This window comes from Heptranchias perlo, chromosome 38, assembly GCF_035084215.1.
Source record: "Heptranchias perlo isolate sHepPer1 chromosome 38, sHepPer1.hap1, whole genome shotgun sequence".
In the NCBI taxonomy this organism is placed as follows: Eukaryota; Metazoa; Chordata; class Chondrichthyes; order Hexanchiformes; family Hexanchidae; genus Heptranchias; species Heptranchias perlo.
In genome coordinates, this window is record NC_090362.1 from 17,421,264 (window position 1) to 17,493,352 (window position 72,089).

Sequence of the window (72,089 nt, forward strand, 5' to 3'; positions counted from 1 at the left end):
AGGCTCGAGGCGGGGCGTATGGCCTACACCTGCTCCTATTTCTTATGTTCTGATAAAGACTAGGAATGCGATTCAAGGCATTAATGCATCTTAAAGTTTTGATGTTTCTGACTGTTACGATATCATCTGAACCTCCTTCCCGACCTTCTAAACAGGGCAAGTGAATTGGTGCAACACCATATCCAGTGGCTAATCATTCAAGTCTCTACATTCCTCACATGTTGTACCATTTGCTGCCCACAATTTTAAATAAAAAGTTTGCGAGGCTGTGAAATGTGGGTTTCTGAGCATTCACAAACCACTCGCTGTTTAAATCAGTTGCCCTCCTTCTAACCCATTCAAACTCCTGTATTACCCTATGTTATATACACGGTATATAATCTGATGTGGGTCAGTGCAAAGTATCAATATCAATACATTTTTGTCTCCTTACAAACTGGTAACTTCCCTGCAATGATGAGCTGCTTTGTTTTCTCACCTCCTAGTTTCACGTTTATCTTCCTTTCCCTTTTGTCCTGAGGCAGAACACTTGCCGTCAAATGTCCTGCCCACTGCCAGGTGGGCAGGGTGGTCTGAGCTCCAGATGTTTCCATGACTGACCATTAGGAGTGCCTTGTGACTGACGGGAAGGAGGGCAACTATCTTGGTATATCGCTTTCCCCTGAGATGGGAACCCTGATCTCCCATAGAGCTCCACACACAGCTGAATATTCACAATCCACCCGCCCTCTTCTGAAACTCGACTCATGGTATTTGGGGAGCAAACTCACAACCTTCTTTTGAGCTTCTTGACTTCCCTGAACAAGAGCTCACCTAAAACTCCGCTGCCCAAATCCTAACTTGCACCAAGTCCCGTTCACCCATGTGCTCGCTGACCTACTTTGGCTGCCAGTCCGGCCACGTCTCTTAAAATTCTCACCCTTGTTTTCAAATCCCTCCATGGCCTCACCCCTCCCTTTCTCTGTAACCTCCCGCTAGCCCTACAACCCTCCGAGATCTCTGCACACCTCCAATTCTGGCCTCTTGCGAGTCCCCGATTTTCATCACTCCACCGTTGGCGGCCGTGCCTTCAGCTGCCTTGACCCTAAGCTCTGGAATTCCCTCCCTAAATCTGTCTGCCTCTCTCTCCTCCTTTTAAGATGCTCCTTAAAACCTATCTCTTTGACCAAGCTTTTGGTCGCCTGTCCTAATATCTCCTTATGTGGCTCGGTGGTAAATTTTGTTTCATATCACATCTGTGAAGTGCCTTGGGACGTCTTACAACGTTAAAAAGGTGCTATATAAATGCAAGTTGTTGTTGTGGCAATGTCTTATTCCTCCCAATAGTTGGTCAGCAAGAGGAATATTTATTTCACTCTATAAAGAATGTCCTGTCAGCAGTTCTCGCCTCAAAGCTTTCATTAGCTCTCTCCTAGCATGGGATCATCAGAAGTAAATGGCTTTACACTGGAGACTGTGATCCTCTGAGATCAATGCTGAAACTGCCTCAACTTATTCCCCCTGTATCCCTTAGCAACTAGCCATCAGTGAAAAGAGGCTGCACTTGACTCGGCCTACAGAGGTGAAAGGGTAACATCTGGGACTGTTTACTTTGCCCCTGCGACACCAGACTCCTAACTGACATAGGGGTTTTAGTACATTTTATTACATTTCACTGAAAAGGTCACATGGGTGGGGGGGTGGGGGTGAGGGATACATAATGAATCTGTACGAGGGTGTCTACAAAGTTTCTGGCTGGATGGTGTGCCATCTGGCAGATTCCACATGACCCCGACTGGACATTTCCTTCCAATGCATCCTTCCCGTCTCTGAAGCATTTCTGCCAATGAGCACACGGCCAAGGACACAGCTCCGGGTGTAAATACGACCCTATAAATCAAAAATAAATTTATATGGAGTAACCTGTGCCAGGTCCACCTGTCGTCCCCTTAGAAAGGGAGCTGAGGTTTGTGCATAATCAAAGTCAGAACTGGTCCACGTTGGCGGAATAAATAATCGCACTAAACACTCTCAGATCTGGAATAGAACCTAATGTCTGGAGAATCATGTACGGCTCATCGCTCCCCCCAAATTTCCAACGTGCACTCTCGTTGCACAAGCCTCCCCTTTAGGAATGCAAATTTGGGGAAATACGGGGTCTGTATATTCTCCCCACCTCAACGCAAAGTGTTTGCATCAGCTGTTCATGTCATTTGAAGGTGGAAGCAATATTCCATTGAGAATAATCTGGTGCTCGATGGGCTGATGTTTCTGTAGCGAATCGATATTTGATCGCAACTGCAGCCAACCAGCAGATCGTATCTGCTACAAGTCAAGTTCTTGACTTTATCCAATTCCTAATTAAAAGCCTTCATCCTTAATTCAACAAAGTTATGGGATGATTCAATTGTGCCATTTAAACTCATCATCCTTCCACTCCGAGACCTTTTTCCTTGTAGGACAATAATGTTATTCTACTTATTGAATTTTGTTACTGGCCCCAACCACCCTTTGATCAGATACATTTTCGTTTCAAGTCGTAATGTTCAGACGGGGAGGAGTGAGACCTGATTGCATTATTCCACTCATTAGACATTGAGCACAAGATCAGTTTGGATTTGGCCAATTTGATCTCATGCTTTCACAATATCAACTTGACCATCTTTCCATTACAGCTGTATCTTAAATGAGTCGAGTGTCTTGAACTAAATCACCTTACCAAGCGACCTATTTAATCTCTATTCACTTTCAGCTGAACAAGGCCTAATATTGACCATTATTTTGTTGAAAAGAATTGAGTTAGATAAACTGTGATCATGATGCAGAGAAGTGTGAAGTGATGCATTTTGGTAGGAAGAACGAGGAGAGGCAATATAAACTAAATGGTACAATTTTAAAGGGGGTGCAGGAACAGAGAGACCTGGGGGTGCACATACACAAATCTTTGAAGATGGCAGGACAAATTGATATGGTTGTTTAAAAAGCACACGGGATCCTGGGCTTTGTAAATAAATAAGTACAAAAGCAAAGAAGGTTATGCTAAACCTTCTTTTAAAAAAAATCACAGGTTAGGCCTCAGATGGAATATTGTGTCAAATCTGGGCACACACTTTAGGAAGGATGTCAAGGCCTTGGAGAGGGTGCGGAGGAGTTTTACTAGAATGGGACCAGGGGTCAGACTTAAGTTATGTAGAGAGACTGGAGAAGTTGGGATTGTTCTTTTTAGAGTAGAGAAGGGTAAGGGGAGATTTAATAGGGGCGTACAAAAATAATGAAGGGTTTTGATAGAGAAACTTTCCACTGGCAGGAGGATCAGTAACCAGAGGACACAGATTTAAAGATAATTGGCGAAAGAACCAGAGAGGAGATGTTTTACTCAGCGAGTTGTTATGATCTGGAATGCGCTGCCTGAAAGGGCGGTGGAAGCAGATTCAATAGTAACCTCCAAAAGGGAATTGGATAAATACTTGAAAAGGAATGATTTGCAGGGCTATGGGGCAAGAGCAGGACTAATTGGATAGCTCTTTCAAAGAGCCGGCACCGGCACGATGGGCCGAATGGCCGCCTTCTGTGCTGTAAGATTCTATGATTCGACAATGGCGGCCCTACCTGCATGACTATAAACTCCAAAGAGAGCTGTAGACTTTCGATGTCTCCTGGCGGAATATCAAATAGAAACGGTGCGTTCCACACTGCATTGTAGCCACTCGCAGTTTTGGTTTCCTTCGTGGAAAGTACTTTACCGTCTTGGTAAAGATTTATAATGACGTAATGATCTGCAAAGAAGCAGAAAAAGACGACAAATTAAATGATTTCTTAAGGAAACAATCAATGCGATCGGCCCTCCCCCGATGGCAGAGCTGGTCCATTTGCTGCACGGTTTGCTACTGAGCCATTCTGAGCAGCAAGGTCCCAGGTTCGCATTCCCCGCTCTGCATTCATTCAGCTGATCTCAGCCAGGACAATGGTAGGGGCCACGCCAATTAGCCTCAGGACCCCAGGGTTTTCACTGCAGATCACCACCAAACCCTGCTGGAAGTGCACGCACGTGGATAGAATCGCCCTCTGCTGTGACGACCACTGTGGTCAAATCGCCTGCCTCCTCTCCCAGCCGACGTTTGCGTGAGTAATTAGTCGCTTGGATGAGGTACCAGAGGACGACCAGTGCTCACGGCAATTGCCCCCTAGCAAGGAGTCTACACCTTCAGGAGGGGAGGAAGAAAAATCAGCAGAGGTTTAAAAAGAAAAACACACCGCATTTGAACTTCTGCATATAAGAGACAGAGTTATTCTGGCCTCCTGCACGTCCCTCATTTCCCACCATTGGCAGCCGTGTCTTCAGTTGTCTAGACCCCAAGCTCTGGAATTCCCTCCCAAAACTCATCGCCTCCACCTCTCTCTCCTCCTCTAAGTCGCTCCCTAAAGCCTACCTCTTTGACCAAGATTTTTGGTCACCTGTCCTAATATCTCTATGTGGCTCGGTGTCAAATTTTGTGATAATGCTCCTGTGAACGTTTTATTAAGTTAAAGGCACTATATAAATGCAGGTTGTTATTGTTGTCTTCCACACTGGGGAGAAGGAGCGTGTGAAAGTTTGCCATCACTTCATGCAGATTTATTTGATTTACCCAGAATATCGAGATGCAGTTTTTTGTGGCATAAACTCAAAAGTACTCCCAAAGACAGGGAACGGAAACTAAAAAGGACAATCCTTGTCAGGCCGCTGCCTTGCATCTCCGAGAGGCCAGTTTCTGTGCGGGTCTGGTTGAGGTTTCACCACCATCACTGCCAGTCCTATCGGTCATGACGATGTGAAGCAAAGAGAGAGAGACCCAGTTGAGAAATGCTCCCTCCAGCCAGAGACCCAAAATCGTCGTCAACAGGGAGATTTTAAGAGGAGGCATTTTGGTCTAGAAATTGGTTTGCACCAGCCTGCTCGCACTAACTCGACACAGGGAATGATCCCTCGCTGGAATGGGTAGGCCCGAGGCCCAACTGAGAACGGGCTTCAGACCGACGCCCCCCCCCGGGCAGATACTGGGCGTCCCTGGGCAGCTCCCTAGCAAAGTGGATCAACTATCAGCAATAGCTGGCGATCACAGGATGACTGGCATCATTTTGCAACGTCAAATTTTTTACCCCTTTAGTCTTTTTACAGCAGTAATTCTGGGTGATTGTTACCAATCCCAAAACATTACTGTGAAATAGCTTCTAGTTCCGTGTATAGAGATTAGGAAGATTAGCCTGCACCATGTACATATATATTAGACGAGGAATACTTAATACACGTTTTAAGAGTCTATCCCATGATTAATTCTACCTTCGGTGTCTCACCTGGTGAGCCCGGCATGCGGGTCAGTCTGCCCAGAGTCTCAGCCTTTCGAACCATGACCTTGATTCGGTTTGCCAGGGTCTGATACTGCAGTAGGATAAAGATCTGACCCAACACCTTGGGCTGTGCGGTGCTGCTTGAAGGACTCACCACGTCTTGGGAGCTGAGGCACTGAAAGAAATGCAGGGCCATTTTAGTTGGCGAATGATTGAAATTGCAGCACATTACGGGCAGTACCCTGGCTGCAGTGTGTCTTATCCATAGGATGCACCGCAGCAACTCGCCAAAGCTTCTTCGACAGCACCTCCCAAACCCACAACCTGGAAGAAGGACAAGAACATAAGAAATAGGAGCAGGAGTAGGCCAATCGGCCCCTCGAGCCTTCTCCGCCATTCAATAAGATCATGGCTGATCTGATCCTAACCTCAAATCTAAATTCATGTCCAATTTCCTGCCCGCTCCCCGTAACCCCTAATTCCCTTTACTTCTAGGAAACTGTCTATTTCTGTTTTAAATTTATTTAACGATGTAGCTTCCACAGCTTCCTGGGGCAGCAAATTCCACAGACCTACTACCCTCTGAGTGAAGAAGTTTCTCCTCATCTCAGTTTTGAAGGAGCAGCCCCTTATTCTAAGATTATGCCCCCTAGTTCTAGTTTCACCCTTCCTTGGGAACATCCTTACTGCATCCACCCGATCAAGCCCCTTCACAATCTTATATATTTCAATAAGATCGCCTCTCATTCTTCTGAACTCCAATGAGTAGAGTCCCAATCTACTCAACCTCTCCTCATATGTCCGCCCCCTCATCCCCGGGATTAACCGAGTGAACCTTCTTTGTACTGCCTCGAGAGCAAGTATGTCTTTTCTTAAGTATGGACACCAAAACTGTATGCAGTATTCCAGGTGCGGTCTCACCAATACCTTATATAACTGCAGCAATACCTCCCTGTTTTTATATTCTATCCCTCGAGCAATAAAAGCCAACATTCCGTCGGCCTTCTCGATCACCTGCTGCACCTGCATACTAACTTTTTGATTTTCTTGCACTAGGACCCCCAGATCCCTTTGTACTGCAGTACTTTCCAGTTTCTCACCATTAAGATAATAACTTGCTCTCTGATTTTTCCTGCCAAAGTGCATAACCTCACATTTTCCAAATCTCCACCCACTCACCCAGCCTGTCTATATCCTCTTGTAGGATTTTTATGTCCTCCTCACTCTCTACTTTCCCTCCCATCTTTGTATCATCTGCAAACTTTGATATGTTACACTCGGTCCCCTCCTCCAAATCGTTAATATAGATTGTAAAGAGTTGGGGACCCAGCACCGACCCCTGCGGAACACCACTGGCTACTGGTTGCCAGTCTGAGAATGAACCATTTATCCCAACTCTCTGCTTCCTGTTAGATAACCAATCCTCCACCCATGCCAAAATATTACCCCCAATCCAGTGATTCTTTATCTTGAGCAATAATCTTTTATGTGGCACCTTGTCGAATGCCTTCTGGAAGGGCAGCAGGTGCATGGGAACACCATCACCTCCAAATCACACACCCACAGGTTCTGAGTCCATAGCACAAATAAACCTTCAACTGTCTAATTCAGCAATAGCTGGCGATCACAGGTTGACTGGTGTGGGAAACGCAGCATCAGTGCAGTACGATTGATTTGTCTGAGGTTGGGATGGAGGCATTGTTGGAGCAGAGTACAGGAAACTACTCTATCGAACTACGCCATGACTTGTGCTGGGAGTACTTGAGGCTGACGCTGGAGGCCAGAAAACGAAAGTGTCGTATTGTCCCTCACTTCAACGAGTGCAGCATTAACACAAAAAAATGACCATTGAAACCCGATGAGGCAGAATTGGGACAAAACCAGCCCTCGAGTCTGAGTAAAGTGCGTCACAAATAAGAATTAATGTTTCGTGTTATCAACTCACTGCTGTTTGGCATGACTCAAGCCTATTGATAAAAGATAGTGTGCCTGCTCTCTAAAAATAACCAGGCACTAGCTAATAATTATTGTATACTCGCAATTATGAAATATTTACACAAGCTGATGCGCACAAGGGCAAGTTACTGACCCTTTCCCTGTAGTGGAGTAACATGTAATAAGGGAAAACAATGGGCTTAAATTATCGTTAAACGGCTGCTTACAAATACACCCACACTATCAAAGGGTAACAGTGACAAGCGCACAACTTGGGAGGAAATTACATCTGGTGCGCAGAATTCCACTTGTATTCAAATCCCTCCATGGTCTCGCCCCTCCGAAATCTCTGCGCTCCTCCAAATCTTGCCTCTTGCGCATCCCCGATTGTCATCACTCCACCACTGGCGGCCGTGCCTTCAGCTGCTTAGGCTCTAAGCTCTGGAATTCCCTCCCTAAACCTCTCCGCCTCTCTCTCTTCTCCTTTAAGTCGCTCCTTAAAACCTACCTCTTTGACCAGGCATTTGGTCACCTCTCCTAGTACCTCTTATACGTGGCTTGGTGTTCAAATGTTGTTTGATTACGCTCCGGTGAAGAGCCTTGGGACGTTTTACTACATTAAAAGGCACGATATAAATGCAAGTTGTTGTTGTAAAATAGATGGGAGTGGATTTGATGAATTAATGCTCCAGAAACACAGCTTCTTGCTAATATTCCTGGGCAGAAATCGTACGGAGTGCACTGACCTCCAAGCCCTAATTCCCGAAATGCGTTCTACACTGGGAATGCTAAATCCTAAAACCCATCCCATAATTTGAAGATTTTATAGAGCCGATTCCCCACTCAAGCAGTGCTTGCTCCTGGTCTGTTTGAAATGGATGGAAAACTCAGGCCTGGGGCCTCACGATTTCCCAATCAGCGCTGCCTTCGAAGGCCTCTCCTCGCTGGGCTCGTCCGATCGGGGAATCAGCCCTTATGTTTATCTGTCGAGGCTGAATTTTTTGAAACTGTCTTTTCTTTAAAGTCCACTCTTGTAATGTTTTGCTCCTTTTCTTTTGGATAAGTCTTGCCACCCACCACCTTCGTCCTTGCCAAACTCCACTAGCTTTCCAGCCCCAGTAGTGTCAGCTGTGGTTCAGTGGGTAGCACTCTCACCTCTAAGATAAAAGATTGAGGGTTCAAGTCCCACTCCAGAGACTCGAGCACAGAATCTAGGCTGACATTCCAGTGGAATGCTGTACTGTCGGAGGTGCCATCTTTCGCATGAGACATTAAACTGAAGCTCTGTCTACCCTCTCAGGTGAACGTAAAAGATCCCATGATGCTATTTCGAAGAAGAGCAGGGGAGTTCTCCCCGGTGTCCTGGCCAATATTTATCCCTCAACCAACATCACTGAAACAGACTATCTGATCATATTCACATTGCCGTTTGTGGTTCCTTGCTGTGTGCAAATAGGCTGCCGGGTTTCCTACATTTCAACAATGATTACATTTCAAAAAGTACATCATTGGTTGTAAAGTGCTTTGGGACGTCCTGGAATTGTGAAAGGCGCTATATAAATGCAAGTTCCTTCTTTCTCAGTGTATCAATCTCAAACTCCTCAGCCTCGTTTACAAATCCCTCAGTATAAAGAAACCATCACTCCTGCCTTCACTAAGCTCCATTGGTACCCTCTACCTCAAAAGGATGGAATTCAAGACCCTCATCCTCCCCTTCAAATCCATTTACAGCCTGCAATTTTCATTCTACTTTGCTATTGGCTCCTCTACCATCAGGGGCTGTTTTCAGCCCCCTCAGTTTTGAACTCTGGTGCTCTCTCCCTAAATCCGTATGCCTCGCTATCTTGCATCTCCGTCCCCAAAAGCCTCCTGCAAACCTAGCTCCATGTCCTTGCCTTCGATCCCTCAATTCTCCCTTCTTCAATCGGGTCGCCACCTTTTCCCCTTGTTAAATGCTTCGAGAAAAGCACTGTGGAAAGTGTGAATTGTTGCTACGCCACCCAGGTTTTGTATTACATAAGGCGGATGTGGCGACCCTCGCCCGCTGGCCTGGTGCGGGCGCCCTGCCTACAGTGTTCCAGATGAAGATCAATCAGCAAGCCTGCAATTTCCCGAGAAGCTTGGACAAGGCTCCCCACAAGGCAAGCATTTGAAAAATTGGCCCCAAGTCCAACTATAGTTGCTTTCTATTGACATCAAAAGATAGGTCTGGATGAAGGTGGCCATCTTGGCTCAGGCAGAAAGACCTCACAGGCCCCCTCATCGCAATATCCAACTGGATACTTAATAGGAGTGAGTTGGCAGGTGTCTCAGTAAATGTGTTTATCGTATGCAGTGCTCGGTCCATTATTTTCCTGTGAGTTTTCTTGCCTTCAGTAATGCAAATTACTTTGGTTTGGAGCCAAATTGACTCATTATGGGTCTGAGATGTTGAAATAATTAGTGGCCTGTACAAAAGCACCAACAACAACTCGCATTTATGTAGCGTCTTTAACATCGTAAGATGTCCCAAGACGCTTCACAGGAGCATTATTGGAACAAAGTTTGACACCGAGCCACATGAGGAGATATTCGGACAGGTAAAGAGGCAGGTTTTAAGAAGCGTCTTAAAAGGAGGAGAGAGAGAAATCAAACATAATAATCAAAACATTGTAAAACCATTGGTTTTGACAGTGGTGAGAAGTTTGCTACTCACCAACAGCTATCTGGTAATCTCATCACCTCATAAATGTTAGGAATGACAAACAGCAAGTGTGAGAACACTGGTGCTATTGTTAATGATGAGACTCCTCAAAGCCTTGAGATTAAAAACTCTATAAAGTATATAAATAAATTCTGGTTCAACAAGCGATGGCAGGGCAGGTGATGTGTCGTAACTGCGGCACGTGGGAGCTGGTGGAGAGCAGCGTGATCCCCGGCAACCACATCTGCGGTAAGCGTCGGCAGCTCAAGGAGCTTCGGCTCAGAGTTGTTGAGCTGGAGTCCGAGCTGCAGACAATGCAACGCATCCGGGAGGGAGAAAGTTACCTGGACACTTTGCTCCAGGAGGCAGTCACACCCCTTAGATTAGGTAGCGGTTTAGATTTGTTCCGTGTTCAGGGACAGGAGGGTGTGACTGCGAGTCAGGCAGGTTTGGGGACCCAGGATCTAGTGATGGGGGAGCCTCAGCCCTTGTCCAACAGGTATGAGGTACTTGCTACCTGTGTGGATGAGAACAAGGGAGGATGGGCAAACTGATCTCACACTGTGGTACAGGGGGCCATTCAAATGGGGGGGGGTAGTGAAAAGGAATGTGGTAGTGGTAGGAGTCAGTATACTCAGGAGGATAGACACTGTTCTCTGCAGCCGCGACAGAGTCCCAAAGGCTGTGTTGCCTGCCCGGTGCCAGGGTTAAGGACATCTCCTCGCGGCTGGTAAATAATTTGGAGCATGAGGGGGAGGATCCAGTTGTCATGATCCATGTAGGAACCAACAACATAGGTAGAACTAAAAATGAGGTTTTGCTGAGACATTTTGAGGAGCTAGGGTCTAAATTAATAAGCAGAAACTCAAAAGGTAATAATCTCTGGATTACTAACTGAGCCACGTGCAAATTGGCACAGGGACAAACAGATCAGAGAGTTAAATGCATGGCTCAAAGAGTGGTGTGGGAGTCAGGGGTTTTGATTGATGGGGCACTGGCATCAGTACTGGGGAAAGAGGGAGCTGTTCCAACGGGACGGGCTCCACTTAAACCAGGCTGGGACCAGAGTCATGGCAAATTGAATAACCAGGGCTGTAGATAGGGCTTTAAACTATAAAGGAGGGTTGGGGGAGGGCAGGTGAGGGGAAAGTTAGAAATCTAATGAGAAAAGTTAAGACAATAGAACAGTGTAGTGACTTGGGTAAAAATAAGCAGAGTGTGGCAGGAAGGGACAGAGAGTTTACCAATAATAGTACAACAAGTAAGATCAAAGCAGGAAAAAAAATAGTAAAAAAATCAAAATTAAAGGTTCTTCATCTGAATGCACAGAGCATTCATAACAAGATAGATGAATTAATTGCACAAAGAGAGATAAATGGGTTTGACCTAAGCCATTACAGAGACATGGTTGCAAAATGACCCAGGTTGGGAACTAAATATTCCAGGTCATGACATTTAGAAAAGACAGGCAGAATGGAAAGGGAAGGGGGGGGAGGTAGCCCTAATAATAAAAGGAGGACATAAGGACAGTGGTGAGAAAGGATCTTGGCTCAGAAGATCAGGAAGTAGAATCAATATGGGTGGAAATAACAAGGAGCAGAAAACACTGGTGGGAGTAGTTTATAGGCCCCCTAATAGTAGCAATACCGTTGGGCAGAGTATTAATCATGAAATAATAGGAGCTTGTAACAAAGGAAATATAATAATCATGGAGGACTTTAATCTGCATATAGACTGGACAAATCAAATTGGCAAAGGTAGTTTGGAGGACAAATTCATGGAATGTATTCAAGATGGTTTCCTAGAGCAATATTTCACGGAACCAACCAGGAAACAGGCTATTTTAGATCTTGTATTATGGAATGAGCTAGGGTTAATTAGTAATCTCTCAGTAAAAGAACCTCTGGGGAAGAGTGATCATAATATGATGAATTTCACATTCAGTTTGAAAGTAACATACATAAGTCAGAAACTAGAGTCTTAACCTTAAATAAAGCCAATTACATAGGTGTGCAGAGCACATTGTCAAAGGTAGATTGGGAAATTAAATTAAAGGATTTGACAGTTGAAAAGCAATGGCAAACATTTAAAGAAATATTTCAATATTCTCAACAAATATACATTCCATTGAGAAATAAAAACTCTACGGGAAAAGTGATCCACCCGTGGCTAACTAAAAAAGTTAAAGAGAGTATCAATTTAAAGAAGAGGCCTATAATGTTGCCAAGAATAGTAATAAACCTGGGGATTGAGAGAGTTTTAGAAACCAACAAAGGACCACCAAAAAATTGATAAAAAGGGAGAAAATAGAATATGAAAGTAAACTAGCAAGAAATATAAAAACGGATTGTAAGAGCTTCTACAAGTATGTAAAAAGGAAGAGAGTAGCAAAAGAAAATGTTGGTCCCTTAGAGGCTGAGACAGGAGAAATTATAACGGGGAATCAGGAAATGGCAGAGATGTTAAACAAATATTTTGTATCTGTCTTCATAGTAGAAGACACAAAAAGCATACCAAAAATAGTAGGGAACCAAGGGGTATATGAGAGTGAGGATCTTAAAACAATTAATATCACTAGAGAAAAAGTACTGGACAAACTAATGGGACTAAAAGCCGACAAATCCCCTGGACCTGGTAGCCTATATCCTCGGGTTCTAAAAGAGGTGGCTGCAGAGATAGCGGATACATTGGTTATGATCTTCCAAAACTCTCTAGATTCTGGAACGGTCCCAGTGGACTGGAAGGTAACAAATGTTACCCTGCTATTCAAGAAGGGAGGGAGAGAGGAAACAGGGAACTACTGGCCAGTTAGTCCGACATCGGTCATCGGGAAAATGCTGGAATCTATTATTAAGGAAGTGATAACAGGGCACTTAGAAAATCATAATATGTTTAGGCAGCGTCACATGGTTTTATGAAAGGGAAATAGTGTTTGACAAATCTACTGGAGATTTTTGAGGATGTAACCAGCAGGGTAGATAAAGGAGAACCAGTGGATGTGATATATTTGGATTTACAAAAGGCATTCAATAAAGTGCCACATAAAAAGGTTGTTACACAAGGTAAGGGCTCATGGGGTGGGGGGTACTATATTAGCATGGGTAGAGGATTGGCTAAAGGGCAGAAGAGAGAGAGTAGGGATAAACGGGTCACTCTCAGGTTGGCAGTCTGTAACGAGTGGGGTGCGGCAAGGATCAGTGCTTGGGCCTCAGCTATTTACAATCTATATTAATGACTTAGATGAAGGGACCGAGTGTAATAAATCCAAGTTTGCTGACGATACAAAGCTAGGTGGCAAAGCAAGCTGTGAGAGGAACACAAAGAGTCTGGAAAGGGATATAGACAGGTTAAGTGAGTGGGCAAAAAGGTGGCAGATGGAGTATAATGTAGGGAAACGTGAAGTTATTCACTTTGGTAGGAAGAATAGAAAAACAGAATATTGTTTAAATGGTGAGAAACTATTAAATGTTGGTGTTCAGAGAGACTTGGGTGTCCTGGTACAAAACACAAAAAGTTAGTATGCAGGTACAGCAGGCAATTAGGAAAGCAAATAGAATGTTGGCCTTTATTGCAAATCGGTTGGATTAAAAGAGTAAGGAAGTCTTACCCACCCCATGAGTCCTTACCTTGTGTAACAACCTTATTGAATGCCTTTTGAAAATCCAAATATATCACATCCACTGGTTCTCCTTTACCTACCCTGCTGGTTACATCCTCAAAAAACTCCAGTAGATTTGTCAAACACTATTTCCCTTTCATAAAACCATGTTGACTCTGCCTAATCATATTATGATTTTCTAAGTGCCCTGTAGTAAGGATATACATGCCTTGGAGGCGGTGCAACGAAGGTTCACCAGATTAATTCCTGGGATGGGAGGGTTGTCCTATGAGGAGAGGTTGAGTAGAATGGGCTTATTCTCTCTGGAGTTTAGAAGAATGAGAGGTGATCTCATTGAAACACAAGATTATGAGGGGGCTTGACAGGGTAGATGCTGAGAGATTGTTTCCCCTGGCTGGAGAGTCTAGAACTAGGGAGCATAGTCGCAGGATAAGGGGCCGGCCAGTCAAGACTGAGAGGAGGAGGAATTTCTTCACTTAGAGGGTTGTGAATCTTTGGAATTCTCTATCCCAGAGGGCTGTGGATGCTGAGTCATTGAGTATATTCAAGGCTGAGATCGATAGATTTTTGGACTCTAGTGGAATCAAGGGATATGGGGATCGGGCAGGAAAGTGGATTGAGGTCGAAGATCAGCCATGATCTGATTGAATGGCAGAGCAGGCTCGAGGGACCGAATGGCCTACTCTTGCTCCTATTTCTTATGTTCTTAAGCCTATCCCTCCTACCCATCCTCATCTTCCCTTCCTGCCTCAGCATCCCCATTTGTATTATGCCGTTTTGTGAGCACCTGGGGATGTTTTATTATGTTAAAGGCTGTTTATAAATGGAGTAATTGTTGTTGCTCAGACCATCCAACCAGAAGGGGAAAGCACGAGGGCAATGCGGAGTAAATGGGCAAGCAGGGTCAATACATCGACATAATTTCTTTCTTTTTGTTGTGACTGTAGCTTCAACTTTGAGCTTGCTGATTCATTCAGCATAGGCTCCTGTCTGTGTGCTCTAATTGGTTGGCTTTCATGATAGAAACACTGAACCAATCAGCTAATAGGAAAAAATAAACAATTCAACCCTCTTTCAGCCAACTTGAGATTTCCTGCTCCAATCTACACGGCTGGTCCAGCAAACACACAAAAACAGAAGAGATAGGTCAGAACTTATCAGCAAAACACCTGCCAGAAGCTTCCTGTTGCCATAGCTACCAGTTCCGCCCAGGCCCTAATCTGCCCACTTGCTCCCCAGTTCTTGCCCTCACTTCCTGCTGTACCTCAGACTTGACCTTCCACTCACTCCATTACCCGTAACAATTCAGACAAATCCGTGCAAATAAAAAAGTCAATATACGTAAAGCAGGTTTCTAAAATAAGCTTCCTTGCTTATTTCCAAAGTCATCTGGTTTAGTTGGAAGATCTCCAAGGTATGATTAGCTATTCACTGCTTATCAAAAAGTATTTATAAATCAGAAAATCAGCTGATGCGTAATAATTTTGCTTCGGTAAATTTAAATGCTGTGTTAAAATAGATTTCCAAACGCATTGATATTAATTGACAAGTTGTTTAACTCATAGTTTTAAAATTTGGTATAGTGTATAAATTATGTTATTAGCAGAATCAATAATATAGACTCTAAAAATGGAGTAATTATATGGTGCAGAGTTAGGGCTAGGCTTTACCTCTAGAATTCAGGTTTGAATTCAGTCCAGACTGATGGGATGAAAATCTTTCTCTCTCTCTCTCTCTCTCTTGTTATCTCACTCTCTCAATCTTTTGCTTCCTCTTCCTCCCTCTCACTCTATCACTCTGTGTAAAGGCAAAATGAGTGTGAGGCAGCCTCAGCTGAGTTATTTATGGTTAAAACATAAAATTGATCATAGGTTTCAGTCTTGCTGGAAACGAATGAACTTGCATTTATTAAACACTTTTCACAACCTCAGGACATCCCAAAGCACTTTACAGCCAATGAAGTAATTTTGAAGAGTAGTCACTGTGCCCACAGTAATAGTACACAGAGGGAGCTTTATTTTGTAATGCTGACACTGAGGAAGTTAAGGGGAAAAGTGTCCCATTCCTTGGGACTAAAATCCCTCACCTTGAGTGGTAGAAAATTCCTCTTAACAACCAACCTTATGCGACACATGGTTTCGCCATGGCAGAATGGAATGTTCCAATCCAGATCCCAGGGGTGAAAGGACAGTGTTCTTTCTCGTGGTACCAGCCATTATCTAGGTCTCCATTACTACCCTTCTCTACGTAAGCAATGTCTCTCCCCAAGCGGCCTCTGACCAACAGTTCAAGCAATAAAACAAGCAAAAAAAAAAACCACCACATAATAAACAAGACTATAACCTAAAAAATGACTGTTGGTGATATGGGTATATGAGCTCTTGACGTGTTCATATTGATATTCCTTTGTCTATTATTTTAAGAGGTGTCAGCCCATTAATCTTAAGTGGGTTAATATCACAGTTAAAGGAATGCAATATGGATGCGTTCATCTACGATTCTCGCAAACAGCAATTTCTGTGTTAATATTGAGTTAGAAAATCACAACTGAGCCCAGTCTACAGTATAGCTCTCCACATCTGAACTTAGACAATATGTGATCAGGAGAGGGGAATTAGCATCCTCTCCATATCTAACTACATGGGTGTTCCTTTGCCATCCCTGGCCAGAGTGGACGATCAAATTGGATGTCAATGGGCCAGCGCCCAATCTAATAAAAACCCACAGCAAGGGAAGACCATACAGTCTGCTTGATATTGAGCTCCATGAAGCCCAAGTTGATGTGGCATTCCTTGGTCAAATCCACGGCCTGATATATGGAGATTGACGTTGAATTAATGCCCCCACCTGCCTGTTCAGGTGGATACCACGCAAATGAACCCCCCTCAACCAGCAAAGCAGATAAACTGGTCGTTCGTCTCATGGTCGATTATGGGATGTTGCTGCTGAGAAATGGGTTTCTGTGTAACAATCACCGCACTTCAAAGTAAGTCATTGAGATGATTCAAACGCGATAAGGCACCGCGTAAATGTGAATATAATTATATCATTAAAAACCTACTAACGTCATAGCTTGGTATCCGAATGGATTGCTACAATGAGCAAACATTGCAAGATGTCAGACTTGAATAAATATTAACTTGGTAAAATGCTATGACCTTGACATTGTTATGGTGGGAATAGCAAGTGAGGGACAAAGAGATGAAGAATTGTCCCCAAAACTGCCAACCTCTCTTCTCTTTACAGATGCCGATGGACCTGCTGTGTATTTCCAGCCAATTTATCCTGTTATCCTTCCTGAGGTGCAGTGCCCAGAACTGAAAGCAGTAATCTAAATGAGGTCTAACCAGAGCTTTATATAACTGTAACATTGCAAGAGGACTTGAGTACAGGAGCAAGGACGTCTTACTGCAGTTATACAGGGCCTTGGTGAGACCACACCTGGAGTTTTGTGTGCAATTTTGGTCTCCTTACCTAAGAAAGGATAGACTTGCCATAGAGGGAGGCCAGTGAAGGTTCACCAGACTGATTCCTGGGATGGCAGGACTGTCGTATGAGGAGAGATTGGGTCGATTAGGTCTGTATTCACTAGAGTTTAGAAGAATGAGAGGGGATCTCATTGAAACGTATAAAATTCTGACAGGGCTAGACAGACTGGATGCAGGGAGGATGTTTCCCCTGGCTGGGGGGGCCCAGAACAAGGGGTCACAGTCTCAGGATACGGGGTAAGACATTTAGGACTGAGATGAGGAGAAATTTCTTCACTCAGAGGGTGGTGAACCTGTGGAATTCTCTGCCACAGAAGGCTGTGGAGGCCAAGTCACTGAATATATCTAAGAAGGAGCTAGATAGATTTCTAGACAGAAGGCATCAAGGGGTATGGGGAGAGAGCGGGAATATGGTATTGAGATAGAGGATCAGCCATGATCATAGTGAATGGCGGAGCAGGCTCGATGGGCTGAATGGCCTACTCCTATTTTCTATGTTTCTATCTTCCACCCCTTTGTATTCCAGCACCCTTGAGATAAAGGCCAACATTCCATTATCCTTTTTAATTATATTTTGAATCTGTTCACTAGCATCTAAGTCATTTATATAGTGAAAAGCTGAGGCCCCCAGTACAGATCCCTGGGGGGATAGCACTGGTCACATCCTGCCAATCTGAGGACATCCCCAATATCTCTGTCTCCTATCTCCTTCCAGATCGCCAACATTTTCATTTTTTTTCTTTTCATTTTAACCAGACGGACAGTCGAATATGAAAATGATCACTATAGGCACAGCAATAAGGCAGCTAACGTTTATCTTTACGAATCTGATGCCATTCGGTCGACTCAAAGAAAGTCTGCTGGCAGCCTGATTCAGCTCCCCACTAAAGAAGGCCACATGTCATTGTTTGTTGTGCTCTCGCTGAGAAGAATCGTGTTAAAAGGACATAAGTTCTTTCTTGTTGGTTCGAACGGGAAGGTTGTGTTGGTTGAGGGATAAACATTGGCCAGGACACCAGGGAGAACTCTGTTCCTCTTCTTTGAAATAGTGCCTCGGGATCTTTTACATCCACCTGAGGGCAGACGTGGACCTCTGTTTAACGTCTCATCCAAAAGACGGCACCTCCGACAGTGCAGTGCTCCCTCAGTACTGCACTGGAGTGTCAGGCTGGATTATGTACTCAAGTCTCTGGAGTGGGGCTTGAACCCACGACCTTCTGACTCAGAGGCGAGAGTGCTACCACTGAACCACGACTTAAGATTACGAGTTAGCTACTAGGGGGATGGACTCTGCACGTACAACCTGTCAGTCTGGGCTGGATGTGAACACAGATGAAACAACTGATTTACCACACCGCCCTTGCTCTCCAACCCAGACGTTCAACGTTTAACCCACAGTCAGGTCTCGGAGCCTCTTACCTTTTTGAGCTTTGTCTTGGTGGTGGTCAGTTCCCTTGTGTAGGTCGAGGGAACATCTACCTTCCAGTCTCCCTGCTCACAGGCAAACAGCACCTCCCCAACGAAAGTGTCTTTAAAATTGTGGAACTCCTTGACATAGGTGGCAAAGCGAAGCGTGAAACACTTTACCTCCTGTAACGTGTACCCCGCGAATTGAAAGCACTCTCGGAACTCTGGATTGAGGCTCTTCCTGCGGACGGCAGTTTGCTGCGGCTCGATGAACTTTGGCAGGAGGTAGACCTTCACATACGAGTCGCAGCTGGTGCCAAACTTCTTGGGGAGGTTGGAGACCCCGACGACGGCCACCGTTAAGGTGACCTCGTAGGCCGAGTAGAACAGCGTGAAATGAAGCACCGGCCTCTGCTTCGACTTGACGCCCGAGAGGTCGTCTGGCATGGTCTGGGAATGACCCATCGCTGGGCCTGAGGGTTTGGCAGTTGAGCTTCTGAACGTGCCGTGTTCATTGTAGACCGAGCAGTCGCCTGAAACGGTGCAGCGTCTCTCCAGGATCCTCTTGGTTTTGCTGGCCAGGCTGACTTTTTGGACAACCGGGATGAATGGTAAGGATGCCCTCCCGTGTAGGCCAGGCTTGTATTGGCCGTCGGGGTCAAAGTCTGGCAGATTGCTGACCACACACGGTGGGTAGTCCAACACCGCCCCATCTACCTCCTCATATTGCTGCTTGATGGGCGTGCTGGTATTGCCGGGCAGCGTCGGATTAGGGTCCATTACGATGCGTTCCGACTTCTGGTCTTTGCCATTGGCGTAATTACGGTGTTTTCCTTTTCGCCAGCATATGGCGCAGCCAATGATCAGACAGAAGCAGAGTAAGGCGAGACCAGCTCCAAGGAGGACCTGCAGATGCACTGAAGAAAAAAACGTAGATGTTAATGCAGCACATAGCACCTTTCACGGGAGCGATGGCCCCGATTGTTCGGCCGTTTCGACGTATCCACGGATAATTGTAGCTTGTGAGCGGTTACTTGGTTTCACATATTCAAAAGCAACCTTTCTTTAAAAGGAAAATCTCAGTTCACAAATATTGGGGGGGAAAAAAAAGCAATTTATCTGTAACTTTTATATCATGATGCCAGGACAGCTTGCTCATTCTCTTGCATTTGGTGAGCATAACAACAGCAACAACTTGCATTGATATATTGTAGAAAAATGTCCTGGAGCCAAAGAAGGAGATATTAGGAAGGGCAACCTTGGTCAACGTGATGGGTTTTAAGAAGGGCCTTAAAAGGAGGAGAGGTAGGTAGATAGTTGGAGGGGTCCAGGAAGGAAATTTCAGAGCGTTGGGCTTAGGCAGTTGAAGGCATGGTCACAAATGGTGGGGCGAGGAGGGGAGATACACGAGAGGATGGAGTCAGAGGAGGAGAGAGATTGATGAGGGAGGGGGTTTGTAGAACCGGAGGAGGTTATATTAATAAGGAGAGACAATGCCATGGGATTTAAACACAAGGAAGAGAATTTTAAAATTACCAACACACACCTAGACATCTTAATGCGGCAGCTGAGATGCCCATATATTTGCTGAAAAATATATTTCACACAAGAACATTTAAGGTTCAGTGATGTTATTGTACAAACACTGAACGCACTCAAAACCAAATTTCTCTCAACCATTAATTGAACAGAGCCACTAACCTATTTAAAATAAATGGATTAATGGGGGTATAAATCCGCCTTGGGCGAAACAGGCGACAGCGAATCAGCTGCCTGCTTCACACTCCGCCCCTTTTTCGTCCCCATTGATGTCAAAACGGCCTGTCGGTTCGCGGGCGTCCATTTTGCGTTTCCGCCCAAGACAAGTTTGTCTCTGTAAAAATAGTGGAGAGGGGAATTTGGTTCCAGCGCCTTAAGATAATATTCACGACCCTTTGCTTCTCAGCTCTAAATACTCATGTGTTACTACATGAATGAAAATGAAGTGTCGAAACTTTTGCTTGTCATGCTTGACAATTTCCCTTCCGTTTCCAGGAAGGCTGGTGGGTTATCAGACAAGACCAGAATCAGGGTTTCTCTGAAGTCTGATTTCAATTGACGGTATTTGCTCACCATGATTTGGGCGAGGGATCTGTCACAATGCAAGATCCTGAGACAAATCCAGAAAATTCTACATGTATCATCATTTGCTAACTGCAATTTTGCTTAAGAAGTCCCAAAGCAGTGAAAATGCTGGTTTCTGAGTGAACCTGACTTGCAGGATCTATGGGTTGAGTCTATAACCAGTGTTACTTGTAAATGCCTTTACTTACCAGTATGACCCTGGAGTCTAAACTTGCCCAACAGGTCAGAAAAGTCTCTGAATTTGTACTAGTCAAATTGTAGTTATTTATAGTAGATAGCAACACTCAAATTTCTTAATCTCATAGAATATCAGAATCTGATTGCCGTTAACCAAGGGTTCATTAACATTAAAATGTACCTTCTTCAAATATACATGTACATATATATTTGAGTTGTTCTTTTAAAAGATGGATTATGTTGTTGTTAAACATAGCTCTGTATAATCTGACCCCTGCCCCCCTCACTGGTAAGGTAACACCATCACAGACAAATTGCCCTAAAAATCTTCCATCATTACTGGATCCTAAACTGTCTGGGATGGAGGATCACTTGATAATATTGTGACACTGTATATTTGCATCGAAACTGGTGGAACTTACCTTGAACTACATCTCGAGTTGTTAATTTACAGACTATTCTCTGAACCAGTGAAGTTAATGCTGCCTCAGTTAAAGCATTCAAAAGGGAAATGGACAGATTCCTAATTCAGGGGACTGAGATGAAAATGGTCTTTGATGGTCCTGAATGTGACTACACTTCAAAAAGTACTTCAGAGGATGTCTCAACGTGCTTCACAGCCAAAAGGTCATGAAAGGCGTTATATAATGCAAATCTTTCTTTCTTTGAATGAGGGCCTAAATGACAGATTGGCTAGGTCGACATGCCTTAATCCTATTTTCTTATTTTTTTTTATTCGTTCATGGGATGTGGGCGTCGCTGGCGAGGCCGGCATTTATTGCCCATCCCTAATTGCCCTTGAGAAGGTGGTGGTGAGCCGCCTTCTTGAACCGCTGCAGTCCGTGTGGTTATGTTCATATATATTATATAGTTTTGTTTCTTACCATACAGCACATTTTACTTCGCTTCGAATTCACAGTTTAGAAGCTCATAGAACTTTACAGTTCATTGGAGGCCATTCAGCCCATTATCCTGTCCCAGCTCTCAGTCCCTTGCCCCATAACCTTTTACATTTTTCTTTTTTTGATTATGCCTCTGTAAAAAGTTTCTTCTTTGTTAAAAGTGTTCATTTAAATGCAACTTGTTGCTGTTTATCAAATATCGATTCACTTCTCTATTTAAAAAAATTATGGATTCTGATTCCACCAGTATTTCAGGCAGGGCATTCCATGGGCTATATAAATGCAGTAGGGATCTGGCCATCACTCGGACCCCCTTGATTGAGGAATGGTGCATTGAATGTGGATGGATACCTTGGACAGGTAGGGGTGGAATATTATTTATTTTATTGATGTAAAATTGCAGTATCATATTCTCTTTTACTGGGCTGACCGTCTGTAATCTAGATGTATTAAATATCCAATGTATACATGATCCAATTCCTATCTCTGCTATTTAAACAGAGGCATTATCAAATATAAATTCCCTGTTTACAGCTCCTCAACCCTATTCAAAAGCAATCCCCAAACGGTGTCAGCGGCAAATAATGGTAGGTTCATCTCTGAGGCAAGAAAACATGTGAATAGACAGCTCATTAAAGCTCAGTCATTAAAGTAACACTCTCCTTGTGTTGGCACATCCAGTTCACGTATTAAATATCAAGTACATACAAAGGTCTTTCTCATATCTAGCTCCATTCATAATGGGAAAAGGTCATTACGCCGAACAAGTCTGTCCTTTATTGATGGATCAATCCCACCTTTTCACCATATCCTTCAATCTCCTTTCTCTCGAGGAACACATCTAAGTGAGTGTGCGGCTTTGTTAGATAGGAGTGTGTTGTTGCAGAATCGACCTACTGGCACTAGAGCCCTATCTCCAACTGGCCTCCCATCCTCCAACCTCTGTAAACTTCAGCTTATCCAAAACTCTGCTGTCCCTATCCTAACCTGTACCAACTTTAGCTCACCCATCGCCGCTGTCCTCACTGATCTACATTGGCTCCTAGTCCCCCGATGTAAGATTCTCATCCTTGCACTCAGATCACTTCTGACCTCGCCCCTCCCTATCTCTGTAACCTCCTCCAGCTCTACAATCCCCCGATGCCCTCCAAACTTCCTTTGACTCTGGCCTCTTGTGTCTTGGCCCCACATTTGGCAGCTATGCCTTCAGCTGCCTAGGCCCCATGTTATGGATTACCTCCCTAATCCCCTCTACCCCATCACCACTTTTAAGGTCCTCCTTAAACCCCCACCCCCTCCATCTACGACCAAGCTTCAACCCCCCATATCTCCTTCTTTGGCTAGGCACCTATTTTTCTGATAACGTTTCTGTTGAGGCACCTTGAGTTGTTTTTCCATATAAAAAGGCACTATATCCAACAAGCCTAAAATGTAATAAAACTCAATTTAAAACTAATCAATTCACTAAAATGAAACCGCAGCTTACAGCCTTTAAATATCTGATTGCACGGAGCCCAGTATCCCACCTGCAGCGTCAAGATGTGCCGTTGTTTCCATACAGACGAACTTCAATTACCACATGTGACCAAGTACATGTCGCAGAGATCAGTCTACGTGAGACTGAGGAAAAGCCTTAGCTAAAGGCGAGCAGCTCTATAAAAGCTCACACGCCAGTAACTATCGTTACGTCAGCAGTCCCCTGTGAAAATCCTCAGATGTTGCTCCTGAAGATTGTTCATATCAGCACGGCCAATGGAAAACACATTCCACTGACTTTCGGAAAAAAACAAACGGAGAGAAATAACATATTTTTTTTAAAAACTTATGTTAAAATGAACTTGTTCGGCATAACCGCAGCCAACTGTTGCCTGTCTATGACCGAGACCGTTAATGAATGTGAACTTTTCTTTTGTTTAAGAACAGAAAAGAAAACCAGTCAGAGGTTCCAAAATAGCTTTGACTTTCCTTTGAAGCACATTGATAAATAAGGCTATGTTCTATTATGTAATTGCATCCATAAAAGAGAGTGTTAATATTTACAGATCAAATCTAGGGCAGACTAATTTCAAATGCTTAAACTTGTTAGTTCCCTTGATGTTTTCTCATTTTTAAAAATTCATTCATGGGATGTGGGCGTCGCTGGCGAGGCCGGCATTTATTGCCCATTCCCTAATTGCCCTCGAGAAGGTGGCGGTGAGCCGCCTTCTTGAACCGCTGCAGTCCGTGTGGTGAAGGTTCTCTCACAGTGCTGTTAGGAAGGGAATGGAAAGAGACCATGGAAAGAGCTTGATTGATCCCCCTTGGTCCGTGTGAGTTTTGATAAGGTCAACCAAGATTGCAGTAGGAATTCTGTCACCAAGGGGTCGGTTTTAACCCCCCTGTGTAAGTGGCTAGTGTAGGGTTGTCAGCTTTGATTGGACGCATTTCTGGGGGTTTCATCACATGACCTCCCACCTTCAAAAAGCCCCGCCCAGTCAAACAACCCTTTTTCCTCCATATTTTTACAATTAAAAGTGTTCAAAGAAAATGTGTTTTTTTTTTAGACATTTTATTTTAATGCCCCTATTTTTTTCACCCGGGCTTTGCTCGCAACTGTGTCCAAGAGATTAATCTTAAATTCCTGGAGACTCCAGGGCAGTCCTGGAGAGTTGGCAACCCTCTAGGCGAGTGGCTTGCCCGTCCGGGAATGGTAGCAGTCAGGCCTCAAACGTGCTGCCTGCCGACTGCCCGACCAAAAGGGCCGGGAAGTCAACGGGAAGCAATTGCCCGGTCCTTAAAATCAGGCGGCAGGAAGACGCTGCTGGGGATTCAGGGGAACGATCCCCGGCACAAGGTAAGGACTCCGGGAGGGGATTCCCGGGTCAGGAGGTGGGGAAGTCTAGGACAGGAGAGGCCCAAGGTTTCCTTCCACACTCTTCCTGTACCTCCTGGCCCACAGGGAAACTTGTGTAAAAAAAAAATTAAACTGGCCTTACCGGGCCTCTTGGCCTGGCTGCGGTTCACGGCAGGTTTGGCCTGGAGCAGAAGCCACCAATGCTCCCCTGCTCAGGCCTCAGGTTAAAATAACAGATCGGGCCCCGGTGACGTAGGAGCCTGATCTGCATATTTAAAAGAGGACCCCGCCAGCTTAAAATTGCAGTGGGCCAGAAATGGAGGCCGGAAATGAGCAGATAAGTCCCCCGCTCCATTTTAACTCCTCGCCTGGCGGAAACCAGGCAGCGTTAAAATCGACCCCGAAGGGTGGGAGGGTAAAGTTAGCCAGAGTTTCTCCTCTAATTGCTGCCCAGCGATCCCTGCTGGGATGTATGTGTGGGGGAAATCAGATGAGGCATCTTCTTGGCTACCATCAATGGTGGTTGTGCTGAATTCACCAAAAGGCATCTTCGAGCTATGCAGGGGAGAATCTTGCGGATAAAAAAAAACATTCGAAATGACCAGGATCGTCGTGCACAAACCTCCGGTAATCGGCCAACCCGATGCCGTCATTTTTCCGCGCATGTGCCGGGCTGCAAGATATTATCCGGCTTTCCAGGAAGACCTTTTCCTGCACATGCATGAAAGGGTCTTCCGATGACGACAACTCGCTGCCGTTCCTGTTCAATGAAATTCGCCTCATGAAACCAAGAGCCTGATCCAGATGTAACGGAGCTGGGTGGTGGCGGGAGGGCTGGAAACAGAGGGAGAACGTGATCCAGATCTAAGGGGATGGGGGGGGGGGGCGGGGAAGGGGGAAAGGGAGAAGGCGATCCAGGGTTAAACTCTAGTCTCCCTGAAGTTGCATCCGGTACTTTGATTTGCTGGTTGCTTATCACTTATTGTCTGTATTTTTATTCTGTCTTCTAATGACTCAGGAGGGACTCCATCTATCAAAGAGTTTCAACTTAAAATATGTTAACAACATGGGGATAAGCACAAGAAGATAGAAGTTACTAGCAGCTATGTTATTGTACGAAAGCTTAATGTGCTACTGTCAAGTCCTTCGCTCCTCTATTTTGATGGAGGTGTTAATCTAATTAATGTAAGTTGATCAATGTCTCTGCTTAAATAGCAGAGATAGGAATTGGATAAGTCAAACGCTGACTTAAATTTCCACCCACCCCTCAAGCACCAAATAACCACAGACACATCCTGGTGACATCTAATGATATAAACTGTTACATTTATAAAAGTAGGCTACAAGGCAGCCATCAAGCCGAGGCAAAGAGAAACTGCAGACTTCATGACAAATTCAATTAAATTACTATTCGTAATTTAAAAAGGGGCAGGTTGTTGATTTATGTATCTCGGTGCAATGACCCCGATACACATTATGTGAAATGGACATTGCAGCATTGCCCTTTCATTAGTCGTGACTTCAGCTGCCTAGTCCCTAAGCTCTGGCATTCCCTCCCTAAACCTCTGCCTCTCTCACCTCAAACTCACCATGGACTACTCCTCAGAATCGGTTTCTTTCTTGGACACACGAATCTCCATCAAAGACGGGCACCTCAGCACCTCACTCTACCGCAAGCCCACGGACAACCTCACGATGCTCCACTTTTCCAGCTTCCACCCCAACCACGTCAAAGAGGCCATCCCCTATGGACAGGCCCTGCCGAATACACAGGATCTGCTCAGACGAGGAGGAACGCGATGGACACCTACAGACGCTGAAAGACACCCTCGTAAGATCGGGATATGACGCTCGACTCATCGATCGACAGTTCCGACAGGCCACAGCGAAGAATCGCATAGACCTCCTCAGAAGACAAACACGGGACGCAACCAACAGAGTACCCTTCGTCGTCCAGTACTTCCCCAGAGGGGAGAAACTACGCCATGTTCTCCGCAGCCTTCAACATGTCATCGATGACGACGAGCACCTCGCTAAGGCCATCCCCACGCCTCCACTACTCGCCTTTAAACAGCCACCCAACCTCAAACAGACCATCGTTCGCAGCAAATTACCCAGCCTTCAGGAGAACAGCGTCCACGACACCACACAACCCTGCAACGGCAACCTCTGCAAGACATGCCAGATCATCGACACGGATACCACCATCACACGAGAGGACACCACCCAACAGGTACATGGTTCATACTCCTGTGACTCGGCCAACGTTGTCTACCTCATACGTTGCAGGAAAGGATGCCCCGGAGCATGGTACATTGGCGAGACCATGCAGACACTGCGACAACGGATGAACGGACACCGCGCAACAATCGCCAGACAGGAGGGTCCCCTCCCAGTCGGGGAACACTTCAGCAGTCAAGGACATTCAGCCACCGATCTTCGGGTAAGTGTTTTCCAAGGCGGCCTTCGAGACACACGACAACGCAAAATCGTCAAGCAGAAATTGATAGCCAAGTTCCGCACCCATGAGGACGGCCTCAACCGGGATCTTGGGTTCATGTCACGCTACACGTAACCCCACCAGCAAGGGGGAAAAAAAAGTTATCTGTTTTTAATATTCTCTCTCTCTCTCTGCCTTTTGGGTCTCTTTCTCTCTGTCAGTGTAATTTGACACAATGTGTATTCAGCATACTGGGACCTACTGTTTTCCGTGGCTAACCTGTCTGAACACCAACGACACCTTTTGATTGGTGTGATGGTGTCCCAGCCTAATATAAGATATGCGATTTGAGAACCTCTTATTCACTCATTCACCTGACGAAGGGGATAATCTCCGACAGCTTGTGATTTTAAAATAAAATTGTTGGACTATAACCTGGTGTTGTAAGATTCCTTACATCTCTCACCTCCTTTAAGATGCTCCTTAAAACCTACCTCTTTGACCAAGCTTTTGGTCACCTCTCCTATTATATCTTGGTGGCTCAGTGTCAAATTTTGTTTGATTACACCCCGGTGAAGTGCCCTGGGATGTTGTACCATATTAAAGGCGCTATATAAATGCAAGTTATTATTGTCTTTTGTTGGTTTCTAGATTTGAAATTCATAAATAAAGTTACGAATGTTTAATTTTGAAAAAAAATTCTGTGAGTCACATTTACTTCCAGAGGGGAGGTCAAACAATCAAATAATTTTGGTCTGACTTTAGCATTGTGACTATTATTGTGGCAGATATCAAATCTGGTTGGCATTTAAATGGACTTCCTTTGTGTGAAAATTAAAGCTGGGAAATAATTCTAATATTAGTGACTCATTCAATAAACAGGTACTCGAGGATCAACACTGCCTTCGAGATGAGCCACAAGGCTTCAATATTTAACCTTCAGCGCACTAATGTTGTGGTTGAGTTATGTTTTTGGGTTTTACCCAGATACTCAGCCACTGCCCTGTAAACCAGTGCGTCTTTACCTGTCCAGTATCTGGGTTTAATGTAGTGAGACCTAAGGGCCAAATAAAGAATATACATTCTATCAGACTGTGGCTCACACTATAAAAGTAACAGACAAATTTATTTAGCATTAAACAGGTAAATGAAAAGCACTCATTACAAGACCACATAACGGCAGAATATATATTTGCAGTAACTACAATCTATGACGAAATGACGAAACAACAAAGATGCTTCTCCTACACTGACCCTCAACATAAAATTGATCTTTAAAACACAGTCGCTTATATCTTACATGGCGAAACACTACAGCAGAGCCCCTGATTAGATTTGTACCCGTGACAACCTCAGGCTGAGTGCCCTCTGGCTGCAATTCAAAACATCCTGCCTGAATTCCTTTAAAGATTAAATTGGAATAAAGGACATTAAAAACTATGGACAAAAACTTGCAACTTTGGTGGGGGTAAAATGGACACTGCTCATTATACACCCTGTCCGATATCCCTTTCCCACTACCTTCTGACTCAAGAGTTTGGAGTGCTACCGCTGCTAAGATGTGTATTGTGGACCCACAAAGTTCAAATCTCTGTTCCTATTAATTTACACATATCTCAAATTGCTGATACGAACAGACCTTGGTATTCTGAATTCGGATTTTATTCATCAAGACATCAGTGCTAAAAACAGACCTTTAGCAACCTGCAGGCCCACAGAAATCAACCAGCAAATAAAGAAATAAACAAATAGGATTGTGTTGCCTGGACTTTGGGGCCAGGTTACCAGATCTCAGGAGCTGCATGTGGTCCCAGGGCTGTAGATTAGACAACCCTGCTCTATTGGTTCAATGGACCTGATAGACCATCTGTAGAAGATCAGCAGAATGCCATGTGCTGGCATTCTCATTGTGTAAAAAAAATTCTCCTAGACTCCCCTCTTGGTTCTTCTGCCAATTATCTTAAATCTGTGACCTTTGGTTACCGATCCTCCTGCCAGTGGAAATAGTTTCCCCCCCCCATCTACTCTTATCGAAACCCCGTATAATTTTTGTAAGGTGTTCCGTTCCCTTCCGCCTTACACAGGTTCTTGGACCTCGGAATTACAAGAACAAAATTGCAGGCGACAAACAGGGTTTGGCTCAACCCAAACTTGTTAGTTTATTAGACCAACAAAACGCCAATACAAACCCTTCTATGATTTGACTGAAACTTAGTCACCCGTGCTGCTAGTCGTTACCATTGCTGATCATAGGCCTGGACCCGGAAATGACTGGTTTCCGTCCTTCTTCCCTTGACTGCAGCCTCCGCAGTGCGAACCCCTCAGTGATTTGCCTGGAACTTACAATCACCCACATGGCTGGTCATTACTGATGTTGATTGTAGGCCTGGATCTGGAGGTCACTGGTCTCCGTCCCCGTCTTCACCTGACTGTAGCCTCCACGTGCTGCTGTTGTACTTTCTTATAGTGCTCCAGTTATGCAAACCCCCACCTGGGCCTCATCCGTGGTTTCAGCGATCAATCTGTTGGATTGTTTGACATTCGCACCTCTTCATCTGGGCATCTCGGTGATTCAAAACTCCTTAGTTGCACAGAGCTGTGAGGTCGAGAGACAACTCCTTATCTCCTCCCCGCTACCTGCACAGTATCAGGACAATGCGGGTATTCCTCACTGTGATGGGCCCTTGGCTCACAGCATTGTTTACGTGTGAAAGGCCTTCCGTTCTCGTCCGAGACTGAGCATGGCTCATAGGCTCAGTTTGATTAGACATTGTCTCGATGTCTTTGCCAGGCGATCATTGCTTGATGTAAATGAGTCTCCGAAACTGATCATGGGCTGGAGTCTCTCTGACTGGTACCTGTGGTTAACTGTTTCATATCTCACCGCCTGTTTCATGTCTTGCAGTTTTACAGTGTTTTTACAATATTTTCCATATCTGTAGTCTTACATTTTGATCACCTCTACTAAATCTCCTCTTAACCTTCTCTGCTCAAAGGAGAACAATCACAACGTCTCCAGACTCTCCACATAAACTGAAGTCCCTCATCCCTGGTACCATTCTAGTAAATTTCCTCTGCACCCTCTCCAAGGTAAATATAGCTCAGACCTTTACACTAGGGGGTCAAAGTTAGTAAGGACCAAGCAAACAACCCATATGTGAGTACATTTGAGTGAGATGTATAGAATCTGTAGAGCAGGGATATCCAGCCTGTGGCCTACAGCACCACATGCAGTCTCCCAGCCCAGGCAAATCGGCCCTCAAAGCCAGGGCAACTCAACCTTATTTGTGAACTCTTAAATCACCATCACACGTAATTCAATGTAATTAGAAGCAAAATGGCCTGTGTGCTGAAGGTGTGGATTGATTCTTTATTACATAATGAGAGGACGGATTCCTACAAATAGCTGATTTATTATGACTCTGATGCTTTGTGAAACATTAATTCGTATCATTTGTAACTGCACTACTTATTTCCTCAAATACAAAATATATAATTGTGTCCCTTTGAGCAGTAATGACTGAGGCAGACTTTTTTTTAAAATATGAAAATAATGAATGGGATTGAACTCTGGGGTTTTCTTTTACACACTTAAATATGGAAAGACTGCCAGGAATGCTTTTATCATTTGTACTTATATCATTAAAATGCCATAAACTGCACAAAACTGACAACTCAAACGGTTTACTAAGAACCTAAACTTGTACAGCAATGTGTAACAGGCCAATGCTGAAAAAAGGGTTTTAAAAGTTACGCTGAGGAAGGTCAATGATACGGATTTGAAATAGATCGAAATTAAATTTGTAATTACCGAAGGCCGCTACTTGAACTTAAAAGGAAAATAAACCTGCGATGGAATAAAGATTCACCTATAAATATGAACAGGGCAGTCCAGGTAGGGGAAAGCTGCATTGAGACACAGAGCATAACAGGCGCAGCAATAAGGCAGCGAGATAGAGGGCAATTTTCTGAGGACGCGTTGGCAGAAGAGACGCTCGTATATGGGAACGTCACAGGTAGCACGCCCACAATGTTCTGATATGCACGGGCAGCAAGGCGTCAGTCTGGGCTAGAAAGAGTGAAGGATTGGAGATGGAGGAACACTTTCATGTTCCACAAGCCCGCTCCATCTGTAGGCCATGTATAGGCTCTAATTTATTCGGCAGCACCTCCCAAACCCACGACCTGCGCCACCTAGAAGGACAAGGTCAGCAAGTGCATGGGAACAACACCATCACCTCCACGTTCCCCTCCAAGTCACACACCATCCCGACTTGGACATATAATCGGCCGTTCCTTCTTCGTCGCTGGGTCAAAATCCTGGAACTCCAGGCCGGTGGGCGGGCACGGCAATTTGGCAGTAGGAGGTCGCAGCTGGGGACCTGTGGGAATGGTCTCCGGCAGTCAGGCAAGTGGTATGGGGTTCACCGGACGCGATCGGGGTTGGGGAAGGGGAAGGGGGAGAGGAGCCTGGGGCAAGGGAGGCCCAAGGCTTCCTTGTGAGGTTTGGAGGAGCACTCCTGCCTCTCCTGGCCCACTAAGATAAAATTGCAGCTTAACACTGGGATGCAGCGGGATCAGAGGGGGTAAGACACCGCCCTCATTTTAACTGCCCGCGACCACCCCCCGCCTGGTTTCCGCCAGGCAGAGGGAGTTAAAATCAGGGCCTTAGTTGCAAAATTCAGTTCAATTATCCACCAATTGGACCGTTCTTGAACTTTAAGAGTCTATAAAATATTCTAATACTGCATATTCAAACTATTTTGGCAAACTCCCATGTGAAAACGGCAAAAGAATTGCAAAAAAGAGAAACGGTCTCCAAATGAACAGAATTAGTGTTTCCTTGATACTGACATTTCCAATGATTTTTTTTTCAAAAAGTATACTTTATTCATAAAATTTGCAGCAAAACGTACAATACAGTTGTCATATCACATTCCAAACGTACACAATACAGATTATACAATTTGCAGGTTACATCAAGTACAGTTCAATGAACACATTGTACATAATTACAGTTCATGACACTCTGGGGTGTCTCATTGCATTATACTCAATACAGATTATTGATTACAGATTTATTACAGGTACATTGCAGCAATTTGAATTTTACATTCTGCCCGGGGGGGGGGGGGATGTTTTCCCTGATTGCAGCCCCTCGGTATACAATGGCAGGAAGGCTCTAAACGGTTGCCTTTCCCCACAGAGCCTTTGCGGCGGCCGCACCCATCCTCAGTGCGTCCCTGAGCACATAGTCCTGGACCTTGGAATGTGCCAGACTGCAACACTCGGTCGAGGACAGCTCCGTGCACTGGAAGACCAGCAGGTTTCGGGCAGACCAAAGGGCGTCTTTCACCGAGTTAATGGTCTTCCAGCAGCAGTTGATGTCTGTCTCGGTGTGTGTCCCCGGGAACAGCCCGTAGAGCACAGAGTCGTGTGTTACTGAACTGCTCGGGACGAACCTGGACAGATACCACTGCATCTCTCTCCAGACCTTCCTTGCAAAGGCACATTCCAGAAGGAGGTGGGTGACGGTTTCGTCTCCACCGCAGCCTCCTCGGGGACAGCGCGCGGTGGCGCTGAGAGTCCGGGAGTGCATGAAGGATCTGACGGGAAGGGCCCTTCTCACCACCAGCCAAGCTCGGTCTTGGTGCTTGTTTGAAAGTTCTGGCGATGAGGCGTTCTGCCAAATAACATTGACAGTCTGCTCGGGGAACCAACCGACAGGATCCATCGTCTCCTTTTCCCGCAGGGTCTTGAGGACGTTACGTGCGGACCACTTGCTGATCACCTTGTGGTCGAAAGTGTTTTTTTGCATAAACTTTTCCACGAAGGACAGGTGGGGCGGAACGGTCCAACTGGACGGAGCGTTCCGTGGCAGCGTGGCCAGGCCCATCCTTCTCAACACCGGGGACAGGTAGAACCTCAGCACGTAGTGACACTTTGTGTTTGCGTACCGAGGGTCTATGCACAGCTTGATGCAGCCGCACACGAATGTGGCCATCAGGATGAGGGCCATGTTGGGCACGCCTTTTCCCCCTTTCTCCAGAGATTTGTAAATCGTGTCCCTGCGGACACGGTCCATTTTTGATCTCCAGATAAAGCGGAAGATGGCTCGGGTGACTGTCACAGCGCAGGAGCGAGGTATGGGCCTGACCTGTGCCAAGTACAGCAACACCGAGAGCACCTCGCACCTGATGACCAGGTTTTTGCCCACGATCGAGAGGGATCGTCGATCCCACAGTCCCAGTTTCTGCTTCACCTTGGAAATACGCTCCTTCCAGTTCTTGGTGCACGCCCCGGCCCCCCCGAACCAGATCTCCAGCACCTTCAGGTAATCCGACCTGACGGTGAAGGGGACAAAGGATCGTTCGGCCCAGTTCCCAAAGAACATGGCCTCGCTCTTGCTACGATTTACCCTGGCCCCCGAGGCCAGTTTGAATTGGTCGCAGATGCTCATCAATCTGCGGACCGACAGCTGATCCGAGCAAAAGACGGCGACGTCGTCCATGTACAGGGAAGCCTTGACCTGAGTGCCTCCGCTGCCTGGGATCGTCACCCTTCTTATGCCCGCATCCCTCCTGATGGACTCGGCAAAGGGCTCAATGCAACACACGAACAAGACGGAGGAGAGAGGACAGCCCTGCCTGACTCCAGATTTGATCGGGAAGCTTTCTGATTCCCACTCGTTGATTGAAACTGCACTACTGATGTTTGTGTAGAGCAGATGGATCCAATTGCGGATTCCCTCCCCAAACCCCATTTTGGAGAGCACGTCCATCATGTACGTGTGGGATATTCTGTCAAAGGCCTTGTCCTGGTCCAGGCTGATCAGGCAGGTGTTCACCCCCCTGTCCTGTACGTAGGCAATCGTATCCCTGAGTAGCGCCAGGCTATCAGAGATCTTCCTGCCGGGTACGGCGCAGGTCTGATCGGGGTGGATCACCACCTCCAGGGCTGAGTTGACCCGATTGGCGATGACCTTGGACAGAATTTTGTAGTCCACGTTAAGTAGTGAGATGGGTCGCCAATTTTTGATTTCTTCCCTCTCCCCCTTCTGCTTGTAGATGAGGGTGATGATGCCTTTCCTCATGGAGTCTGACATGCTGCCTGCCAGGAGCATACCCCCGTACACTTCCAGCAGGTCTGGGCCTATCCAGTCCCACAGAGCCGAGTACAACTCCGCCGGTAAGCCGTCGCTTCCGGGAGTCTTACTCTTCTCGAAAGAACGGACGGCCTTTGCTAGTTCGTCCAGAGTTAGCGGGTGATCCAGACTCTCCCGCTTGCTGTTGTCTAGAACCTCCGTGATAGACGACAAGAAGGACTGGGAGGCCGCGCTGTCTGTGGGCTTCGCGTCGTACAGTCCGGCATAAAAGGATTTGCAGATCCTCAGTATGTCGGGCTGCGAGGACGTGACCGAGCCGTCCTCTGCTGATCACAGAGCTTTCTCGGCGCACCTTTCGGAAGGAGAAGCGCGAGCAAGTCTTGTCCTGCTCCACGGAGCGGACTCTGGACCGGAAAATGATCTTGGAGGCCTCGGAGGCAAAGAGCGAGGCTTGCTGGTCCTTCACCTCTGAGTTCCTCCCCGACATCGATCCCCATCGACTGAAGCAGGAGAAGATTCTGCATGCTTTTCTGGAGTCGGGATGTTTCCCTCTGCCTCTCTCTCGCCTTCTGGACACCTTTGAGGACGAAGAACCTCTTGATGTTCGCCTTGATGGCTTCCCACCAGTGCACTGGGGAATCAAAGAGGGGCTTTACGGTTCTCCAACCTTTGTAATCCCTCGTCAGTTCCTCAATGTTTCCCGGGGTCAACAGTTTCATGTTCAGCTTCCATATCCCCCTGCCCACTCTCTGATCGTCCTGTAGGTGACAGTCGGCCAGGAGGAGGCAGTGGTCAGAGAAGAACACCCGAGTGACCTTGGTGGATCTGACCTTGAGCTTCGGGGACACAAACAGGAAGTCTATCCTGGAACGGACGGACCTGTCTGGTCTGGACCAGGTGTGTTGACGCGGGGTTGCTGAAGACGTCGCACAGCTTGGCGTCTTTCACTGCTTCCATCAGGAGTTTGGACGTTGTGTCCAGTTTGTTGTCGGCTCTGCCGGATCGTCCGGCCGCATCGATGATGCAGTTGACATCACCGCCGAGAATGACCGGCTTGGAGGTCGCCAGCAGCAGTGGGAGCTGCCGGAAGACGGCCAGCCGCTCACTGTTTAGAGTCGGGATGTACACGTTGATCAGCCGGAGCGGAGCGTTTTTGTACATTACGTCCGCTACGAGGAGACGGCCCCCCCACCACCTCCTTTACTTCGGTGATGGTGAAGTTGCCCCCCCGTAGCAGAATCCCCAGGCCAAAGGCACGGCAATCGTTGCCTCCCGAGCAGATTGACGGCCCGTGGGCCCAGCGCTGCGACCATTGCCTGTAATTGCTGAGATGCGGCAGGCCGCACTCCTGTAAGAACAGCAGGTCGCTCTTGACCTTGGCCAGATAGTCCAAGGTCAACACACATCGCAGAGTGCATTTAACGCTACGCACGTTGATGGATGTGACTTTCAGACCCATTTTAACAACAGTTTAAAGTCTCACCCGACAGTCTGTTTGCTGTTTCCAGCTCTTGGCCGTGTCTCTGCATCCAGGTGATCTTAGCAAAGCGTTCCACTGAGTTAAGGTACGAGTCCTGTTCTGCCTCAGAGAGGGGGTCGTAGTTCTGCCTGGGTGACATTGGCGGTTTGGTGTCGGGGGGAGGGCCCGTGCGATCCTCGATCGGCTGGGGCTCCTCGTTGTTGCTGCTCCCAGTTTCCTGGAGCCAGTCTTCGCTCTCTGCGATGCTGCTCCTGGTGTCCCGGAGCTGGAGGGTGTCGGAGGCGTTGTCGCTTCCAGTGTTCTGGAGATGGGGGGGGGGGGGGGGGGGGGGGCGTTGATCCCGTCGCTGTCGCCTTGTGTATTTTTACGCTTTCGATGTGAAGCCTGGCTGCCTCGCTTCTGTCGTCCCTCCTCGTCAGACGCGGGGTAGTCGCTGTCGTCCGACTGCGACTCGAGCACTCTTTTACCCCCTGGTTGCAGTGTCAGTAGGGGCTCGTTTCTTTTCTTCTGGCTTTCTTTTCCTGTTTTTTTTTTGCTAACAATCTGCCATTCTCCCTCTGCTGCCTCCTCGTCCATGGACTCTGTCGTCTGGTGGGGAGGCTCAGAGTTGGATGTCGAGGTCTGGCAGTTTCCAGCCTGACTCCTTCCTCGCTCCTTGTCTTCCTGGGTCAGGGTCTTTTTGGAGGGGGTCGCGGCCGGGCGAGGGTTCTTGGCCTTCTTTGGGGCAGCCTTGCTTGTTGCCCCCTCCTCCTCCGCTGTGTTGCTCTTGGCCGCCTGGGGGCGTAGCTGAAGCTGCGTTTGGGGCAGATCCTGTAGAGATGGCCTTCCTCCCCGCACAGGATGCAGCGCTTGCTCTCCTTGCAGTCCTTAGTCTGGTGCCCTTCCTGCTTGCAGCTCTTGCAGACGGTTGCAGTGCAGGAGGCCGCCACGTGGCCGGATTTGCCGCGGGTGCGACAGACTCTGGGTTGCCCCACGTACGTGATGTACCCTCGACTTCCTCCGATGGCGAAGCTGGAGGGAGGGTGGACGATGTTGCCTTGGGCGTCCGCTCTCAAAGTTGCCGTGATCTCTCTCTTACTGGTCCAGATCCCGAACTGGTTGGCGACGTCAACGCTGTTCTCCGCCCCGTTGACGTATCTGGCGAGGAACGTCAGCACATCGGCGACCGGGACGTGTGGGTTGTACATGTGTACAATCAGCTTCCGATACCTCTGCGTTGGGAGGGTGAAGAGCGGCTCCGCAGTGAGAATCGCCAGCGGTCCTTCGCTCCCCTTCTCCTCGAAGGCCTGAAGAAGCTTCAGGCATCCAGCGATGGTCTTGAAGGTGACATCGAAATATCCGCTTTGAGGGAAATCCTGTAGGCAGAAGATGTCTGTTGCTTCGAATCCACAAGAGTCCAACAAGACTTGTTTCACAAAAAACGCACGATCCATCGGCGCAATGCTATCAGCTGTCTTCACCGTCACCCTGACGGTGTTTCGCACACCACGGCAGAGTGCCTGGGTGCTCTTCACTGCCATTGCAGTATTGATGGAGCCCTTTTGCAAACGTAGGGGCAGAGCCAGCACACGAAAAGACCTATTGCTGCAAAGTCTGCACTTTGCGAGCACACGAGGTCGTAGCCAGCGTTCTGGTTAGCTCAGATCCAATAGGTCTGATCGATCGATCGTCCTCCTTCGTCCCGGGAGAACCTCCTTCATGATCGAGGTCTGAGGCTCCTTTCCTTGAGGACACTTAGCATCTATCAGAGGAAAGGTCTCACCCAGTCTGCAAGTCACACATTCTAGTGCTGCCGACTGGCACACTCCAGGGTCCAGCATTACCTACTGCAGATCGCACTGAAGTGAGGTGCGGCCGACACAAAGGCTCCATGGGGAAAGGCCACCCCACCTTTGAATTGTTCACCTTGTAATATAAGATAGGTACCGTGATTTGAATTTTAACACTGGGATTGTATAGTGTACGATCTGTATTGTACTGCCTTGGAATTGTGGTATTTGCATTGAACTGTGTGTATCCTTAAATTTTATAAAATAAAGTAAATTTTGAAATTAAAAAAAGATTTAAACAAGACAGCTCTCTAATCCACTGCACAAAGGCCCAATACTTATAAAGTAACACCATTTGCTTTGACAGCTAGAAGAGATTGCTAAGTCTTGATGTTGAGTCACATCCTATGTATTAATTAATATTCCTGTGATGACATTTCTCTTTAAAGTGGGCCAGAATTGCTAATTACATTGGTATAGCTAGTCTGTGAAACACCCACAGAAAACTCAAAGAGCAGCAACCTTTGATTTGAAGTGAGGAGATAACGCATTTAAAGATGAATCAGTGGTTGACATGAAAGACAATTGGTGCAGTAGATTACGTGGCATGTCACATGTAATATTTGTTCATTTTGTTATTGCACATCAGAAACGTTTGAACATCCTGCCACGGAGTCAGATCAGAACCTAGCTCCCTGCATTTAACCCTTTAAGAACTAGGATAGTTTTCTTTTCAAGATCGAAAATATAAAAGATTCAAATAATAAAAAAAGACTTGCATTTATATCGCGCCTTTCATGGCCTCAGGATGTCCCAAAGTGCTTCACAGCAACTTTTGAAGTGCAGTCACTGTTGTAATGTAGGAAACACGGCAGCCAATTTGCGCACAGCAAGATCCCACAAACAGCAACGTGATGATGACCAGATAATCTGTTTTGATGTGTTGGTTGAGGACAGCAGGGATAACTCCCCGCTCTTCTTGGAGATAGTGCCGTGGGATCTTTTACGTCCGCCCAAGAGGGCCGATGGGGCCTCGGTTTAACATCTCATCCAAAAGGCAGCATTCCCTCAGTACCGCACTGAAGTGTCAGCCTAGATTTTGAGCTCAAGTCTCTGGAGTGGGACTTGGCCCCATGACCACCAGAGGCAAGAATGCGACCCACTGAGCCTCGGCTGACAACAAAGAAGCAATAGCTTACACCCTTTCAGTTCTATTTTGGTCTGTTCTCAGTTACTTTCTCCTTTCTTACATTCCCCTGTATTAAGTGAGATTGCCCAGTACACTGGCACACTACTGCCAGTCAGTCAATTGTGCAAGTGGTGAGGTTGAATTGCTAACAATCAGTGTCACTCCCTGGTGGTCCAGCAAGAGTTGGGAACTCGCTGTGTGGGAATCATGGCAGAAACTATAATCTTACTTCGAACTTAACATTAACTTTTCAGCACCGTAGGGAAGCCTCGAACAGAGCTTAGCTAACTGAGTGTGCTTTCTTAAGCACTGGATACCGTTTTGAATTTTTCCAATATTTGTATTTCCAGATCTCGTTTCACAATTCATTGGTGAAAAATAACAGCGTTACTCATAGTTATTTTCTCCTTCTGTAAGCTCCATGCCTCTCATCCTCTTTCTCCCATATGCTTCTACTTTCAATTCCTATCCTTTCCCCTCTTGTCCGTGATGGCCTTTAATGCTTCAATCAAGGGGGATAATTTTGACTCTGCGATATTGTAAAAGGGGCAATAACGAATCGGCAGCCCGTTTCACATCTCTCCCGATTTTTATTCTGTTGGCTTCAATTGAGGGGATTTGAGAAAGAACTTTTTCACCCAGAGGGTGGTTGGAGTCTGGAACTCACTGCCTGAGAGGGTTGTGGAGGCAGGAACCCTCACAACATTCAAGAAGCATTTGGATGAGCACTTGAAATGCCATAGCATACAAGGCTACGGACCAAATGCTGGAATATGGGATTAGATTAGACTGGGCTTGAAGGCCGGCGCGGACACGATGGGCCGAAGGGCCTCTATCCGTGCTGTATAACTCTATGACTCTAATATTGCCTGGTTTAAACTATCGCACAAAGTCAAGGACTGTCCTAATGTCTTTACTGCCTCTTGATTTCTCTTCTGGCTTCTGCGTGCCCCTCAGACTCCCATGCTTCTGCCTTCTGCGTGCCCCTCAGACTCCCATGCTTCTGCCTTCTGCGTGCCCCGCAGTCTCCCATGCTTCTGCCTTCTGCGTGCCCCGCAGTCTCCCATGCTTCTGCCTTCTGCGTGCCCCGCAGTCTCCCATGCTTCTGCCTTCTGCGTGCCCCGCAGTCTCCCATGCTTCTGCCTTCTGCGTGCCCCGCAGTCTCCCATGCTTCTGCCTTCTGCGTGCCCCGCAGTCTCCCATGCTTCTGCCTTCTGCGTGCCCCGCAGTCTCCCATGCTTCTGCCTTCTGCGTGCCCCGCAGTCTCCCATGCTGTTGTCCGTCTCAATATTGCACTGAGCCTTCTTCCTTCCCCTGCACAGAGAGAGAGCGCGATTGGAGAACGTGGTGGGAGGCTGAACTATCCGAGTTTCCCTGTGCTCTGAGGCACTTGCCCATTCGCATCCATGTGTTTTCCCACCTGTTATTTCAGAAAACCAACTAAGAATAGCCTAACAGATATGGCTGCTCTCAGGCTATAGCAACACATCCCTGAGATACCCTCATTCCCCACTGGTACGACCAAGAAACTCATCCCCATGCACACAAAAGCCACACATTTACTGTAGACGATGGCCGACTTTTCTTTCACCTAATAAATGTACTTTCCAAGTACTTTTTTAAACTGTTTATCCTGTTTCAAAGGACAATGATTGCCCTGGTACGGTAACTGTTCTGGTGTATCCTGTGCTCTAAAATAAATGTGCAAAACCAACAAATCACGAGCATTGGCAACACTGCACTGTCTTGTTCTTCAACTTTAATTTAACTTTGTTTAGGGAACGGGCGATAAGGATGGGACCATTCTGCTGGCTTTGTCGTTAATAGTTTCAATATCTATCTTATCTCGGTTAACAGAAGGAGGTTATCGCACCACAGTATCTGTAAATATCAAACTGTTGTCACTTCTCAATCTATTGTGGGTTGAAGGTGTGCTTAATTGTCTTCTTTAAGAAACAAACAACTATCGAACGATCAATATAGTCACTTTCGTGTGGCAGATTCGAACTAGATAGATGAGTTTCTCATTGCCCATCTGTTTATGAGTTTATTTTAAAAGTGTATCAGAGACCAGTGTCTCCAGTTAAACTCTATTGTGACTATAAAGTTCAGTGATCAGGTGTAGCTGATTGAAAGTGATGTCTTCATCATCTCAAAAAAGCACTGAGACGGCACGTTTCAATCAGAGGAAAGAACAGCACTTTCACCAGTGAGGTATGTTGGTACTGATGGCAGTTGTCGGGTATCTCCCAGTGTTAGCACCTCCTGCTGACGCTCATAACGTATCAGCTGTGGCTCAGTGGTAGCGCTCTCACTGCTGAGTCAGAAGGTTTTGGCTTCAAGTCCTACTCCAGAGGCTTAAGCACAGAATCTACGCAGACACTCTAGTGCAGCACTCAGGCAGTGCTGCACTGTCAGCGGTGCCGTCTTTTGGATGAGACATTAAACCGAGGCCTCATCTGGGTGTAAAAGATCCTATTTGAAGAAGAGCAGGGGAGACCCGGTTTCCTGGCCAATATTTATCCCTCAACCAACTAAAACAGATTATCTGGTCATCATTACATTGCTGTTTGTGGGATCTTGCTGTGCATGTTTCCTACATTCTAACAGTGATCACACTTCAAAAGTACTTCACTGGCTGTAAAGCACTTTGGGACTACTTGAGGTCATGAAAGATGCTATATAAATCTTTTTTCTTTTTTGTTCTAATAGATGTAAAGTGGCAAACAGTGTACAACAGTGGACTCGCAGCGACAAACCCCGAGTTTAGTTCCTTTGGTGAAGGGCCAAGGGGCATTAGTGCGGGACACCACTGAGGGTGAGGGAAAGGAAGTGATAAACTTAGCAAAAAAAAGGAGGGATAATAAAACAAAATTGGATGAAGTCAGAATATGCAATGACAACTTGCTGGCAGAGTCACTTCTGCTCAAACCCGACCTGCATTAAAACCTAAAATATAAATGGATTAATATTTATTGATAACCCATAAAAGCAAATGGAAGTATTCTCAGTCTTCCACTACACCTTGTTCATTATTAATATCTCTAGCTTCAGATATTTCAATAGAAAACACATTTAAAGCGACGCACGGATATTTATTGTTTGCTGTGTATATTTCTCAATTGAAGTGTCTAACCATGTCCACACTGATTATAAAGACAAATGAATATTGGTCTACAACTAAAGGTCAACTTCAGAAAGACTTATGTTAGCAATCCTGTAATTACTCGGTCTATCCCTTTCTACCTTCTTAAACAACGGTACAATGTTAGCAGTCCTCCAATCCTCTGGCACCATGCCTGTAGCCAGAGACGCTTGGAAAATGATGGCCATCTTGACCCTGCTCTCTGGAACTCCCTTCCTATGTCCTCCACACTTCTCAATTTCTCTCCTTTCCTTCAAAATCCTACTCAAAACCTCTCTCTCCGGCCACACTTTTGGTCACCTCCCTGAACTCTTGCTTGGCGTCCGTTCACCCGCTGAGAAGCACCCTGGGATGATTCATAGAAATTTACGGCACAAAGGGAGGACATTCGGCCCATTGTGTCTGTGCTGACCGAGAAAGAGCCACCCAGCCTAATTCCACTTTCCAGCTCTTGGTCCGTAGCCCTGTAGGTTACGACATCTCAAGTGCACATCCAAGTACTCTTTAAATGCGATGAGGGTTTCTGCCTCTACCACCCTCTCAGGCAGTGAGTTCCAGACCCCCACCACCCTCTGGGTGAAAAAAATTCTCCTCAACTCCCCTCTAATCCTTCTACCAATCACTTTAAATCTATGCCCCTTGGTTATTGACCCCACTGCTAAGGGAAATAGGTCCTCCCTATCCACTCTATCTAGGCCCCTCATAATTTTGTACACCTCAATTAAATCTCCCCTCAGCCTCCTCTGTTCCAAAGAAAACAGCCTTTGCCTATCCAATCTTTTCTCATAACTAAAATTCTCCAGCCCTGGCAACATCCTCGTAAATCTCCTCTGTACTCTCTCAAGTGTAATCGTATCTTTCCTGTAATTTGGTGACCAGAACTGTACGCAGTACTCTAGCTGTGGCCAAACTAGTGTTTTATACAGTTCCAGCATAACCTACCTGCTCTTATATTCTATGCCTCAGCTAATAAAGGAAAGTATCCCCTATGCCTTCTTAACCACTTTATCTACCTGTCCTGCTACCTTCAGGAATCAGTGGACATGCACTCCAAGGTCCCTCTGTTCCTCTACACTTTTCAGTATCCTCCCATTTATTGTGTATTCCCTTGCCTTTTTTGCCCTCCCCAAATGCATTACCTCACACTTCTCCGGATTGAATTCCATTTGCCACTTTTCTGCCCACCTGACCAGTCCATTGATATCTTCTTGCAATCTACAGCTTTCCTCCTCACTATAAACGACCAATTTTTGTATCATCTGCAAACTTCTTAATCATGCCCCTACATTTAAGTCTAAATCACTGATACATCACAAAAAGCAAAGGACCTAGAACTGAGCCCTGTGGAACCCCACTGGAAACAGCCGTCCAGTCACAAAAACACCGTTCGACCATTACCCTTTGCTTCCTGCTACTGAGCCAATTTTGGATCCAATTTGCCACTTTCCCTTGGATCTCATGGGTTTTTACTTTTCTGACCAGTCTGCCATGTGGGACCTTGTCAAAAGCCTTGCTAAAATCCACGTACACTTCATCAAATGCGTTACCCTCATCGACCCTCCTTATTACCGCCTCAAAAAATTAAATCAAGTTAGTCAGACACGACCTTTCCTTAACAAATCCATGCTGACTGTCCTTGATTAATCTGTGCCTTTCTAAATCACGGTGAATACTGTCCCTCAATTTTTTCCTAATAATTTGCCCACCACCGAGGTTAGACTGACTTGGCCTGTAATTACTCGGTCTAGCTCTTTCTCCCTTCTTAAACAACAATACGACGTTAGCAGTCCTCCAATCCTCCGGCACTCGCCTATAGCCAGAGAGGATTGAAAATTAATGGTCAGAGCCTCCGTTATTTCCTCCCTTGCTTCTTTTAACAGCCTGGGATACATTTCATCCGGGCCTGGTGATTTATCTACTTCCAAAGATGCTAAACCCCTTAATACTTCCTCTCTCCCTATGTTTATCCCATCCGATATTTCACACTCCTCCTCAACTACAATGTCTACATCGTCTCCCTCTTTCATGAAGACGGGTGCAAAGTATTCATTAAGAACCATACCCACATCTTCCGCCTCCACACATAGGTTACCTTTTTGGTCTCTAATAGGCCCTACTCTTTCCTTATTTATCCTCTTGCTCTTAATGTATTTATAAAACATCTTTGGGTTTTCCTTGCCAATATATTTTCATGCTCCCTCTTTGCTTTCCTAATTTCCTTTTTAATTTCACCCCTGCACTTACCATACTCCTCTAGGCTTTCTGCAGTATTGAACTCTCGGTGTCTGACATAAGCTTCCCTCTTTTGCCTTATCCTACCCTGTATGCTCCTTGACATCCAGGGGGCTCTAGATTTGGGAGTCCCACTGAGGTACCAAGGTTGTTGACCTATGCGGAACTGTACCCCAAGAATGCAGAAGTGGAGAAAGTGGGGGGGAATGAAAAGAAACTCGTCCATATTTTTTAATGTAACGGCTCCTTGACGCACAACATTAAAACAGTTTCAAAGAGGTAATGACACCAATCACAAACACCACGCCTAATCGACCTGAAGGAGTACCGAGAGGTAAAAGTGAAACAAAAACTTACTCGCATTCACAAGGAGCTCTGGAGATGTAGATTCCACATCTGAAATCAGCCACATTAATGGAGGTGGAATTGGGGCCGATCAAACACTGACAAGATGTACGAAGGTATGAAAATATTACACCAACTGCAGAGTGCACCAACATACCCAGATTTGCATTAGAACAAGTGAGTCTCTGTACGAAGCATTTTCAGAAACTTGATAGATGAAACTTTTGGCCTGAATGTTTCTCTATTCTCAGGTAATTTAATAAGGTACAGTGGAGGAGAGCGTAGCACCTCTGCCCAGCTGGATAGAACCAGTGCAGAGTCCAATAAAAACATCCCAGTCTCTATCAGTAACACCTAATGAATAAGCCAAATTGGCACAGTGTCAAGAAGCTCAGGGAAGGGGAGAAAATTGGAAAGGTTAAAAAAGAAAAGCAACTCATTCTTTGACCGATCTAATTCAAAGAGGTAGAGCATAGATAGTCATTACAGGCAGCCAGTTTTTAAACAATGATGGTCTACACTGATTGTGTATGAAGTACCTACAGAACTTGTCAGCTGTGGCTCAGTGGGTAGCACTCTTGACTCAGTCAGAAGGTCATGGGTTCAATTCCCACTCCAGAGACTGGAGCACAAAACCCAAGGCTGACATTCCCAGTGTAATGTTGAGGTGAGTGCTGTTATGTTGGATGAGATGTTAAATGGACCCTGCTTGCCCTCTCAGGTAGATGTAAAAGATCCCACAGCATTATCTGAAGAAGAGCAGGGGAGTTCTCCCTGGTGTCCTGGCCAATACAAACAGATTATCTGGTCATTTATCTCATTACTGTTTGTGGGACTTTGCTGTGTGCAAATTGGCTGTTGTGTTTCCTATTTTACAACAGTGACTGCACATCAAAAGTAATTTGTTGGCTTTGGGACATCATAAAAGGTGTTATACAAATACAAGTCTTTTGTTTATTTAACAATCAGATGAAGGCACCACTTCACACTCCAGTTCACCCCACCCTACTCCACTCCTCTCTACGCCTGTTCACGCCACTTAACCCCATCATGAGTCGCAGAGCCTGAGTACCTCTCATCCCTCCTTCAAAAGTCTCCTCCAAACCTACCTCTTCAACCATACTGCCCTTAACTCGTCTTCAAATCCCTGGACCCACCTTTGTGAACTGCCTTGGAACATTTTGCGATGAAAGGCACCATATCATTGCAAGTTGCTGTTGTCTACAAACAATAAGATTTAGCAATGCCCAAATGATCAAAACTATTTTAGGGGCTTAGTGCAAACACAAATTGCATTCAAGCCACACTTTCCCTAATAGGAGCCTATCACATTTACGTCACTCAATCATTTCCATTAACCGTGGGATTGCTTTTCTAACTGTTGATGTATTTTTATTTAAATTAATTGTTCTGTGCCAGAAAAAAATGGCCCAAAGAAGCTTTGCTGCAATTAGGGTAGATAGAGAGAAACTATGTCCTCTGGTGGGGGGAGTCCAGAACAAGGAGGCATAATCTTAAAATTAGAGCAAGGCCGTTCAGGGGTGATGTTAGGAAGCACTTCTTCACACAAAGGGGAGTGGGAATCTGGAACTATCTCCCCCAAAAAGCTGTTGAGGCTGGGGGTCAATTGAAAATTTCAAAACTGAGATTTTTGTGAGGTAAGGGTATTAAGGGTTACGGAACCAAGGCAGATACATGGAGTTAAGATGCAGATTGGCCATGATCTACTTGAATGGCGTAACAGGCTCGAGGGGCTGGGTAGCCTACTCCTTTTCCCATGTTCCTAATGTGAACCCTTGCATTCAGCAATTGATGAAAGATCACTTTCTCTCATGAGCTAGTAGGCTCACAGTGCAGTGGCTTCACTGGGCTGCAGTGCGCTCCCGTATGTTCTAAATTCCATTTAATTACAAACCTTGCAGAACTGAAAAGACTGTATAGAATCTGACACTGTAGTCTTTAAATAGTAATCAGAATGGATTGTTTGAAGAGGATTATAAGGTCAAAAAATCAATGGGACGTCAACTGGAAAAAAAGGTAACTCCTGAGAGAGTGATAACAGAGCGGGGGATGGTGATAAAGGTTTCTCTTCATCCAGCCCCCAATTTTTATTTTTATTCTTTCCATCCAAGCCAGCTTTAGAATATCGGAAAAATGCAACTTGAGATGATGCAGCTCAAATCCTTGCTCGACGAGAGCCTAGAGCATGGGGCCCACCTCCAAACCATGCTCACATCCAGAGAGGTGCTGGAGCATTGCAATTTCTGTCATGTATTCCTATTTACTACGATGTCGATCGCAGTTGCTGGAGTTCAAAACAGCTGTATCTGATGAGGAGATAACCGGTGGGAGCTCATTCCTTGTTGGGCAGAGAGAGGGACGGATGAAGCTGCTGTGTAACAAGGGAGGCTAACAAGACCCATAGTGTTATGGTGTCAGTCGTGGCTCAGCAGGTAGACTTCTCGCCTCGGAGTCAGAGGTTGTGGGTTTAAGTCCCCCTCCAGAGACTTGAGCACATAATCTAGGGCTGACACTCCCAGTGCAGTACCGAGGGAGCGCTGCACTGTCAAATGGTGCTGTCTTCTGGATGAGATGTTAAACCCCTGTCTGTGCTCTCAGGTGGACATAAAAGATCGCATGGCAGTATTTCGAAGAAGAGCAGGAGAATTCTACCTGGTATCCTGGTTAATATTTATCCCTCAACCAACATCATTACAACAGATTATCTGATCATTATCACATTGCTGTTTGTGGGACCTTACTGTGTGCAAATTGGCTGCTACATTTTCTACTTTACAACAGTAACTACACTTCAAATATGCTTTGGGACATCTTGCGGTCATGAAAAACGCTATATGAATGCAAGTTCCTTTTTTTCCCCAATAAAGACTTCGAGTTATGGGGCATCTTTAGTCTCTTAAACCATACACAAGCTCACTGTAGCGTAGTTATTTCTTTGCCTTCTCTTCCTGCCACGTACATATCTGAACAAGTTTGGTGTTTGTGCGCACTGTTGGCTATATCAGTGCGTCTGCTACATGGTGAATGGAGCAATCAATTGACCCTATAGTGGAACTAATTGTAAGTCCTGCCTTCTGACCAGAGGTGTGGAAACGCATAGACTTTGTCCTGCTACTACCACCTACTGGTTAGTGCATTGATGAATACAGTGACGTCGAATGCCTGCTGCCGCTAATTGTAACATACCATCTAATCAGTCGGTGGGGAAAATACTTTTTCCCCTTGATGCCACCCATTGCAGCCTGTGTCTTTTTTGTTTACGAGCTTTAAGTCCTCACTGCTCAGGCAACTAGGCTTCTTGCCCCAACTATCGGCTCTTACATAATCCCCCCCTCCCTCCCCACCTTCAGTGGTCTGGTAAAAATATATCTCCGCTGGTAAAAAGTTCAAATGCTTTGTGTGTAACAATATTTCAAGAACGAGCCTAGAAACTTCTGATCTTCCAGCTACCTGCTTTCATCTCCTTCAGGAAGAAGGAAAGACTTGCATTTACATAGAGCCTTTTACAACCTCAGGACTTCCCAAAGCGCTTTACAGAAGTGTACTCACTGTTATAATGTAGGAAACGCTGCAGCTAATTTGTGCACAGCAAGGTCCTACGAACAGCAATGTGGTAATGGCCGGATCATCTGTTTTAGTGATGTTGGTTGAGGGATAAATATTTGCCAGGACACCTCCCCTGCTCTTCTTCGAAATAGTGCCATGGGCTCTTTTACGTCCACCTGAGGGCAGGTGGGGCCTCGGTTTAATGTCCCATCCAAAAGACGGTACCTCCGACAGTGCAGCATTCCCTCAGTACTGCGCTGGAGTGTCAGCCTGAATTTTGTGCTTGATTCTCTGAATATTTACAGTAACAGTCATCTTAAATCAATGGTTTCCAAACTTTGTGTGGAGCATCTCCTGCAAACATTATACTCCCCTACACCCCTTGCAAATATTATCACACTCCCAGGGACCACCTGTAAATATTAACACAGTCCGTGAGACCCTCGGTAAATATTAACATACTCCCGGGACCCTTTGCAAATATTAACAGCCTCGGAGACCCTCTGTACACGTCAGTATACTCCCAGAGACCCTCTGCAAATATTAACGCACTCTTAGGGACCCCCTTCAAAAATTAATACACTTCAGGGGACCCCTTGCAAATATTAACACATCGCCCCCACCTTGGGGATGCCCCCCTTTCTGAATTGCTGAAATGCCGTATCGAATACCCAAAGCAAAACTGCTATCATTGATAGGTTAATGCTTGTCCTTGTGAACAACCAATTCATTAACATTGGCTGGGCATTACCATCTGACTAATGCTGACCAATTGGTATTTTGTAAACTGAACTGTTAATCAAACAATTATAGACAGGCAGTCACTGATAGGATTTAAGTGAACAAATAACTTGGAGTAAGGACAATTCAGCAAAAGGAAACCTACTATTTAAATTTAATCTATTTAAATTACTAATGCATAGTTGACTTACATGGGATGGAATTAGTTGTTTCAATTAACAAATTAATATTCATACATTAAAGCTAACTTTCAGTTTGCAAATGACGAAGCAAATTGATTATTACTGCTTTAGCTCTAGTTCCAATGGCATCTGCAGAAATAAAACCAAATTTAAAAAGAGAGATAAAAGAATGTGGGTCACATTCCAAAAGGCAAGAAAGAAGTGAATTAGTCAGCATGCTATATTGCATGTTCAGATAGCAACAGCCTGTGGTTAGCAGGCTAGCAAAAAAAAAAATACTTTGGAAAGGGCAGAGAGAGAGCCAAAAAGCATGAGAGCATCGATCAATCAAGGGTGTTATTGTTGATGTAGAAGTTTGGAGCCTCCACAGACAATCACGTACATAGCTCCTGGGTACAATTCAAAGAAACAAGTCATAAATATGGGCAGAAAACGGTCGCATCGAATACAAATACAGACTAGGTCAGGTTAGAAAACACAGTGGAATTCTGCCACCCACAGCAATTCAAAAATTATTTGTAATCAGATTTACACAGATCAGGAATGATTACATGCTGACAATGTCAGAAATAAATCAGCTTTGATAAGAGTTTGCCTTTATGGATTTGAATGTCAAGTGGTGGTATTTCAGTCACTGCGTATTTTAATATTAACCGCACGATTATTGCAGTAGCAATATTATTTTAAACTCATTTCAGGGTTTTTTGTGTCCCAAAATTGAACTTAAAGGAATTATTACTTTATTAAAGTTTAAATATTATTTGCAACAGCAGTGTATCCGCCAGAACTCAATCTTCAATGCTCTGTCTGCAGATGGCTGCATCACACTGGCTGAATAATCAATACATTGCCAGTTAATGATTGTTAAGGGAATGTCTCTAAATTATACACTGACGGTATTATGCGGTTGACCCTGGAGTGTAGGCATGCAGTCCCCGCCGGTTCACTAGAAGCGTTCCACAACTGATGAGCCCCATTCACAATAGACTGCTTCCTTCCTCCTCATCTGATGGCTGTAATTGAAGTTACCGTTCATTGATGTTGGCATTAGTTACGTTAATTGGCTCTTGTGGATGTAAAAGATCCCATGGCATTATTCGAAGACGAGCAGGGGAGTTCTCCCCGGTGTCCTGCCCAATATTTGTCCCTGAACCAACACCACTAAAACAGACTATCTGGTCATTATCACATTGCTGTTTGTGGGATCTTGCTGTGCGCAAATTGACTGCCATGTTTCCTACATTGCAACAGTGACTACACTTCAAAGAGTACTTAATTGGCTGTAAAGCTCTTTGAGATGTCCTGAGGTCATGAAAGGTGCTATATTAACACAAATTTTTCTTTTTTTTTGTTCCAGAAGCACTGACCTTACGCAATCCCACAGATTTGTACAAAACAGGACACTAACTGAGGTAAGGGAACGCTACAAACACTCATAACTACACTGTTTCAGCTGTCATTATGTACATTATCGAAATGCTCCATTGGTTTATATTTATGTTCAGTCAACATTAGGAACATGGGAATAGGAGTTGGCCATTCAGCCCCTCGAGCCTGTTCCGCCATTCAATTAGATCATGGTTGATCTGTATCTTACCCCCACCTATCTGCCTTGGTTCCATAACCCTTAATACCCTTGCCTAACAAAAATCTATTAATCTCAGTTTTTAAATTGTCAATTGACCCCCAGCCTCAACAGCTTTTTGGGGGGGAGAGTTTTCCAGATTTCCATTCCCCTTTGTGTGAAGAAGTGCTTCCTGACATCACCCCTGAACGGCCTAGCTCTAATTTTAAGGTTATGCCCCTTATTCTGGACTCCCCACCAGAGGAAATAGTTTCTCTCTATCTACCCTATCAAATCCTTTAATCATCTTAAACACCTCGATTAGATCCCCCCTTAATTTTATATACTCAAGTCACCGTTTTATTTTCACCATTTGGTGTTTCAACTGTTTGCTACTCCTACTTGGTTCTCCGGTTTAGTATTTGACTTAGGGAAATATAAACTTTATTTGAAACTAAAGGAATAAACTGAAGGCTCGGTAAGTTTATTCAGTCAATAGCTAAGCCGTTGAGTTTCTGAGAGGTGCCAGGTCAAATCCCTGGTCAGTGCTGATGTTAGCTGGATAGGTGGTAGAGGCTCAAATCCAGCTCCCCTGGAATGGGCAGAGGACAAATCAGTCAGAGTCGCCCCTTCTGATTGTTATCCAGTTGACCCCTGCTGGAAGTACATGGGGAGTTGGCCGAGGGCAGGATTGGTCCTGCCAATGCTCACTCTCCAGGCTCGCACAGGAATAATGACCACTTGAGGTGGCAGAGGCTGCCTGGCACCATGGAACTGTACCCCAGCAAAAAGCCAGGAGATGAGATGAGAGAAAAGGTGTTTTTTTCCCCCAAAAAACATTCATGAGTAAAAAGAATAAACCAGGAAAGATTCAGTTGCAGACAATTAAGACACGAGAGAGGCTGGTAAAGACTTAGCTACACATAATCTAAAGCGAGCATTCAGGTGCAGCAAGCAGTTAGGAAGGAGAATGGTATGTTGGCCTTCATTGCAAGAGGATTTGAGTACACGAGCAGGGATGTCTTACTGCAGTTATACAGGGGCTTGGTGAGACCACATCTGGCGTATTGTGTGCAGTTCTGGTCTCCTTATCTGAGGAAGGATGTCCTTGCCATGGAGGGAGTGCAACAAAGGTTTACCAGACTGATTCCTGGGATGGCAGGACTGACGTATGAGGAGAGATTAGGTCGACTAGGCCTATATTCATTAAAGTTTAAAAGAATGAGAGGTGATCTCATCAAAACATCTAAAATCCTAAACATGACAAGACACACTAGATGCAGGGAGGATGTTCCCGATGACTGGGGAGTCCAGAACCAGGGGGCACAGTCTCAGGATACGGGGTATGCCATTTAGAACAGAGATGAGGAGAAATTTCTTCACTCAGAGGGTGGTGAACCTGTGGAATTCTCTATCACAGAAGGCAGTGGAGGCCAAGTCATTAGATGTATTCAAGAAGGAGATAGATATATTTCTTAATGCTAAAGGGATCAAGGGATATGGGTAAAAAGTGGGAACAGGGTACAGAGTTAGACAATCAGCCACGATCATTTTGAATGGCGGAGCAGGCCCAAAGGGCTGAATGGCCTACTCTTGCTTCTATTTTCTATGTTTCTATGACACTCCAGTACAATACTGAGGGAGCTGGAGTTGCTTTCCTTCAGATGAGGTGTTAGATCAATACCCTGTCCACCTGTTCAGGTGGACTTTAAAGAGCCCATGGCACTATTCGATCAAAAAACAGGATACTCTCTTAGTGTCCTGGCCAACAATCCTCCTCAACCAAAAACAGATTAACAGGTCATTTATCTGTTTCTTTGCGGGACATTGCAGAATGGCCATGGTATTTGCCTAAGTAACACAGACACTTCGCTCCAAAGCAAATTTATTGCGTGAAGTGCTTTGAGTCATTTCAATAATGTGATGGGACGCTATATAAATGCAAGTATTATTATTACCGGTGGGCCATTGTACGAAAGTCAAAATGGTCATGGTTCTTACCCATACTCCTAAGCATCAGTGAAAGTGCTGTAAATGTTTGCAGCCAGAAGGAATAGTCCTGAGCAAATTGCATTTAAATCAAGCAAGACTTGATGGTAAATATGAAATTGAATAACGAAGTGTAAACCTCAACCAATTAAATGAACAAATAGAAGATTAACACAACTGGGGTTAAGTTACTGCTGTAAATATTTCTTGCCCGTACACTATCGATAAAGTCCAACTTTTTTCAATGTAAACTAAGTTCTCAATAGTCTTATCTTTATGCTTCTCAGCTGAAATCTCTTATCGTAGTGAAGCCCATGATAGTGTTATTCTGCAGCCTCCCACAGTCTTCAATCTGAGTAATCGCGCCAATTTTGTCCATCGATTTCCTTCCCTGATGTCCTCCCTTGAAAGCACTGACCCATTGCTGGTGTACAGATGCCTCATCCGAGTGATCATTATTCATGTGCAAGACTGGACAGTGAGCATCACCCAACATTCACATACATGTGGGGGGCGGGAACATTGTTGAGTCTTTCCTGTGAAGGAAATTACACTGTAATCATACCATGTTAGCCTTTTGAAGTGTTGAATTATCACTCCATTGTGTTAACGAGGAAGAAGATGCTACTGAATTATTTCATGATCCCTGGTGTGTCCCCTGTCTCCTCTTGTTGCCAATGTTATGCTCTAGAATTGCTGATCAGAGGGCCTTCTCTGGGCAGTGACCATAAGTGAGACCCTTGACCAATGTTCTGCACCATAACCCAGAATCACTGAGTCCAAATGTGGCATCCTTGCCCCCGCACTGACAGATAAACAGCGTTAGAAAATTGTTAACACTGCTTTATATTCATTCAGATCACAACATTGAAAAACTGCATAGAATCATACAGCACAGAACGAGGGCATTCGGCCCATCGTGCTTGTGCTGGCTCTTTGAAAGAGCTATCCAATTAGTCTCCCCCTTCTCTTTCCCCATAGCCCTGCAAATGTTTCCTTTGCAAGTATTTATCCAATTCCCTTTTGGAAGTTACTATTGAATCTGCTTCCACCGCCCTTTCAGGCAGTGCGTTCCAGATCATAACTTGTAAGAATGTGAGAATCACTTTAACTGTCTCAGAATTTAGAGACTACTTTCAAATTAGGTGGCTTTTTTTGTGTAGTTTGATGTCATGTAAAGCTTGTAATTAAATTAAAGTGTTTTTATACACTCTGAATATTAGCCCTGCAGAAAAATACGTCTTTCGTGGAAATGATTGGAAGGAAATGTCAGATGATAATTAGGAATTAGTTGCAGAAAGCATACACCTTAATGAGATGGAAATATCAGCATCAAGAGATGCAAGAATGACTTTCTAAAAATAGTTTTCATTCAAAGAAACACTCCTTCCCAATTGGTCTTGCAGACATTACTACGAAAACAAAGGAGATGATTACAGCTGTCAGAATCTAAATCCTGAGGAAAGGTTACAGAAGCTTTAGTTTCTTTTCTTTGGGGAAGAGGAGACTTTGCGCATCCTAATTGAATTATTCAAAATTGTGACGGGAATTGGCAAAAAAAAAATGATCCAAGCAAATTGTCCACTGTACTGAAAGGTTGATGTACCAGGGAGAGGGGCAGGTTAACAGTTAGGAATTAAAGGGAAATCAGGCTGAGTTTTACCATCCACAGGGTAACAGAATCTGTAATGTACCTGTAATGAATCTGTAATCAATAATCTGTATTGAGTATAATGCAATGAGACACCCCAGAGTGTCATGAACTGTAATTATACACAATGTGTTCATTGAACTGTACTTGATGTAACCTGCAAATTGTATAATCTGTATTGTGTACAATTGGAATGTGATATGACAAATGTATTGTATGTTTTTGCTACAAATTTTATGAATAAAGTATATTTTTTGAGAAAAAAACAGAGCTGTAGGAAGATTACTGAAGCTGGCAAGATAAGTGGGTTTTAGAGACAATGGGGTAATTTTGACTTTTGGTAAAACGGGCAATATCGAATCAGCCCGTTATCCACCTCTCCTGATTTTTGTTCCCAGTGAAGTCAGTGGAAATGAAAATCAGGAGAGGGGTATAGCAGGTGGCTGATCCAATATCGCCTGTGTTGGAGGGACTGAAATTCATGCTGTGACTGAGGCAGAACTTCATAGGGTAAAATGGTGACGTGGCTGATGGAGGCAGTGGAAGAAATCAGCCACAGTTCCTGCTCCTGCTCTGTAAAGAAAATACTGCCTTACAGACACTTCCATTATTCTGTATTAAATTGCTTGCTGGTGTTAAAATAGATATAAAAATCCGCCCAAATTTCCGATTTGTACCACGTGCTGCACCAGGAGCGCTCAAGGCAAAAATCTCCCCGCATGGGTTCTAGACAAGGCCCCCTGATCAGCAATTCTAGAGCATAACATCGGCAACGAGGGGAGACAGGGGACACACCTAGGATCATGAAATAGTTCAGTAGAATCATCTTCCTCATTAACACAATGGAATGCCAATTCAACACTTCAAAAAGGGTAGCACGGTATGATTACAGTGTAATTTCCTTCACAGGAAAGACTCGACAGCGAGACCCGCCCCCCAACGGGACTCAATGTAGTCTAGTATCCTTCCAAGAATAATTGAGATTCTTCCTGTTAGTCTCTGCTAGTTTGGCTGCAAAGGAAATCATATTCGTTTTGTGTTAACTTGGCTCAGTGGTGGCACTCTTGCTTCTGAGTCAGAAGGTTTTGGGTTCATGTCCCACCCAATGACTCGAGTCAAGAATCTAAATTGACGCTGCAGTGGAGTACTGGAACAGTGCTGTGTTGTTGGAGCTGCCGTCTTGTGGATGAGACGTTAAACTGAGGCCCCCTTCTGCCCTCTCAGGCTGACATTAAAGATCTCAGGGCACTATTCGAAGAAGAGCAGGGGAGTTCTCCCAGTGTCCTGGCTAAAATTCACCCTTCAACTAACACCACCAAAAAAAAATGAACTCATTGCTGTATGTGGGATAGTGCTGTGTGCAAATTGGCTGCCACATTTCCCCTAAAGAGCAACTTCCAAAATAAAAGTAATTGATTGGGTGTGAACTATTTTGGTGTGCTAAGTCTTTGAAAGGTTCAATATAAGTCTACACTATTTCTTTGGATTTTTAAAAAATTCATAAACCAAGATAGTTGCTTACCCATTATTTCACGTACCCTTGGCATGTTGGCCTGTATTGCAAGGGGTTTGGAGTACAAGAATAAGGAAATCTTACTACAGTTGTACAGAGCTTTAGTGAGACCTCACTTGGAGTACTGTGTGCAGTTTTGGTCACCTTATCTAAGGAAGGATATACTTGCCTTGGAGGCGGTACATTGAAGGTTCACGAGATTAATTCCTGGAATGAGAGGGTTGTCCTCTGAGCAGAGGTTGAGTAGAATGGGCCTATACTCTCTGGAGTTTAGAAGAATGAGAGGTGATCTCATTGAAACATAAGATTCTGAGGGGGCTTGACAGGGTAGATGCTGAGAGAGTCTAGAACTAGGAGGCATAGTCGCAGGATAAGGGGTCGGCCATTCAAGACTGAGATGAGGAATTTCATCACACAGAGGGTTGTGAATCTTTGGAATTCTCTACCCCAGAGGGCCATGGATACTGAGTCATTGAGTATATTCAAGGCTGAGATCGATAGATTTTTGTACTCTAGGGGAAATCAAGGGATATGGGGATCGGGCGGGAAAGTGGAGTTGAGGTTGAAGATCAGCCATGATCTGATTGAATGGCGGAGCAGGCTCGAGGGACCGTATGGTCTACTCCTATTTCTTATGTTCTTTAGCAGGTGACCACAACACATTTCTACAATCTTCACCAACAAGGACTGGAGCAACAAGTAAGGGATTGCCACTGACTATGCATCATGGGGGTAGCACTGAGCCATAAGACTAAGAAAATCTCTAGTGAGGCAGCTGAGCTCCACCAAGGCAGTGGAAGAAGCTTTAAAATGTCTTGAGCACAAAGTCTAGGCTGACGCTCCAGTGCAGTACTGACGGAGTGTGCCGTCTTTCAGATAAGACGTCAAACCAAGGCCCCGTCTGCCCTCTCAGGTGGGCATAAAAGATCCTACATCACTATTTCGAAGAGCAGGAGAGTTCTCCCCGGTGTCCTGGCCAACATTTATCCCTCAACCAACATCACTAAAACAGATTATCCGGTCATTATCTCATTGCTGTTTGTGGGATCTTGCTGTGCGCAAACTGGCTGCTGCGTTTCCTACATTACAACAGTGACTACACTTCAAAAGTACTTCATTGGCTGTAAAGTGCTTTAGGATGCCCTGAGGTTGTGAAAGGCACTATATAAATGCAAGTCTTTTCTTTCTTTATTGGCTGTAGTGCCGTTGGACTAGGAAGTTAGGGGGGGGGAATTAATCACAGTTCCTGGTCCTCAAAAAGATTACTGCCTTACAATCACTTCCAGATCCAATATTCTGTATTAAATTGCTTGATTGCTTACCGATAGTAAATTTATATCAAGTTGTTTATAGCAGTCAGTAGTAAATCTCTGGTGTTCCACCCTAAATCTACCCAATGCTACAATGGAACATACCTAGCAATTACCAGAAGACCAAGATCTATCTTGTTCACCTTCTACAATCCCGCATGATACAACGATAATAGAGATTGATTGCTATGATTAGTCAACAACTCCATCAATTAGTCTAGAACAAACCCAGGTACCACACGAGGAGATCTCCAGTGGTGGAGAGCTTTGGGAACCATCGGTCCAAAGCAACTTTTCCCTCCCAAGCTGCTACACTTACCGCATATCATGTCTCAAATTATTCATACACTGTATCCCAAAATGATATTTTCTGAAAGAAATCTCTCATTTGCATTTGAATGAATCAATACTAACTGCTTCCATCATCTCCCTAGAGCGTCCGTTCTATAGATCGGCCCCTCGCTCTTATTTCTGCGGATTAGTTTTGAATATTATCCCCCCTCATGCCCAGGCCGTGTCCTCTGTTTCTACCGTTCTGGACGAGGTGAAATAGCTTTGGAGGTAGGAGGATTCAAAACAATGTATGATGGTAATAAATAATCACACACTGGTCACTTAGGACAATTTGGATTAGAGAAAGTGATAGAGCATAGGTGCAGACTGAAACTGAGCTCAATGCCAGCTGCAGACAGACCCAGGTAATGTCAGTGAAAGCTCTACACTGAACAAGAAGGCAGCCACGTTATAAAGTGTTTGCTTGAAGGATAGTGCAGATTACAAAATATTACAGCTTTCTGGTAATTTCACATTCTTGTAATACTGACGGTTTTTTCCAAAAAAACCACAAAGAATAATACAACTACAAAACAATGAAAACCAGTTCTTATGGGGAGGGGGTAATTAAATACAAGGAAATCAGCACACCAAAGGTTATTAATTATGTCTCACATTACCACCGTATAAAGCAGTGCCCCTCTTTATCTTAACTGCAGCTTAGCGGCACACAGACGTATCGTGTATTTAATAAGCTGTATAAAATCCCAGCTCATCCTCTCCTTGCAAACCCTCAGTCCCCATAATGAACTCCCACTGTATCTCCTGCGCAAATCCATCAGAATTTTAAAACGGGATGCTTAACACGACAGCTGCCTCAGGTCAGCAGAAATTTAAGTTCAGGTACTTACTCACGTTGGTCCAGACGAGCTTCGCACTTCTGCAGTTAAATGAACTTTTTATCTTCCAGCTTGCATTTGGCAAGAAGTTGGTGCAATGCAAAAAGCCAAGCCCAGTGACCGGTTGTTTGAGGAATAACCAGTACACGAGATTCCCCCCTCTCTCTGCTTATCTTTGTAAATGTGTCTTTAATGTCTAAGAGACGAACCAAAACAATCTAATGCCTCTAATCACCATGGAGTCTCGGCCTGGCTGCGTCCGATTGATTTTCGTTCAGTAGCTTCGCAGCAGTGATTTGGACGAACCTGTGGGAGGTTCAGACAAACAGCAAAGTATGATTCATCCTCTCCCCAACCCATTCTCTTCTTCATTCAGAGAAAATGCTCAGATGGTAAAGATAGGAGCCAGAGAGTAGAGAAAGACACAGCTTTCCCAGCGCAATCATTTATCCTTCCAGGAATAAAGCATTTAACCTCGATTCCTAACCCTCCCCAACACCCACAAAAGGCTGAATTTAAAGCATTCAGTGCGGATTGAAAGTCCTCAAAGGACTCATTTAATCAGTCGACCTTCCAATCATTTAAGTAACAGCTAGACTTTGTAATTAAAACAGAAAGTGATGGCAGTTCACAACAGGACTGTGAGCAGCTGAAAAGGGACGGGTTAGTGTCACAGGTCGAGTTCACATAAAGTGATCTACACTGGAAATTAGAACTTAACTTTTATCTTTTCAGGTGCTGTGTGTTTCCAACATTCAGATATTTAAAAAATCCCTACAGTGTGTATTTTCGGGTAGGGTGAGTTAGAAGGGCCGAATGGCCTTCCCCATATCTATCTTGTGAAAGGGTCCCACCAAATATTACACTTGTCAGAAATTGAGGGAAACAACTGTTTGCTCCCTCCCACAGGACAGCCCCCCCACACACACATACATACATACATGCACACATGTATACACACGCACACATACATACACACACACATGCACATTACACACATATATACATACACACATGCACATGTATACTGATATATACATACACACATGCATACACATACACATATACACATGCATTCACATACATGCACACACATACATACACAAATGTACACACATACACACATATATGCACACAAACATACACACATGCACACGTACACACATATATACAGATATATACATACACACATACATACACACACATGCATACACACGCACATACACACACACATACATACACACATATATACATACGTATACACACACAATCACACAACTAATCAGCTTGCCTCCTTCCCTGCTCCTGTATCAACAAAAAACCACACTAGACTTCCTATGTCAATAACTCATCCTCCAATTTTTGATTGCAGTGATCTTTCTTCATCTGCACTAGATTAACTCATAGAAAGGATTTATTTGTGTCTGTGCACTTTTGTTCTAATGATGTCCAGACGATTTTAATAAATGAAGCTCTCAAAGTGAGAGCTGCTTGACATCTCAGAGACACAACTCCTGTTGTGAATCTAGGCGGGCCAGATTTAAACATGCTCTCAAAGTGAATGTTCAGAAATAGTCTTCTCACACATGCCTCAGACTTCATGTAGTATTCCTCTTTCTGAGGTGAATGGCAGCAGTGTCTCCACTGGTAACGTACATGGACGTCATTTAAATCCCATGTTTAATGGCCCTCTTATGTATACACCGGTTAAGTCATCAGTTAAGTCCTGCCTTGGTTAAGTCCTCCACCATTGGCGGCCGTGCCTGCAGCTGCCTAGGCCCTAAGCTCTGGAATTCCCTCCCTAAACCTTTCTACCTCCCTCTCCTCCTTTAAGACGCTCCTTAAAACCTAACTCTTTGAACAAGCTTTTGGTCATCAAGCTACTATCACTTGTGTGGCTTGGTGTCAAATTTTGTTTGATAATCGCTCCTGTGAAGAGCCTTGGGACGTTTTTACTACGTTAAAGGTGCTGTTTGTCGTCGTCGTCGTCGTCTGCTTCCTGGCCTCTATCTGCTTCTAGGAAGCAATGCTCAAGAACAGCCCCGTACGATTGGCCTTCCTAATCTCTTGTTTGTGGGTGGTTGAAAAGATCACCCATCTTCTGCTTGTGTCCTTCCATCCTTAATGGCACTGCCTAAGGCCTGGGGCTCGATTTTGCAATGGTGGCGGGTTGGCAGTTGGGGGGCAGGGGGAGAGGGGTGAGGGGGGAGGGGTGAAGGTGCGCGTGGCAAACCCGCATGAACAAAACTTACCGTCTCCGACGCGATCGCGTGTTGATTACTGATGATTAACGTCCTCTCCGGGTTTTGCGTCCGCCAGCCAGCCTGATTGACAGACTGGCTGCCGTCAAGAGCAGCATTGCTGAGGGGGGGGGGAGAAAGAGAGAGGGTGGGACGTCATCCGGCGCTGGAACGGAAGATCGGAGGAGAGAGAGGAAGATCGGGGGAAGATCGGGGGAAGATTGGGATGGTGAAGAGGGGGACATCGGATATCGGAGCAGGGTGCGAAGGTAGGCTCATTTAGTGTTTTCACTTCCGTCTATTAATTAATTTAGTTTCTTGTTCCCTGATCCGGCCCTTCACACCTAGCACCAGGCGTGAATCAGAAGTGGTCGGCAAGCCGCCCAGGTAAATTAAAAATTGTTCTAAGTACTTAATCTCTCACAGGTCAAAGTGCCTTAAGTACCTCAATGAAGTACATTTGGCTCTTTAACTGTCGCGAGACTTCGGTTTTCAGGTCGCCTGCATGCACACAGGTGGGTCCCTGGGAAACTTGGAAGTTGGCGGGTTGGAGCCGGCTTCTGAACCCGAACGGGATTTGCGTGATTTTTGGAGCCCGTCCCCAACGCACTGGTAACGTACATGGACTTCATTTAAATCGCAATTGCCTCCTAAAATCACCCCCCCCAAGAGTTTGACCTGTTGGGACTCCACAGGTTCAGGCTGGCGTTCCACTGACATACAGCAATGGTTTTCAAACTTTTCTGTGTAGTGCCCCCCTCACCCCCGCGAATCTCAGGCAGCCCCCGTCCTCACTTCCCAAAGACAGTGTCGGCTGCCCGAAGGAGGCACTGCTGTCATTGCAAGAGAAGCTAGCTTTTTATTGGCACTTCTGTTAGTCAACAAAAACAGATCGATTGGGAGACAGACAGAAATCCGATGACCTTGAGGACCTCTCTGACCTCTCCGTTGCCCCCTGGTACTGAGGGAGTGCTGCATTGTCGGAGGTGCCGTCTTTCGGATGAGACGTTAAACCGAGGCTCCATCTGCCCTCTAAGATGGACTTAAAAAATCCTACAGCATTATTTCGAAGAAGAGCAGGGCAATTCTCCCCGGTGTCCCAGCCAATATTTATCCCTCAACCAATATCACTAAAAAACACATTATCTGGTCATTATCACATTGCTGTTTGTGGGATCTTGCTGTGCGCAAATTGGCTGCAGTGTTTCCTACATTACAACAGTGACTACACTTCAAAAGTACTTCGTTGGCTGTAAAGCGCTTTCGGAGGTCCTGAGATCGTGAAAGGTGCTATATAAATGCAAATCTTTCTTTCCTGTTTTTCATCCATGAGCTGCTTCGTCAGAAACCTGTACATAAAATTCCTCTTTTAAAGAAAATTGGCACCTTGCTTTTCTCCCCTCCCTAATTAATGGCCCATTCGTGAAAAAAAACGTTCGCAGAAATGACATGTTTGAAAGCCACACATTCTCCTGCTTTTGCTAACAGTTGGTTCGTTACAGAGGAAAACGGGCACTTTCCCCATTATTAGTTAAAACAGAAATTTCGGGCCTTTCAACTCAAAACTATACAGGTTCATCCCTGGAGCGAGAAGACTTGGCTCGATCGCTGCTGAGAGAGGCCAGGTTTGGCTCGTGTCTCCCAACTCTTGTTTGATCTGACTAAAATCGATTCAAGGGCTTTGAAGTTCGCTGTGCAAGAAAAAAACCCACTAAGCAATAAAAGGAAAACATTTCTCTGAAAGCCCGTATATCGCGGCCAAAAAGCACAGTCAGCCTGTTAATCCTTCAGTGACGTCGGCCTGAAAAATCTTCCCTACGCACCGGACCAGAAATAATGATTACAGGCTGTTGCATCAGAATAATTTATTGACTATCAATTAGATCATTGGATAATCTACATAAGATCTTCCAGTAGAGATATCTCCGCAACCAGCCAGATGGGGAATTCCTCCCCCAAAATTCCCAGCAGAGGGCTGTTATACAATAACACAACACTACAACGGGTCTGCCTGCTTTGCCCCCTCTCCTCCTGCACAGAAGTAATGCTCCAGTGTTGGAATGTAATGCCCATCACAAGAGATTTTGAACACTAATGATGTAGGAGCATTAAACCATAGACATTTTAAAAAATGCAAAATGATAGTCTACCAAGCCAAACCAACTAATACATAAAGCACGTATCATTGTCAGCCGTGGCTCAGTGGTGGCACTCTGCAGTACTGAGGCAGCCTGCACTGGCGGAGCTGCCGTCTTTTGGATGAGATGTTAAACCGAGGACCCGTCCGCCCTCTCGGCTGGATGTAAAAGGTCCCATGGGCAGGGCAGATCTCCCAATATTGATCCCTCAGCCATTATCACCAAAAACAGATTGTCTGGTCATTATCACATCGGTGTTTGTGGGATCTTACTGTGCGCAAATTGGCTGCCGCATTTCCCTTCTTTACAACAGTGACTACACTTCAAAAGAACTAATTAATTGGCTGTAACGCACTTTGGGATGTCCTGAGGTCATGAAAGGCGCTATAGAAATGCAAGTTTTTTCTTCTTCCTCTCTCCTGCCCTAACTTTGGCGGGAACCCTGGGGAAATGGCTGTTACCACTGATCTTCAGGAGATCGGAGAACCTTGGTTTTTTGGCTTGGAGAAGGGTGAAGAGTATATGAAGAATATAAGGCAACACTATTAGTTACCAAAGTTTCTCTTTATTATTCGACTTCTGAATGAGACCAGGATGTCATGTGTCGACCAGTTTCATTGTAGTTCGTGCCTTGAGTCATTATCATTGCTGAAAAGACTTTCTCTCTCTCTCCCTTTCTATACTTTTAACACTTTTGAAGTGTGACGGACACATGCCCGATGTGAAATACATGCAAAAACAGCAAGCTGTAAATGAATTGAATTAATTCACTCCAAATATTGTACAAAAAACGAGCAAACAGGTAGGTCACTGGCAGCTCAATCAAACCATCTGATGCACCAGGACTACAACATTCTGGATCTCTCTTTGATAATACAGTAATAAGAGTTTATTCATTCCAATCAGTTTATGGCATGTTTCCCCAGCATGGTCCATAAGCATTGATGTCATTGAGAGTCATATCCACGATATTCTGGAGCCATTTCCTGTCCACTAATGTGCTTGATTTCTTGAGTGGAATTTGTTGTGAGCGTGTACAGGGTAACAGTTACCTGGGAGTGAGCTACAGGGCTCCGAATGACTGGGGAGTGAATCACAGAGGCCATCTTCTTTTCAATTTTCTCCCATCTCTTTCCTGAAGGTGCCCACTCTTGGAATCATAGAATGATACAGCACAGAAGGAGGCCATTCGGGACTGTGACGGCTCTTTGAAAGAGCTATCCAATTAGTCCCACTCCCCAACTCTTTCCACTTAGCCCTGTAATTTACTCCCCTTCAAGTATTTATCCAATTCCGTTTAGAAAGTTACGATTGAATCTGCTCCCACCACCCTTCCAGGCCGTGCATTCCAGATCATAATAACTCACTGCGTAAAAAAATTCTCATCTCCCACTCTGACTCTTTTGCAAATTATCTTAAATCCATCCCCTCTGGTTACCAACCCTCCTGCCAATGGATATAGTTTCTCCTCATTTACTCTATCAAAACCCTTCATGATTTTGAGCGCCTCTATTAAATCTCCCCTTAACCTTCTCTGTTCTATTGTAAACAATTTTACGACACCAAGTTATAGTCCAACAAATTTATTTTAAATTCCACAAGCTTTCGGAGGCTTCCTCCTTCCTCAGGTGGTATGGATCCACACCCCACTATAGTACAGCACACCCCACTATAGTACACCACACTACACCCCACTACACCACACCACACTACACCACACCCCACTATAGTACAGCACACTATAAAACACCCCACTATACCACACTATACTACAGCACACCCCACTATAGTACACCACACCACACTATACTACACTATACCACACCACACTACACCACACTATACTACACTATACTACACTATACTACACCACACTATACTACACTATACTACAGCACACCCCACTATAGTACACCACACCACACTATACTACACTATACCACACCACACTACACCACACTATACTACACTATACTACACTATACTACACCACACTATACCACACTATACTACACTACACCACACCACACTACACTACACTACACCACACTACACCACACTACACTATACTACACCACACTACACTATACTACACTATACTACACCACACTACACTATACTACACTATACTACACCACACTACACTATACTACACTATACTACACTACACTACACTATACTACACTATACTACACCACACTACACTATACTACACTATACTACACCACACTACACTATACTACACCACACTACACTATACTACACTATACTACACCACACTACACTATACGACACTATACTACACCACACTACACTATACTACACTATACTACACCACACTACACTATACTACACTATACTACACTATACTACACCACACTACACTATACTACACTATACTACACTACACCACACTATACTACACTATACTACACTATACTACACCACACTATACCACACTATACTACACTACACTATACTACACTATACTACACCACACTACACTATACTACACTATACTACACCACACTACACTATACTACACTATACTACACCACACTACACTATACTACACTATACTACACCACACTACACTATACTACACTATACTACACTACACCACACTACACCACACTACACTATACTATACTACACCACACTACACTATACTACACTATACTACACCACACTACACTATACTACACTATACTACACTACACTACACTATACTACACTATACTACACCACACTACACTATACTACACCACACTACACTATACTACACTATACTACACCACACTACACTATACTACACCACACTACACTATACTACACTATACTACACCACACTACACTATACTACACTATACTACACCACACTACACTATACTACACTATACTACACCACACTACACTACACTATACTACACCACACCACACTACACTATACTACACTATACTACACCACACTACACTATACTACACTATACTACACTACACTACACTATACTACACTATACTACACCACACTACACTATACTACACCACACTATACTACACTACACTACACTATACTACACCACACTACACTATACTACACCACACTACACTATACTACACCACACTACACCACACTACACTATACTACACTATACTACACCACACTACACTATACTACACTATACTACACCACACTACACTATACTACACTATACTACACCACACTACACTATACTACACTATACTACACCACACCACACCATACTACACTATACTACACTACACTATACTACACTATACTACACTACATTATACTACACCACACTACACCACACTATACTACACTATACTATACTCCTCTATACTACACTACACCACACTACACTACACCACACCACACTATACTACACTACAGTACACTACGCCAAACTCCACACTACACCACACACTATGCTACACACTATGCCACACCACACGACAGTACACTTTACTACACTACACACTACATTATACTATGCTACACTACACTGTAGACCACACTACACTATACTACCCTATAAATGATACTATTGTGAGGTACCAGAAGGTTCTGCTGTCCACGGTGCTGTAACGGGGCATTGATCAAACACCTTCAGGAGAAGACGGGAGAAATCCAGAACAAAAAACAAGTATTGAAAATGAGCCTCAGGTCGTTTAACCAAAAAGCAAAAACGACGAATGCTGAAAATGTGAAACAAAAAACGAAAATGTTGGGAACCCTCAGCGGGTCAGTCAGCATCTGTGGAGGAAAGAGGCAAGTTAAGGTTTCAGGTGTGGATCCTTCATCAGTACTGAGGAGAAGGCAGATGAATGCTCGTCAAGTCTCTTCACACTGCTTTTGATTTGGTTCATAGGAGTGGACAAAAACCATCGATGGTGACTCAGATTGTTTGCCTTTTTGTCTCCTTGTTGGAGGATGGGAGTTCTGGGCTGTTTCTTGACTAGGATCTGGAGCTTGCCCAGTTGTGAATTGCAGGGGCAAGCTCCTGACCCACAGTGTGCAGACCCACTGTGCAACACAATATTATCAGCATTTCTAAAATTACCCAATTTAATATGTCAATGGAAGAATTTGGCTTCTGACATCGAATGATGTATTATGCAGGAATCATATTTGTTAATTCCAGCTGTAACTGGGACACCCAATTTCTGTGGCAAAAATGGGTCCTTGTTATTGAGAGGATCATATGTGAGGGATTGATTCAAACCACAGTAGATACAAAAAGAAAGAACTTGCATTTATATAGCGCCTTTCACAACCTCAGGAGGTCCCAAAGCGCTTTACAGCCAATGAAGTACTTTTTTTTTTGAAGTGTGGTCACTGTAGCAAAGTAGGAAATGCAGCAGAAATTGCCCAGAAAGAGCGATGTGATAATGACAGATAATCTGTTTTGGTGATGTTGGTTGAGGGATAAATATTGGCCAGGACACCAGGGAGAGCTCCCATGCTCATCTTCGAATAATGCCGTGGGATCTTTTACATCAACCTGAGAGGGCAGATGGGGCCTTGGTTTAACATCTCATCCAAAAAACAGCACCTATCAGTTTAGATGCTCTGGGGTGGGACTTGAACCTACAACCTTCAATGACTCAGAGGTGAGAGTGCTACCCACTGAGCCAAAGTTGACACCAATGTACTGTCACCACACTCTACTTCTTGAACCAATTTTAATCCAGTTGATTGCTCTCTTGATAACCTAACACCAATGCAATATCTGCGTGTAGTGCATACATTGTAAAAGGTGGTTGTGTATGAGTTACAAACATGAGTGACAGATGGCTATGAAATTTGAGATCCAAATAGGCTGGAGGTGTCTACATTCACTGTTGATCTCTGATGGTGTAAATCTTTGACACAAGTGGTTTATGTCAAAGATTTACACCATCAGAGATCAACAGTGAATGTAGACACCTCCAGCCTATTTGGATCTCAAATTTCATAGCCATCTGTCACTAAAGACAGTGCAGCCCGCATTCTGCACTCTTGCAGTGGGCATGTTACTTACCTTAAAGCTGGGCTTGCATACGAAATACACACATACGAAATTCATGGGCAGGAAAAGACCAGCTGGTCCATCAAGCCTGCCCCAAACCATAATGGCCGGACCATCACGGCTAAACACTCCCTCTCTCCCTCCCCCCTCGCCCCCACAGCCATATAATCTCCTCAGAGAAGCAAAAAGACACAGAAAAAAGCCAGGGCCAATAAGGGAAAAAAATACTCTGGAAAATTTCCTCTTCGACCCCCCTCAGGCGATCGAAACCAGACCAGGAGGTCACAATGGACCAAGTGTTATCTGTAAAGACCTTCCAAATGATGCGGTCTCTGCCCTAGTCAGGAACCAGCCCAGTTCTCTCTTGAAGGCGTACAGAGAGTCAGCACCCACCACACCAGCCAACAATGTATTCCAGAGGCTCATTACTGTCTGGGAATAGAGGCACCGCAGGCACGGGGCAGAGATGTGCTTGAAACACGACACAATTGGGCACATCTTTCTTGCACCCTGTAAACAGGTTGTATTGCAGCCTTCATTAACAGCCAGTGGCAATTGTGATTGAATTAGCAAGTCTCAAGCAGAGCGGCAGTTATACGTTCATGAAGAAAAAAAGAAATACACAATTACAGAATTTAAAATTTAGAAAAAGCTGTGTCTTACCCGGCACATGTGTCCCAGGATCAGTGTAGGGATTGTCAAGGTGAGAAGTTCCATCTGATCTCACTGTCACTGACATTTATGAAACTTGCTCTTATAGAAACGGGGAAGGTGTGAAAACAAAAATAAACAACCAACAAAAAAAAAATCACAGGTAGATCATCTTTGTCTCTGAAAAAATACCAGGAGAACTTAACTTGCATCGCGTGGGGGGAAAAACATTCAGACTGTTTATATCAGCATTCGACTTGAGGACAATGCATTACTCCAAATAAAAGTCATAGCCCTTCAACCAGCCCTGAGCAAACACAGCCCTCCCCTTCTGATATTTATTCTGGTTCAGTCACGTGACTTAAGAGAGGATGTCATTAAAAGCAGCTGATTGAGGAACAGGAAATGTTCTTTCAAACAAACAACGGGCAGAACCTGGCTTGCTGCTCACCTTGATGATGCAACTGATCTTATTTTTCAGGCTAAACCATAGAATCCCGTTACAAGGAAGCAGGGGGCAGGTCTTTGAGAAGCCATCTGCCAAGAGCGACTACACCCTAGGGTTGCCAACCGTCCAGGATTGTCCTGGAGTCTCCAGGAATTAAGGATTAATCTCCTGGACACTGCTGTGAGCAAAACCCGGGAGAAAACTCAAAGCAGCATTAGATAAAACTACTTGCGTTTTTTTTTTCATTTTCTTTTCTTTATTAGTTATAAAAATATTGGAGGTGGGTGGGGGGGGCGGGGAAGGCTGTTCGACCAGGTGGGGCGGTTGGAGGCAGGATGTCATATGATGAAACCTCCAGGATTAGGTCCAAGCAGAGTTGGCAACCCGACTATGGATCACCAGAGGACATCCTATCTCTCCCCCCTCCCCCAACAGATTATTGTCGAATATGGATTTATATTTTGGATTAGACAACCAGCAGACGGTGGACACATTTGTCTTTGCTGACTGCAGGGATATGAAGACACATTTGTTTCCCCCTATTCCTGGGCATCCCACCTTCCACCTGTCTAAGGTTCCTGATCAGTGATTACCAGTAGAAACTGCACACCTGTGGATGCCAGCTGAAGGCAGAATTGGGCTTGGCTAAGATAGTACAATGATGCCTCCCAACTGTCTGGACTTATTGATGAACTGTGGCCACTTGAGCAAGATACTGGAACCAACGACAGACTTCAAGGGAGGAAGTTTTATGGAAGTATATGTGGGATATAAAACATGTCAGCTTGGCTCAGTTGGTGGCATTCATGCCTCTGGGGCAGAAGGACTCAAGAATTATGTCAGGAGTCTGAGCTCAATAATCTAGGATAACACTCCAAGGGCAGCACTGAGTGCTGCATTATGGGACTTGCCATCTTTCAGATGAGACGTTAACACCGAGTTGCATCTGTCTTGTCAGGTGGACATTGAGGATTCGAGAAAGAAGAGCTGGGTGTTCTCTTGTTGTCTTAGCCAACATTCCTCTCTCAAGAATTACTACCAAAAGCTAACCCTTCATCTCTTGCTGTGAGTGGGAATTTTGTCATGTGCAAGGTGGCTTTTAAAAAAAAAATTGTTCTTGAAATGTGGGCAACTAGAGATGGGCAGTATTTATTGCTCATCTCTAATAGCCCTGAGTGTTAACCATGTAGTCAAGGACTGGAGTCACATGTAGACTAGGTAAGGGTGGAAGATTCCCTTCTCTGAAGGACATTAGTGAACCCGTTGGGTTCATTTTCTGGTATTACCAGATATTTACTGAATTCAATTTCCCAACTCTCAACCTCTGGATTGTAAGTCCAGTATCATACCACTTGGCTACTGTACCCTTTGTGTGCTTTGCCTACATGATAGCAGTCTCTACACTTCAAAGTAAAGAAAGACCTTGCATTTATATAGAATCATAGAAAGGTTACAGCACAGAAGGAGGCCTTTCGGCCCATCGAGTCTGTGCCGGCTCTATGCAAGAGCAATCCAGCCAGTCCCACTCCCCCGTGCTATCCCCATAGCCCTACAAATGTTTTCCTTTCAAGTACTTACCCAGTTCCCTTTTGAAGGCCATGATTGAATCTGCCTCCACCCCCCCCCCCCCCCCACCCGATTGCATTCCAGATCCTAACCACTCACTGCGTAAAAAAGCATTTCCTCATGTCACCTTTGGTTCTTTTGCCAAACACCTTAAATCTTTGCCTCATTCCTGGAATCATTCCAGTAAATCTTATGGCGCCTCACAACCTCAAGATGTCCCGAAATACATCCTTTTTGAAGCGTAGTCACTGTTGTAATGTAGGAAACGAGGCAGCCAATTTGCACACAGCAAGGTTCCACAAACTGTTTTAGTGACGTTGGTTAAAGGATAAAAACTGTCCAGGGCACCAGGGAGAACTACCTTGTTGTTCTTCAAATCTTCTTGGGGTCTTTTTCGTTCACCTGCGAGGGCAGACGGGGCCTTGGTTTAACGTCACATCTGCAAGTCTGAGAGTGCAGCACTCCCTCGGTACTGCACTGGACGGGTCAGCCTAGATTTTGTGCTCAAGTCTCTGGAGTGGGGCTTTTTGACTCAGAGGAGAGAGTGCTACCCACTGAGCCAAGGCTGCCACCTAGTTAATTGCAAGCGCCTTGAAGTGTTACTGAGGGGCACGAGAAGATGCAAGGCTTTCTTTCAGAAATGAGTGACAGGTGTGATGGCACAACTGGACCAGAGATACTTTCCTATGAGACAAACAGTTATGGGTTGGCTCCCAGCATCAGCAAGTACCAACTGCAACCATAGCAACTCCTGACCAACAACTGTCGAGTGAACTTTCTGTGGCATCAGTAGCACAAACAAAGAATGCTCACATTACACAGCTGACACAAAATAAAAACTAGATACCCTCGTGCTTGCTTTCAGCGCCTGAAAGCATACCACCTGTAACCAGAGCAACCAGCTGCACATGTTCGCGAAGTCTTATCACTAGAGAATTAAAGGAACATCGGCACCACAGGAAATGAAATATAAACCCACAATAAATACCCAGTAAATCTTCATCAACAAAACATTGATGAGTTTAATATGAGAACCAAAGAAAAAGTCGCAGCTAAGAAAAGGCCATTCAGCCTATCAAACTCATCCCTCTAGTAATTCAAATCACCCAGTCTAGCATCCAACTCCATTTGAACTCCCGTTCTGTTTTTGACCTTATCTTCTTGATTATTCCAAATGTCAAATCATCTTTTTGCTTCATGGAATTTTTTCCAAGATCAGTTTTAAATTTATTTTTCACTCACTTGAATTTGAATTCTCTTGTTCCATTAGCTGAGTCGCCCTGAAGTAATACTCTGGATTCAGTTTATGTGTACCTCATTTAACACTTGAGTGAGGTCTCTCATTGACCATATCTCCGGACAATAGAGCTTGCTTCTCCAATTTTTCCTCATTGCTCGTTCTCCTTGCAATTGGGACCACCCTTCATTTAGTTCCTTTATTTTCAGTGGGCCAACACCATTGTGAGAATTGCAGACAGAGGACTCTCATCCAGTCTTGTTAACACATTCCTTACTAATTTCAACCCTGAAGAATAAACTAAATGCCTCAAATTCTGGTGCAACATAGCAGTCAGCATCTGATGGAGAAAGATGGGATGTTTCAAATAGGACCTGTGTTCTAATGAAAGGTCCCTCCCAAAACATCAACCCATCCTCTTTCAGATTCTGACTGATCGACTGTTTAAATCCCTTCATGGATTGGCCTCCTCCTCCCTTCCAGCCCTACAACTCTCACAAACTCTCCGTTCCTCCGACTCTGACCTCTTGAGGATCCCTCCCTCCCTTCGCTCCACCATTGGCAGCTGCGCCATCAGCTGCTTAGGCCCCTCACTAAACTTCTCTGCTTCTCCACCACCCGTTCCTCCTTTAAACATCTCCTCAAAACCCAACACTCTGTGACCACCCCTAATACTTGATTCTTCGGCTCGGCATCCATCGGCGCAGGAGCTTGGGACATTCTTCTACGTTAAAGGCGCTATATAAATGCAAGTTGTTGTCATCCATTTCCAGCATTTTAAAAAATTTCACACTCCCACAATTTGAACTCTTTCATATCTCCACTAAAAATGCAGATACAGCTAATTGATAGAATCATATTACAAACTAGCTGACCCCCCTCCCCGTGACATTGCTTCTGGAGCACA

At 44.9% G+C, this 72,089-nt stretch overlaps 1 protein-coding gene across 2 annotated transcripts; it reads right to left on the minus strand.

The window, feature by feature from the left end:
• Positions 1-1,625: 1,625 nt before the first annotated feature.
• Positions 1,626-58,160, minus strand: LOC137304829 (synaptotagmin-4). 2 transcript variants are annotated; one of them, XM_067973571.1, is made up of 5 exons: positions 57,882-58,160; positions 18,452-19,356; positions 5,314-5,482; positions 3,589-3,755; positions 1,626-1,869 (listed from the first exon to the last, which is right to left on the minus strand). In XM_067973571.1, coding segments are annotated over exons 1-5 (1,392 nt in total). In that variant the 5' UTR covers positions 57,883-58,160; the 3' UTR covers positions 1,626-1,719. The 2 variants fall into 2 exon arrangements, with proteins under 2 accessions (XP_067829672.1, XP_067829671.1); XM_067973570.1 differs by lacking the exon at positions 57,882-58,160 and adding an exon at positions 44,193-44,479.
• Positions 58,161-72,089: the final 13,929 nt, after the last annotated feature.

What these genes read in the sequence shown, in the direction of transcription:
- LOC137304829 (XM_067973570.1), bottom strand. Translation starts at nt 44,247, where the DNA reads ATGTGGCTGATTTCAGATGTGGAATCTACATCTCCAGAGCTCCTTGTG. An exon ending in AGAGCTCCTTGTGAATGCGA is followed by an intron (nt 19,357 to 44,192) that starts GTAAGTTTTTGT and finishes TTTTTTCTTCAG; the next exon opens with TGCATCTGCAGGTCCTCCTT. An exon ending in TGGAGTTTATAGTCATGCAG is followed by an intron (nt 1,870 to 3,588) that starts GTAGGGCCGCCA and finishes TTTGATTTATAG; the next exon opens with GGTCGTATTTACACCCGGAG.